Raw genomic sequence first — 72,089 nt, 5'->3', positions numbered from 1 at the left:
CACCTTCAGAAGAAACCATATGACCCAAATAACTTATTGTCTCCTTAGCAAATTCATAATTTTGTTGTTTCAGAAATATCTGGTGTGCACGCAAAGCTTCAAACACCAACTTCCCATGTTGAATATGTTCATATTCAGATTTGTTGTAAATAAGTATATCATCGAAAAATACCAATACGAACTTTCGAAGATAAGGGTGAAGAATTTCATTCATCAAACTTTGAAAAGTTGCAGGAGCATTGGATAATCCAAATGGCATTACTAGAAATTCGTAATGGCCATCATGTGTGCAAAATCTGTCTTATGTATATCATCTGGATGCACAAGAATCTGATGATAACCAGACCGCATATCAATTTTAGAAAATATTATCGCACCATGTAATTCATCAAGAAATTCATCCACAATTGGAATTGGAAATCTATCTTTGACAGTAGCCTTATTAAGTGCTCTATAATCCACACACATACGCCAAGAGCCATCCTTATTGCGAACTAAGAGTACAGGGGATGAGAAAGGACTAGAACTAGTTATAATTAGTCCTGCATCTTTGAGTTCCGAAACAATTTTTTCAATCTCCTCTTTTTGAAAGTAAGGATATCGATATGGTCGAACATTCACTGGTGCTGAGTTAGGCAGTAAAGGAATACGATGATCATGCTCTCTTTGAGGTGGTAATTCAGTTGGTGAAGCAAACAAATCAGAAAAACGTAAGAGTAAATCTGAAACTTCAGTGGGCACCTGAGAGTTATCCTCTGAAGTAGTTGAGTGCGTGATCAATTGAAGTAGAAATCCATGTTGAGTGTTTTGAAAGACCTTCTGCATTGGAATACTATCAAGTAGCAAAATTGAAGCTGACTTGTTACCCACTAAGGTATATTCTTTATCATTGGAAGTAAACTACATGCGTAATTTCTTAAAATCCCAAGAGATATCACCCAAAGTTCTTAACCATTCCACTCCAAGCATTGCCTCGCAACCACTTAGTTCTAACAAGAAAAACTCAGTAGTGAACTGAAAATCTTGTAACTTCAGAGAAATATCAGAACAAAGTCCTTGAGTTTTAAGAATTCCTCCATTACCAAACCAGAACATTCATATTATCATTAACTGACTTAGTTGTAATACCACATTTCTTAGCAATTGTAGGGTGTAAGAAATTATGAGTTGAACCAGAATCAAGTAAAATAGTAAGTAGCTGACCTGCAATGTAACTTGTGACACGCATAGTGTTAGGGAATGAAGAGCCAGTAAGAGCATGAAGCAAAATTGTGGGTTCATAATGAATCTGATTTGCAGCTGCAGGAGTAATCATCTCTTCTGTGTCAAATGTTGTTGTTTCTTCGTCACCTTCAGAGTTGTTTTCAGGAGCCATCTCTAGAATTAATAATCTAGAAATTAATGGTTTTGCACAAATATGACCAGCCTTATACTGTTCATCTCAATTGAAACAAAGACCTTGTTCACGTCTGTGTCGTTGTTCTTCTAAAGATAGACGCTTAACTCCAGAGGGAATTGTAGTATTCTTAAAAGGCGCATTAGATGTATTATCAGATGAAGTGCCAGATGAATGGGATGACTGTCTGTATGGATTTGATCTCGCAACAGATTTGTAAAAAGAAGAGTTTGAAAGTAACACATCTTCTTGTTTTATGGCTTTCATAAAAGCTGCAGCTAACGTTGGTGGTTCAAATACCTCAACAACAGATCGAATTTCCTTTTTAAGAGATCTGATAAAGAGATCAATGATATAATCGTCTGGCAAGTCAGTAACAAAATTAAGAAGTTGTTCAAATTCTCGAATATGATCGCGTACTGAACCTTGCTGAGAAATTGTTGACAGCGCCAAACGTGGATTAGAAAATTTCTTATCGGCAAAACGTTCACGAACAAGTGAACAAAAGTGTAACCATGTAGGATTAGTTAGCTTGTTCTGAACCCATCTATACCAAGCATTTGCGTCTCCCTTGAAATAAGAAGTAACAATATCAATCTTTAAGCCTTCAGCTGTATGGTGAAGACGAAAATATTGATCGGCTTGGAATATCCAACCAGCTGGGTCTGTCCCTTCAAAAGTAGGAAATTTCAAATTATTAGGTATAGGAGAACCTAATATACCATTGCTGCCACCAGAACCACTACTTCCAGGTATATCATTGGTGCCACCAGAACCACTACTTCCAGGCGTACCAATGTTACCATTGTTTCCATTCAAACCACCAAATCCAGGAGGTGTATTGAGAGGAAAACGGGCAAGGAGAAGTGATGCCATATTACGGGTAACGGTATCAACAATAGTGTTGATATTCTGTGTGTTCTGCTGCATTATAGTAGCCATCTCTTGTTTATGATTATCCAAGATAGTTTGCAAACTTGTATTATGTAGAGTTTGTGTTCTTTTCATCAGTGCATCTATAATAGCAGCTTTCGTTTGATCGTCATTGTCAGAAGTATCAATAACAGTTTGCATAAAGTCTGTAATTGTTGTGTTCAAGGTGTTAATCTTAGCTGTAAGCTGATTAACCTCGTCAGTAAGTGTCATGATCGCAAGCGGAAGATTGAAAAAAAAAATTAGGGTTTTTTTTTTGAGAAGGATCTAACCTGCTCTAATGACAGATGTTGTGGTTCAGTACCTTAACATATATCAAGAGAACTAAACTAACAGGTGGATGCAAAATTTTGAGTTGAGAACAGAGAGAATTAGGAGAGAATTGAGAAGAGTTTTGAGAGATAAGGAGTTGCAGAGAAGACTTGAAAGAATAATTATATTTTTTTAAGTTTCAAAACTAACTGACTCAAGTATTTATAGCTGACATTACTTGGCTTGAAAGCCTGCGCAGCAATCTAGTTGAACTTAATAACTACCTTAACAAAACAACCTAATTAAAGAAAGTCTAAATAAGAAAAACACCCTAAAAGTGGTGTTGGTATCACAACAATAAACAAATAGTGTAGAAAAGTTTTCTTTTACCAAACCTATGAGACTCTTTTCTTCCTTCCGAAATCTTCTTTTCTGTTTCACAGCTCAAACTCAAATCGGATTATTTTTAAAACTCTTCATGATTGATACTACATGTTTGTTTGATTTTTGAAGATCTGTTGTTGATTGGTTAATCGAGATGGATTTTATTATGTTTTGTTGAAATTTAAAAGAAGTGATAATGGATTACAAATCCTTGAATCTTTTTTTCCAATCTCTCACTCTAAACTAGAAATCCTCGGGAGTTTTCTTCTGATCCTCTTGTTTCTATTGGGGGGACGCATACCTGAAGCCGAGCCTTACTTTTTTTTTTTTTTGAAGCATAGCCGAGCCTTCCTGTAAGTATACTGTTTGTAATTTGTTTGAACTTTGATTTAAATCTAATATCGTAATTATGGCATCAATTCTCTCTTCAGTCTTCATAATATCTTTCACTGCCAATTCTCATATTTTCAACTAGGATTTTATTTCCTTCAATTTTATATTTTGATGTATATAAGGAATTACAATTACAAGCTGAATTGGAACTAAATTGGTGTCAGTTTTCTAGGGTTTTATAAATTTAGTAACAAAATGTCGATTATAATTTCTCAATTATGTACATAGAGTGAAAATGAACAGGTTGAATCATTTTGAAGAAGAAATCATTTCTTAGTTTCTTAAAAGGATTTTGATTGGCTCAGATTTGATAACAGGGGATAATTGAATTTTCTTAGACATTGGATGCGAATCTAATGGTTCTTTCTTCTTGTACTAGGGGTAGCAATGCCTCTCCTAGTGGTGAGCAGGTGGTGAAATTTGGAAAATAAAGTGGAGCAATGTGCAAGAATTCGTAAGTCTCTGTATTTATAATGGGACTATGAAGAGTTTTTGCCATTTTGGACGATTGACATCACTTTTATTTGTATAGCACCGTTGTTGGCATATCCGTATCATTACAACCTGTACATTTTTCATGAAGTCTTGTACCTATTTCAAAAACTCAATCAACTTACTGTTCAAAGCTGAAAGATATCTCAAGAAGACTGTTGGGGACGCCTGGTTTGAGTTAGGCATGCAGTAATGACTGCTTCCATTTTAAAATTTAGACCTTTGTAAAATTTGTTATGTACTGGTGGTCATTTTGATGTTTTGTTCGTTTGGAGTTTGTAATTCTCTTGCTGACAAGTGACAATACATTAAACAAAATTTTCTTATGTGAAGACTCGAGTATAATTGATGATCAAAATATATATTCCAAGCCTCTTTGATACAACTTGGCTTTTATCTGCAGAAAACACCATGATTTACATGGCTCTTGGCTTCTAGACAATTGTTTCTTGTTTTTCTTTTTATCAATATACCTGTTCAGGATTTGTTGCTATCGTCACTGCAACATTTGTAGATTCAAATGAGCATTTTGATTGCAGAGAAACTAGAGTGGCAATATTTACAAAAAACGTCCCAGACTTCCAGTATCATTTACAAAAAACTTCCAGTTACCAGTAGAGCTCTTCCCGCTATCTCAAAATATTTCTGAACCCAACCTTATAACAAAAAACTTAGAGCATCTCCAATGCAAAGGGTCAAGGTCATCCTAGATGGAGGTTTTGTTATCACTTTTTTTGGTGGGTCACTTGGTAAAAGACAAAAATAAATAAAGATAAAAATTTTGACCTAAAGTCCATCTCCAACCTTTTTATTTAAATTTAGAGACAAAGTGATGATGTGGACCTAAGACCCAAGAGTAATGAAGAAAGGAGTCCAAATTTGTTCACACTCCTCTAACGAGTGCATATTTCACATATTCTCTTGATTGGTTGATTATTTAACTGATGGCTCCATTACCCTTCATGTTTAGAATCACGACCCTCGTTACATAACTCCCTAAATTAAAATAATGGTACAAATTGAATTGTGAAATATACACTCGTTAAGGAGTGTGCACGAATTCGGACTCTGAAGAAAGTCTTATTTAGACTTTTTCTATTACCCCACTTAGCCATGCCATCCATCTCTATGACCTTGACCCTTGTGTTGGAGATGGAAATTTGGTACAAAAAGTCCTAAAATCCTAGATGTCATTCAACAAGGACTAAGCTTTTAGTGAATCAGGTAGTGGACAAATTGTGATCAATATAATTTTTTGAAGAAAAGACAAAAGTATATCAATGGAAAGTGATGAAAGATATTATGTAAACTACAAACAAACCCATGAACCCCTGATATGATCGATCATAAGAAGAAAAAAAAACTAATCCTGAAACGACATAATGATGTGAACTTAATCTAACGATGGAAGCTGATAAGAAAAGAAACAAAAGTCATCCAATCGAAAGATGACGTATTACAATATTTGTATGGATGAGTATGGTTGATATTTCGATAGCATGACTTAATCTCTCGAGGGGAAAAATAAAAAGGGAAAAAAATTGTTCGAACGAAGAACGGGCATAAAGAAAAAGAAACGAGGAAAATTTTTAGATTTTGATTTAATAAAATTCGTACATGATTTTCAATATATTAAATCTATTTTTAATTCAAAAAAGCTGATTAGGATGGTAACAAATCCTCTTGGTGAACTTCTGAAACAAGAGGTTCACCAAGAGGATATCTATCAAAATTTGTGTCATGTCACTTGCTTACTAGTTAAAGAGGTTAGGATTGGAGAAACAATTTAGGAAAAATGGACGTGAATCCTACGTGGCCGAAGACTTTTTTCTTCACACACGTTCCATTGGAGAAGTTCTAAGCGCGTTTTCTATCATTTCCCTTCAAATTTTTGGATAACAGTCAAACCCAGGGACGGTAGCAGGGGGTGGCTTACCCCGGCTACAGCCCCCCCTGAATCCTGTCAAAGCTTAGTTTTGTCGTTCCAATTGTTAAGAAAAAAAACAAATTGCCCAGGTGACAATTTTGGGTAGCCCATTAATTGCTAAAAGAAAAACCAATCTCTAGAAAATCTAACGACATAGTGATCTTTCCGTATAATAAACCGAGTATATTATAGTTTACGTTCATATGGACTTCAGATATTGTAGAAGACTCATGTGCTACACCTGCCAAGAATCTATTCAGATCATTCTCCCATCTTGGTAACTCTCAGTGCGGGTATTGATAATATCCAGAGACCCTTTCATTTCATGTCAAATTGGTCACAGAATAGTACCTGCAAAACAGTTATTGAGCAAGCTTGGTCAAGTCATGTAAGAGGTTCCAAATCTTACCAACTTAAGAAGAAATTGAATATAGCAAAAAAGAAACTAAAACTTTGGAATAAGATTTCTTTTGAAAATATTACTTATTCCATATGAGATACAAAGGTTGGCATTCTTCAGGCACAAGAAAGTGACCCTGGTAACATTATCCTCTTGGTTGAATTGAAAGATAAAATGACATATCTTTATTCTCTTGCGGAAATACTATGGAAAGACAAATCAAGAGAGTTATGGCTTAGTGAGGGAAACAATAATACACCTTATTTTCACAAATCTACCATGTTTCGTAGGAAAAGAAACAACATTTGCTGGATAAAAAACTCAAATAGAAACTGGCTAACTAAAAGAGAAGCTATTGGAACTGAATTCATAACATATTTCCAAGATCTCTATAAAACTTCTAATCCTGAAGGACAAGATGAGTTTATAGAGGTATGAAACCAAAGGTCACTGAAGAAGATAATGCTCTTCTGTCTACCCATATCTCAAATGAGGAGATCAAAATTGATGCTTTTCAAATGGGAGCAAAAAAAGCTCCAGGCCCAGATGGTTACAGGGGCATTTTTACCAAGTTTATTGGGATGTAGTAGGTGACTCTGTTTGTGAAATGGTTAACATTTTTTCAAAACAGGACACTTACTCACACAATTCAACCATACCAATATTTTTCTTATCCCTAAAACACCTATGGCTGACTCGGTTGATCAATTTCGGCCAATAGGTCTCTGTAACTTTGCTTACAAAGTGGTCTCAAAAACCATGGCTAATAGAATGAAGCCTCTGATGAACAAAATTATCTCTCCCCATCAGAGCGCCTTTGTCCCTAAGATACAAATTGCAGATAATGTTCTAATGGCACATGAGGTAATACACTGCATAAAGAAAAAGAACAAAGGAAAATTTGGACTAGCAGCTATAAAGCTGGACATGTCAAAGGCCTATGATAGACTTGAGTGGTCTTTTTTGTCTAAAGCAATGTGTAAACTTGGATTCCATCAAAAATGTGTAAGCTTAGTCGTGAATTGCCTGAATTCAGTATCCTACCCAATTCTATTGAATGGAAGTCCTATGGGTAATTTAAAGCCTGAAAGAGGGATGAGGCAAGGGGACCCAATATCCCCTTACCCATACATTATTTGCACTGAGGCACTGTCGGCATATATCTCTAAATTGGAGAAAACAAACCTGATTCATGGGATTAAGATTGTAAGAGTAGCTCCACCAATTAGCCACTTCTTGTTTGTTGATGACAGTTTTATCTTCACGAAGGCTACAATACCCGAATTCCTTGCTACAAAGGAGTGTCTCCATAAATACTGCAAAGCAAGTGGACAAGAGATTAATTTCCAAAAATCTGGGTTACTGCTAAGTAAAAATGTTCACCCAAGACACAAGAAATTATTGGCAAGAATCCTAGGAATATCTAATTTGCATCTTGGTGAAAAATATCTAGGAGTGCCAATCAACATTCTGAAATCAAAAACTCAAATACATATTTCACTCATGTTGGCTGTTGAGAAGAGAGTAAGCTGTTGGCTGACTCTTTTTCTCTCACAAGCAGGAAAGACAACTTTAGTTAAACATGTGGGGCAAGCTATGCTAATGTACCAAATGGCTAATTTCCTAATTCCTAAGAACCTCTGTCAGAAGATTGATTCTCACCTTATGAGATTTTTGTGGGGAGAGGACCCCAAAGTCAGAAAAAACAAAGATTCATCTTTTGGCTCGGGAAAATATCTGCAAAACAAAAAGGGAAGGGGGATTAGGTTTTAGAAACAGTGAAATAAACAATCTAGACATGATGGTAAGAAGTGTTTGGAGACTTGTGGAGAATCCAAACTCTCTACGGGCAAGAGCTCTCAAAGCAAAGTACTATGCTAATACAGATATTCCGCATGCTAAATGTCCAGATTCTGCTTCTTGGGCATGGAAATGTATTTACAAGACAATGGAAAAAAAAATTAAGCCATTTATTTCATGGGTGGTTGGAGAAGGAAATTTCATCGATCCTTGGCGTGACAATTGGATACCAACAAAAGGAGTTGCCACACCAAAGAATAATACTACCCCTGATCCTAATCTGAAAGTATGTGATCTCATCAATCAACAAACTAGGACATGGAATGCAGCTAAGCTGCGTGAAGTCTTTGATCAATCTTCTGTAGAGAAGATTGAAGATACTCCTATGACTATTATACCTACTAGAGATAGAAGGATATGGGTCATTGCAAAAGATGGTAGATTTTCTACTAAAGTTGCATATCATAGCCTCTCATTAAGAGGGGACATTCTAAACTCTGACCTATGGCTCGCTTCTTGGGCTGTTAAATTCCAGCAAGGGTCAAACTATTTATGTTGAAAACAATGAAAGGAGCTTTACCGGTGAATTTAATTTTGCATCAGAGGACCAATACATCATATTTTATCTGCCCTATATGCAGAATGAAAGAAGAAACAATCATGCACTCCCTAATCTTATGTTCAAAACTTAAGACAGTATGGTCACGATCAAATGTTATAAATCAACAATTTCAGAATTTTACCTGTATTGAATGGGTGAGATATTGGTTACAGTTGAATCCATATAGAGATGGTTCTTCAAGAGCTGAAGCTTTCCCAAAAATTGTTTGCATGATGTGGTCAGTATGGACCAGCAGAAATTCGATTAAACATGAGAACAAAATTGAAGAACCAACTTCAATCCTAGCAAGAGAAATGGCGATGTTACCGGTAAAGGAAAATCAATTGCAACTTAAAAAAACGAGGAGAGTGTATGTGCGATGCACGTCGTCAAATTTTAGGTGTTACGAAAAAAATTGCAGGGGATACCGACCTGAAAACTTCATAACTTTCGATCACAAATGTGTGAATCGTAAAGAAGATTTAAAAAAGCGAGAAGTAGTCCAGCATTTATTTTCAGGTCCTTATTCATTTTTATAATTTCAATACACCCCTAAAATAATTGTCATATTTAGTAGAAGCTCTTTTCGATCTAACGGATAACATATAAATGGAAATGATATCTGATGGTTGTCATAGATAGTTCACACGAGAATATTTTTCGGAAGTTAATCAGATCTGACTGGTCAATTTTAAATCAGGGAAATCTAATGGCTAGGAAGAGTGGAGCTTAGATTCTGTTACTCTCATTAAGGGGGGAGATTTCTACAATCACCCAAATATCTGAGATTTCATATTGGATATTTCCACCAACAGATTGGATCAAAATAAATTGCAATGAGGCTTGGAACATTGATTCAGTGAATGGAGGAGGGGGGTTTGTTATCAGAAATCATAGACACCAATTCATACTTGCAGAAGCGAGTTATTTTCCATGTGGTTCTGCATAAGAGGCAGAGATACGAACAATCAAAGAAGCCATGAAAAAAGCTTGGGAAAGGAGAGACAAACAAGTAATAATCGAAAGTGATACTGAAGGAATTATAGAGAAGATAAATCGAAGAGATTTTAACGGAGACCATAGAACCCAAGCACTGGTCTGTGACATTGAATACATAATTTCTAGATTCGGGAAAATTTGTTTTAATTTTGTCAACCGCACTAGTAACGGGGCGGGTGAAATTGCCCTTTGGATTTAGAATATGTTCTCCCCTCTCTCCATAATCGTTTTTTTCGAGAAAAAAAAAAACTCTCTGAAACAAATCTTCTTAAATCTTTGATTCTCTGATATTGTAATCCAAATCTGTTGGATATTATCTGAATTATTCAGATTTTCCAAATAGATTTGGATATCATACGTAAATATATTTTTAGTATTTTAATTAAATAAAAACATCGCAATTGTATGCGATTTATGGGTTTTCCCAGTTTCAATTTCATTATATCTCTAATGGTTCTCTTAAATCCATCAGAGGGTTTTCATAGCCTTATAGGTGTTTCTAGCGATTGTTACAACAATTGTTTCAAATGCATCAAGGACAATTTCTTTCAGCTTGACGTATATCTACAGTTTCATGAAGATCAATGGCTACCGGATTTGATTGTGATAATGATGTTTTGTGCTTATTACTCCATTTTGGGACAACATCTTAATGAAGAAGACAGTGAAGAAGAAGATAGATTCTTCAAATCAAAATGGCAGAATTCTAATTCAAAGGCCATCCCTCCAGTATCATCAATTTCCTTTTTGAAATTCATGTATTTAATACGTTTGTATTACAATTTGCTTATTATTAGGATGAAAATATCTGTATTTTATTATGTATTTCATTGATGTATCTGCACATGATGTATACAATCTTTCAATATTAACGAAATTGAGAGGATTACCTCTTTTCCCTTCAAAAAAAAAAAAACAGGGCAGCACACAATGTAGCCCAATGGGCAAAAACAAACCAGACATATATGGCTTGGTCCACACCTCCGGTTTGGATTATGTCATCATTGAGTGCTGACCATAGTGTCATTAGACATGAAATGTGATTGTAACTATATCGGTTTTGTCCGATTTTGCGTAAAATATATATATATATATATATATATAGTAGAAGACAAGCACCCACCAGTAGAGGTGTAAATTGGAATGTGCCAGCACGAGCACAGCCCAGCACAGCACGCTAAAATATGAGCCCAGCTCAGCCCATCACGTGATTTAGCCCAGCACGGCCCAGCACGTTAGTTTCGTGGGCTGTGCTGGGTTAGCCTAATCGGCTCAGTAGCACAGCACAGCACGCGTCACGGATAAGCACGTGGCCCAGCCCAGCACAGCACGTTAAGAAAGCACGTCATAGCATGCACAAATACACCATATAACAAAGCATAATACATCACATTTTTTGTATATTTTACAAAAGAGTCACTATTCTAGCTAGTTTTTGACGTTTTATGTTGGCTTATTTATAACAACACATATAATACCTTAATATTTGGAAAATATATTTCAATATCGTTGTTATAATGTCGTCAACTATATTTGACTAGAACATTATTTTACATGACAATAATTCAATTTTATATTTGATGGGGTATTTTTTTTTATTGAATAAACTTGTTAATTTTACTTGAAATAATTTCAAATGATATGTTGTCTGTTTAAATTCTCGTGATAATGTCCGACTTAATGTATAAATTAAGTGATTTCAAATTGTTTATAGTACGTGGGCCAGCACGGCACGACACAACACGTTTATTCGTGTACTGTCCCCGTGGGCTGTGTTGTGCCTAGCTTTTGACTAGTAAAGCACAGCATGGCACAACACGTTTAAATCGTTGGCACAGCACGCAACATGTCACGTGAAGCACGCGACTTCGTGTGTCGGGTTGTGCCAGGCCGGCACGTTTTACACCTCTACTCACCAGGATGAGGATCATTCACATGTTCATATCAGATTAAGTCTCTCACACCTAGGGCTGCACAAAACCGAACCATAACCGAAAACCGAAACCGAAGATTTTTAACCGAACCGAACCATAACCATATTCCTATGGTTCATTAATGGTTGTCAGTTTCAGATAACCGACAGTATCGGTTTCGGTTTAGGTTTTATCTCAAAACCGAACCAAAAACCAATTGGTTAACCGATTAATAGTGACCATATGATTAAATGATTTTAGGTCGTGAATGGGGATATTTAACCCTAATAAGTTACTTCACTCGACTGAGTCTTCCCAAAATCTTCTCTTCTTTCGTTCTTTTCTTCTTTCGTTCTTCCTCACGACTGAGTCTTCCCAAAAACGGAAAACCAAAGCCTAAAACCTATCGAAGTCCCACCATCACCTTCTAGTTTTACTTCTTCTTCTTCTAGTTTGATAAGTAACAAATCTATCGAAGTCCTAATCACTAATCAGTAGAAATGTAGAAGAGGCCGAAAATTGAAAAAGGTATTGTGTGTATCATTTGAACTGATTTTGATAAAGGTATTGCGATTGTGTATTTGTGTGTATCATTTGAAATGATTTTGATATTATGATTTTAATTATGATATTAGGGTTTGTAAAATCGAAAAAAATTGGGGATTTCAAATTAAGATCATTTAGGTTGATTTACACAGTGGGTTTTGCTTAATTTTTAATAAATTTTACAAGTTAATTCAGATTGAATTTGTTAGTGGTGGAATTGTAAGCTTAGGTTTAGATTTGAGCACAAGGACGGATTACGAAATGTACTTCTCGTTCCCGTCTGTTTTGATGCTTTGTTTGTGAATTGGATACTTGTTTTTGTTGTAGTTGATATTTGTATGCACTTGACCTCGATTGTTGCTATAGTTGATACTTGTTTTTGCTAGTATGTCGTTTAGAGTGGTTGTACATTGACATTGTTTAACTGAGTTGTTTTGTTTCCCTTTCTATTTATAAATTACGATTAAATAACTAGAACAAATGCTAAATGCAGACTTGCTTTTTGACATAAATTACGATTAACATAAATATATGGTTTATCACATTGCAGACTTTCCTTTTGACAATGCGAGGATCCATTTCAACACCTACTGCCTCTGTTTCTTCTAATAAGCGTCCACCTCGACCTCCACCTAATGCAAGTTCAGATGGAGGTGCAAATTCAGCTGGAGGTGCAAGTGCTGCTAAAGATGCTAGTGTTGTTGGAGATGCTAGTGCAGATGGAGATGCAAGTGAAGCTGGCATAAAATTGATAGAAACACATAGCAATAAGCGTAAAACCCCTGAAGATGCAACTGAAGATGACACAGAAGTGACAGAACCAAAGGGAAAGAAACGTTCTGATGTATGGAACCACTTTGATATGGACCCCAAGCCTTCGAAGTATGCAAAATGTCGCCACTGTAAGACAAAGATTGCAGCTCAGGGTACCAAGTATGGGATAGGTGGTGAAGAAGATTCTCTTGCAACTTCTAAGTTCATCCGCATTGACATAGATGATGAAGAAGAAGAATATTCAACTTTGTTATCGTGAAGTTGATTATAAATGATTTAATGGGTTAGCGGTAAGTTTTTCTAGTAGCGCTATGACACACAACAGTATGATCATCCAAAACACCACTTTATGTTGGGCTTGTGTACTGACTTGTTTTCCATATGCATATTCCTTTTAATGAACCTTAAACTTTATATCCTATGAACTTCGTAGTGCCCTACGATATTGTGAATAGATATGTCTTTGATTTTTTATATTAAGTTGAGAAATACTTGCCTATAAATGTTGGTTAGCATCAGGTTATAGTTGTTAGTTACCTCAGTTTGACTAATCAGTAGTTGTTAATTGCTTATTCATAGCTTTGACTAGGTAGTAGACTCTTGACATTGTTTTCCTGCGAAATCCCCATTATGCCAATGAGAATGATTTACACCTGGTAGTTCAACTAGGTTGGAAGTTTTGATTTTGGGTAGGCCGTATTATGTACTGTGAGTATGGTTTGGGTTTGGTAGATCAATTAAAAGAGTGCAGAGAAGTGATCAGTCCTTGCTGCGAAAGACTTAGCTTATCGACTGAAAAATGATTGGAAATATGTCGACCATGTGCTGCTGATCTTGTTTATTTTGCTTGGGAATGTTGTTATTTGTTATTGTTGTTATTGCTTGGGAATGTTGAAAATGATTTGTGAATCCACCATTTGTATGCTCATCTCTGTTTGTTTATCATTCTCAGGAGTTCCCGTGGAAGGAGGAGAGGTAGCTTGGGAGCCAGCAACTGCACTAGTTTTGTTTCAGTTAATATGTAATTAAAATATGTTTGGGGTTTTTCTTAGCTCGATACTGCGAACCTCTATTATTTTTCAATTTCTCATAGAAGAATGAATCTTTTCACACTGATGAATTGTAGTTAATGAATGGTTAGGACTCTTAGGAGGATTATTCGAGTTAAAGCATTGACACATTATTGTTTATAAATCATTCGGTTAACCAAAAACCGTCTGGTTTTTAACAAAATCGAGTAGAAACCGAAACCAAATAAATCGAATAGGCTATACGGTTTCATTGGTTTTAATTATTGGAAAACCGAGTACATTGGTTTCGGTTTAGGTTTTGCCAAAAACCGATAAAAACCGAACCATGTGCATCCCTACTCACACCTCCTCCATTGGCTTCGGATGATGTACTTCCATCCGGGGAAGGAATGTGTCCTTGAATACCCTCCTCTGAGATACGACCAAATCCCCCCAAGTACTCAAATCCATCTCGAGTCTCTAGATTCCGTTTAGGTGTTTTAGAAGCGCTAGAGTCCCCACCATTATTGGGAATATTACGTCCAGAAACGTTTGTTCTCGCCAATTGTTTTTGACGCATGCCTGATTTAATAATTCTCCAAGGAGCAGACTTCGGGGAGCTAGAAAACTCCATTGCCTTAAAAGAAATCTGGTCATTTTCAGTACTCTTGTCGCCGTTGTCAACAATTATAGGTGAACTTTCGTCCACCAAATCATATGATATATGGGTTTACATTTAATGCATTGGAGTAAAGTGACATGTTTCAACGAGACACATCTTTGGGTGAGCCTTGAACTTCAGATGCAACCATGTGTTTTGCCTTTTTTATTTTTTTTTGGTAGGTCGGTCAGATTACAACTTCTTTCCCATCGATCCTTATATAAAAGGGTGGTGTGTTGGAATGTTGTCAGTCTTGGACTCTCGGTGTCTAACCATATAAAGCTAGTATTTATATCAGCATCTAGAGAAAGGGTTAGCACTTGGAAATCTAGAAGCGTATTGTTTTAACCATTCCAGAAGAGTAATATATTGTAGGACTAATTCATATCGTCCTTGTTGTTTGAAATAGTTCACATTTGATTCAGTGCGTTGTGATTCAAGAAAAAAGCATCATGTTGTGCGCTTGCTCCCGTCATGTATTTATCTTTGATTTGCATGAAATTGATAGTTCGCGAAGAAAAAAAATTTAGCCCACCCAAGCTTTAATTCCTGGTTCCGTCGCTGGTCAAATTTTACACAATTGGGAAATCTGTGTTAATATGTAAGGTTGTCTTTGGGATGGGGTTAACGGCTGGATATTATCCAAATCCAGCAATTAGTTTGCTTAAAGCTGTTATGTTGTCGATGTTTTAGGAAGGTTTCAGAATTTTCTAGAATCGTCTAGGTGTTTCCTTATTTTGGTATAGCTAGAGGTTTCATGTTTTAGTTAAACTCAAGGTTTCCTTTCTTAGTTATGTTTAGGTTTCCTAGTATAACTCATATACTTGGAAGACAAGTTTGTAACCTATATAAATAGGTGTACAAGTCTTAAGGAAAAACACACAGCACAATTTAGAGAAGAGTTCTCATAATTAGAGAATTTTAGGGTTTAGAGCGTTTTGTTCTAGAGAATTATTTTGGTGTTTATGAACAACAATCTGCTGCCCATAGTTTGGGTTTAATTCTTTGTAATCCGTTCTAATAATAAGAGTTTATCGTAGCCGTTTGTGGACGTAGGCATATTGCTGAACCACGTTAAATCTTGTGTCTTTCTTGTTTCGTTTAGTGCATCTTATTTTGTTTTCTTTAGTTCTACGTGATCCAAAGAACTATTGTCTTGTGAAGAGGTTAATTCTAAGGTATTAGTCCTAACAAGTGGTGCGGTGAGTGTGGAGAGGATCATAGTTAGAAGTGAAGATGTCTAGTTCTACATCAAGTGGATTTTCGAAGGTGCATGGATTTGATATTATCAAGTTCAATAGGAAGAATAATTTCACATCATGGCAAACTGATGTAAAAGATATTCTTGTTAGTATGAAACAAATCAAAGCAATCAAGGCGAAGCCAGCAACGTTACCAAAGGATTGGACTGATGAGAAGTGGGATGAACTTGTTTTGGAGGCGTGTTCAACTATTCGTTTATGTTTGTCAAAGGATATTACTGAGTGAAACCTCTGCAAAAATGTTGTGGGAGAAGTTAGAGAAGTTTTACTTACAAAAGGATTTGACTTATGAACTTTACTTGAAGCGTAGACTCCATGCCTTTAGGATGTCTCCAGGTAAGTCTATGATGGATCATATTAATGAGTTTAAAAAGATATGTTCTGATTTGTCTAATATCAGTGTCACTATCTCTGATACGGATAAATCCATGATATTATTATGTTCTTTGCCTCCATCGTATGATGCTTTCGTTGACTATTTGTTGAGTGGGAAAACCGATGAAGACGACAAAGATGAAGATAAGTTGGTTTTCGATGATGTGGTCTCTGCTTTACAAGCTAAGGCGTTAAGGAAACAAGAGTTCAGCGATGAAGCACAAGCCGAGGGTTTCTTTGTTGATAGAGGAAATAATGGTAATAAGAAGTCGAAGTCAAAGAATCGTTCCAAAAAGAGAGATATTGAATGTTATTATTGTCGGAAAACTGGTCATATTAGGGATGATTGTCTCAAGCTTAAGGAAAGAGATGAGAAACGTGAGAAATCAGATTCGAAGAATATTGTTGCTTCGGTTGCTGAAGGCAATGAAGTTTTAGAAGACTCAATGTGCGATTTTGATGAGGAAGTGTTAACCGTTACATCAAAGAGTTATCTCAATGATGGTTGGATGCTTGATTCCGGTGCTTCGTATCATATGTGTCCTTCAAAGGATTGTTTCACTACTATTATGATGGGCAATTCTAATGCCTGCAAAAAAGTTGGAGTTGGTACGGTACAGGTTCGTTCGCACGGTGTTATCACAGCACTTTCAGAGGTTAGACATGTTCCGGATTTGAGGAAGAGTTTGATTTCGTTAGGAGTACTTGAATCACTTGGATACAAGTATGTTGCTGAATATGGATTCTTGAAGGTATTCTACAATGGTAGTTTGAAGATGACCGGTGAAAGACATGGTAATTTATATTTCTTACAAGGAGATATAGTTTGTGGTGGAGCTATGGTTTCTCAATCAATTGATGAGAAACAGGTGGAGTCAACACGTCTATGGCATATGCGTCTTGGGCATATGAGTGAGAAAGGTATGTCGGTGTTGAGTAGTAAAGGCTTGCTTGGTGGTGAGAAGACTTGCAAGCTTGATTTCTGTGAGCATAGCATCTTCGGGAAGCAATGTAGGAGCAGTTTTGGTACCGCTGTACATCACACGCAGGGTATGTTAGATTACATCCATTCGGATGTTTGAGGTCCCTCTCGTACAATTTCTAAGGGAGGTGCTAGGTGGTTTGTGACCTTTATCGATGACTTTTCGAGGAGATTTTGACTTTACACCATGAAGCATGAGAATGAAGTCACCGAGGTGTTTAAGAAGTGGAAGACCATGTTAGAGAAACAACTTGGTCGTGTGGTTAAGAAGATACGTTCCGATAATGGCGGTGAATACATCGAAGACCCATTGAAGGAGTTTTGTGAGGAACAAGGTATCGTTAGGCACTTCACAGTCAAGGGTACACCACAACAAAATGGAGTAGCAGAGAGAATGAATCGAACGTTACTTGAGAGAGCACGGTGCATGTTGTCAAACGCAAGTTTAGACAAGATTTGGTGGGCTGAAGCAGTGAATACGGCGTGCTATTTAGTGAATCGATCACCATCAATAGCTATTAAGTGTAAGTCACCTATGGAGGTATGGACCGGTGATTCCGTTAACTATTCAAATTTAAGGGTGTTTGGTTGTCCAACCTATTTTCATGTAAAAGAAGATAAGTTGGGTGTTAGGGATAAGAAAGCAATTTTCTTAGGTTATCCATTAGGTGTGAAAGGATATCGTCTATGGTGTCCAGAACTGAATAAGTTCATAATTAGTCGTGATGTGACCTTTAATGAGAAAGTGATGCTTGATTCAAAGAAGTTCACAGGTTTGGACTCTCACATTGAAAGTGAGAGTAATAGCGGTGTTGAAGATGATTCGATGTAGGTGGAGCAAAGAGTTTCTAGTTCATCTACTATAGAAGAAGAAAAAGAAACTCTTGTAGAAGATGAAGTTGAATTTGAGGTTCCTAGTGAGGAATCTACATAACAACAAGTTGAGAATATTCCGTCCTTGACGTCTCAACTTGAGAGACGTCCACCAACCTGATATGGTTTTGATGAGTATGCGTCTTACGCATTATCTGTTTTTGAGGATGAGTCGTTTACCTTGATAAGGCAATGAGCAATACTCATGCCATTGAATGGAAAACATCCATGGATGAGGATATGAAGTCTCTTCACAAGAATCACACTTGGGAACTTGTTAAGTTGCCTAAGGATCGAAAGAAGGTTGGGTGCAAGTGGGTCTATACGGTAAAAGATGGAATTCCAGATTCCAAGGGTATCGTTAGTGGTGTAAGATACAAAGCAAGGTTAGTGGCTAAGGGATATGCACAAAGGGAAGGTGTGGATTATGATGAAGTTTTCTCTCCGGTTGTTAAACACACTTGTATCCGAGTCCTTTTAGCATTTGTGGCGCAGTTTGACTTAGATCTCGAGCAATTGGATGTCAAAACAGCATTCTTGCATGGAAATTGGAGTAACACATTTATATATCATATCCCATTGGTTATGAAGTTGCTGGTAAGGAAGATTATGTGTGTCGACTTGAGAAATCATTGTATGGTTTGAAGCAATCGCCAAGACAATGGTACAAGAGGTTTGATACGTTTATGTTGCAGCAAAAGTATACTCGTAGTAAATACGATCAGTATGTGTACTTTAAGATTTCAGGATGGAAGTTTTGTTTATCTTTTACTCTACGTGGATGACATGCTCATAGATGCAAAAAGCAAGTCAGAAATTGATGTTTTAAAGAAACAATTGAGTTCAGAGTTTGAGATGGAGAATTTGGGTCCAGCTAAGAAGATTTTGGGTATGGAGATTACTCGAGATAGATCTAAGGGGAAGTTATGTCTTACTCAGAAATCCTATCCTGAGAAGGTTCTTCGTCGCTTTGGAATGCATAACTCCAAAGCTATTAGTGTTCCAATACCGCCTACAGTTAAGTTATTAAAACAGTTGTGTCATACTACAACTGAGGAGAAGGAGTTTATGTCAAGGGTTCCCTATGCTAATGTGGTAGGTTCTTTGATGTATTCTATGGTTTGTACTCGTACGGATATTGCACAAGATGTTGGTTTAGTTAGTCTTTATATGGCTAATCCTGGGAGATCACATTGGTATGCGGTGAAGGGAATTTTGAGATATCTTAATGGGACATTGGATATTGGTTTATTGTTTGAGAAGGAGCAGAATTTTAAGGTCTGTGGATTTGTTGATTCTGATTATGCGGGTGATAGAGATAAGTGTCGTTCTACTTCGGGGTATTTTTTTACATTGAGTGGAGGACCTATCAGTTGGAGGTCTATGTTACAATCAATCGTAGCTTTGTCTACTACGGAGACAGAGTATATTGTTGTGACAGAGGCTGTTAAGGAAGCATTATGGCTTCGTGGTTTAGTTAAATACTTTGGGATTATACAACGTAGTAATGTTGTGAACTGTGATAGTCAAAGTGCTATTCATTTAGCTAAGAACCAAGTTTATCATGCACGCACCAAGCATATTGATGTTCGTTATCATAAGGTTCGAGAAGTGGTTGATAACGGGTTAGTACAATTATTGAAGGTTGATACTGAAGATAATCCAACAAATATGTTGACGAAAGTCGTTCCGAAGGTCAAGTTTGAGAAGTGTCTCAGCTTGATCAATGTTGCTCATTGTTAAGGGCCTAGGGGAATTAGAGGCTACGGTTAACTTGTGAAGATCAAGCTCAGTTTGGTGGAAACATCGGCCAGGTGGAGAATTTTTATGTTGTCGATGTTTTAGGAAGGTTCTAGAATCGTCTAGGTGTTTCCTTATTTTGGTATAGCTAGAGGTTTCCTGTTTAAGTTAAACTCAAGGTTTCCTTTCTTAGTTATGTTTAGGTTTTCTAGTATAACTCATATACTTGGAAGACAAGTTTGTAACCTATATAAATAGGTGTACAAGTCTTAAGGAAAAACACACATCACAATTTAGAGAAGAGTTCTCATAACTAGAGAATTTTAGGGTTTAGAGCGTTTTGTTCTAGAGAATTATTTGATGTTTGTGAACAGCAATCTGCTGCTCATAGTTTGGGTTTAATTCTCTGTAATTCGTTCTAATAATAAGAGTTGATCGTAGCCGTTTGTGGACGTAGGCATATTGCTGAACCGCGTTAAATCTTGTGTCTTTCTTGTTTCGTTTAGTGCATCTTATTTTGGTTTCTTCAGTTCTACGTGATCCAAAGAACTAGTGTCTTGTGAAGAGGTTAATTCTAAGGTATTAATCCTAACAAAAGCCTGGGGTTGGGACGTGATTAATGGAAGAAATAGGGGGCTAGAAGATACTGGCTAACGCTTTATTGGGTTAAAGTTCTTTCACGGCAGTTTGTGATTGAGTATTGTTCCTTGCTTGTACCTACACCTAGCTTTGCTCTTTGTTCTTTTGGTTGTTCTTTTAGGATAGAAACTGGATTTCTTCCCATTCCTTGTAAGTCTGTAGTCTTGTATTACTGGCATCATATTTGATTCTTTTGTAATCCTGGCTTTGGCTAGGTTTTTATTTTTATTTTTAATACAACCTTTTTCATTCGGGAAAAAAAAAAGAAAAAAAAAAGACCGAATTCACTTAAACTGAAATTGAAACCGTAGTCGGGAAATTTAATACCTCGTTCTGAAGTTTTTCTTGATAATATCGTGCAGTCAAAGTTTGCTTCAGTAGCAAGACCTCCTGTAAATATGGTATAAATTAAGTAGACTAAAACCTTAAACACCAAAGAAGAAATAACTCTGATCCAGAAAGTAGTACAATACTAATTCTACACAGAAAAGGCATAATCTCTTCTTCTTAAGAGATGAGTATTTATAACATTCCTGAATCCCATTCAAATCTTCTGATCCCGTATACGTATACTTTCTTGACTTCTTTATCACTTATTTGTGTTGAAACCCTACACGTGTCTTGATAAAACTTTCCTCTTCTGGCACCCATCTACCAGATATTGGGCAACCTCGTCTGGGACCCACTACTGCTGATGTGTGCACTTCACCTTAGCTTCTTTGGACCGTTGATCATTTGTGATAAACCTCATTCTCTTGTTTCATGCCCAACTTTGTCACCAGATTACGCAAGATACTACTTTTATGCCTTGGATGATAACACGAAACCATTCTGTAGAACAGTGGTTCGATGGTATGCTGGGAAGTGGGTGGTCACTGCCTCGAATCTCACCTGCCACGTCTTCTTTTTGACTGTCATCACTTTGCTTGCCTTTATTTCATGTCACGTCCACGCCTGACCTTGGTCTCGTCTCTGCCTCACATTGTGTCTTTGCCTCATATCACGTCCGTGCCTCACATCTCGTCTTTCCCTCACCTCATGCAGGGATTGCCATAACTTTTCCTGTTTGATTATATGTCACTGCCTTACATCATGCATGGCTTGCTTTCGTTTCTTCTTGATTACTTACAAGGATGCCATTTTTTTGTGTAGGCGCAAAGGTACACATCTTCCGCGCCTGTCCCTTCTCCTTCGACTGCTCCCACACCCATGGTGAATTCTCTTCATTATAGCCTTGCATCATGACCCTTTCTCATTATTGTGCTCTCAACACTAGGGCTGCACAACGGGTAGGGTGGGTAGGATATGGCCTATACCTGCCACCCTACCCGTTTACTGGCGGTTAAGAAAATCTTTACCCGTCATCCTACCCGTCAAATAGTGGATAGGGTAGGATACGGTTAAAAAATTGGTGGGTAGGGTAGGATTGGCGGGTATGGGTAGGATATGTGCACTCCTAAGTAGGGTGGGTAGGATATGACCTATACCCGCCACCCTATCCATTTACTGGCGGTTAAGAAAATCTTTACCCGCCATCCTACCCGCCAAATAGTGGATAAGGTAGGATACGGTTAAAAAACTGGCGGATAGGGTAAGGTTGACGGGTATGGGTAGGGTACGTGCACCCCCACTCAACACCAGCATCACCTTCCTTAGTCATACATCTGAAATACCATCACCAACCCCTTTTGTTCATTCATTTCGTCAGTTTCTTATCGTCACGGGGGCATGACTTGCTACATCTTGTCACTTGGTTTTGGGGTATCTGTTGGGTGCAATAATCAAAATACTTACTCACATTATAGGCAATGTTTGGACACTTACAGTTCATTAAATTCATCAGACATCCTATAACTCTTGAGTATTCAAGTTAAGATACTCCACTATCCTTAATTTTCTTGAGTCTACAAGAATAATCGTACGGAGTACAAGCTGGCTTACAATCACACTGATTGTATCTCTTAAGCACAAAATTCAACATAATGAGAACGACTAAGACTATAAATGCTAGATTATCTTCTAATCCTCATCCATAAGATTACATCAACATGGCCTAAATCTTTCAAGTCAACGTTCTCATTCAGCGCATGTTTTTTTTTTAGTGGAATTAATCACATCTATGTTTGTATCAAGTATAAGCATATCATCAACATACAAACATACAATCACACAGACATCCTTAACAAGTTACTTGTAAATATACTTGTCAGATTCATTAACTTAAATCCACTACACATTATTACATGATCAAATTTTCCATGTCACTGTTTACGTGCTTATTTGGAACCATAAAAATATTTGTTCAACTTACAAACTTTGTCTTCATAATATTTCACTACAAAGTCCTCAGGTTGGTCTATGTAAATTTCTTTATCCAATTCACAGTTTTAGAAAAGTTGTCTTAACATCCATCTGATGTATCTCCAAGTTGTTAATGGCAGCAATATCAATTAGCATCTCAAGAGAAGTAATTCTCGTCACAAGTGAATAAGAATCAAGGAAATCTACACTTTCTTTTAGTTTATATCCTTTAGCTACCAACTTAGCCTAATAATTTTTCTACAGTTTCATCTACCTAACGTTTCCTCTTAAAGACTCATTTACATCTCATGGTCTTACTCCCTGGAGGTAAACTAGCAAGCTCCCAAGTCAGGTTCCGACGGACTGAGTCCATTTCACTAAATGAAGCTTCTTACCAGAATGGGGTTTCATTAGATATCAAGGATTCTTTACAAGTACGGGGCTTAGACTAAGCTAGGCATGTTATGAAGTCGGCTTCATAAGAAGTCTCAAGTCTAATTTTTTTACTTCTCTTAGGCTCAACCGTAACTTCATCTTCCTTTAAGATAAGTTCTGACTATTTGTAGGGGATCAACAACACATCTCTAATGAGGTACAGGTTTAAGAATAAACATCTTTAAAGAACTCAGCATCCCTAGATTATGTAATAGTATTCACACCAAAGTCAGAAAAAATCACACCAAAGTCTGAAAAAATCAGAACACACAACCAAAAATCTATATGTAGAAGTATACTCAGCATACCTTATATGAAGACACAATCAACATTTTTGGTTTCTATCTACTTATTTTAGGAAGACGAATGGCAAACTTAGTCAAACACCCCCACACTTCGACGCATTCATAAGAAGGTCATCTACCTATCCATAAATCATATGGAGTTTTATCTGATCCTTAAGGGTACTCTATTCAGGATATACTAGTTAACATGACTACTTCCTTCCCCCACCCCCCCCCCCCCCCCCACACACAAGGCCGCAGGTAATCCTGAACTAATCAACATGAAAATTATCATCTTCTTAAGGATACAGTTGTTATGTTCAAGGCTTCTAATTGGTTTTGAACTTCAAGTTTATACATCTTAAGGCTTCTAAGGCATCATCCTTATCCCTAAGAAAGTATACAAGACAGTACCTCGTACAATCATCTACGGAAGTTATAAACCATCTTTTACCACAGTGATTTTGGGTTGAAATCATGTCATCTAGGCCTAACTGAATTAATTCTAAAGGCTTAGAATTACTCTGAACATTTGTGCTAAAAGGTTTTATAGCATATTTGATTCTTCACAGATTTCACTTTTGTGTTCAAAATCCAAACTAAATTTGGGTACGCAGCCTATGCTATCCAGTTAAGCATTGACTTATAAGTTTACGGTTACAAGCCTACCACATAAAACAATCAATCACATAAAGAAAGCACAAGAATCAACTATGTTCACATCATCAGTTTTTCCCGTTAAGGTTATATAGACCCAAAGTCCTATAACTCTTGCTTAAAAAATAACTGCCTTGTTACAACAAGTTTTCCAGATTCAATTAAGATCTTAAATCTTTTTTCATCTACAATAGAACAAGATATAAGATTCTTGCATATGCTTGGAACATGAAAACTTCATTCAATGTGAGAGTATTACAGATATGAGCTTCTGCTCGACCTTTTCCTTTTATGCAACCTCTATTGCAGATGAGTTACTCAAAAAGAGTTTCTCGAGATCCCCTATCCTCTGATAGGAGGTGAACAGGTCTCTGTTTCAACAAACATTCTTGTTGGCTCCAGAGTCCACCTTCTGGTCTCTCACGTTGGTTGTTAAAATAACTTCCGACATCATGTCAATGAACTCGTTCTAATTTGTTTCAACTAAATTAGCATTAACTTTCTACTTATTAAGGTTTTATGTTGTCTACACTTTACTACCGTATGTCCCGGAATTTTACAAACATAACAATCACCCTTAATTAAAGTAATGTCGGATTCAGTTTTACGAAACATACCTTTCTTATGAAGACTACGGTTAGAGTTGTGTTTTATATTCCCGCCTTTGTCGGCTTTGGAAGACTTGTGTTCATCCACATGCGCCTGGTAGTCATGTTCCTTTTCAATTTCATGTCACAATCTTCATTTATACTCTGACCACGGACACAGTAATTTCTCAATCACCTAATACACCACATCTCACAAACCTTAGTTCCGAAACGGAAGATAAAATATGAGTTTTGAAGATAATATCTAGATTTATAAACTTCGTTTGAACCACCATATCAAAAAACTCATGATTACCCCATAAAAAATACTTTAGTTAACAACAAAAGTTTGCCCGTCAGAATTTTTCAGTAACATTTATCTGTTTTGTAAAATATCAAAAAAATACTTTTACAACTCCAAAAATTCTGAAATTTTACGTGGGTAACTATCAGGATGTCTCCTACGTTGTGTCAAAAGGGTTCATCGAAATGCCGTCTAGGTTAAGAGATAATCTCGAAACTCTACAGCTGACCAAAAAATTGTTTTTGTTTTTCACTCCACAATTAACATCCATGATTCACAAACCAACCAACCATTTTCGATTATTACAAATTCTAATGTCTTAAGATTGTTGGGTGCAATAATCAAAATAAAGAAAAAATCAAATAAGCAAAAGTTATTGATGCTTAGCTCCTTTATAATGGAATTGATCGATTGACGAAACGAACGAGCTTCTCATATCTCCACAACAGCAACAAGGCAAAACTTTGGAAAAACAGAGTGAGTCGCGTGTTCAACACGTTTCCCTTAAGACATTAGCGCCCGGCTACACTCAAGAGTGATACTATAGCCCTCACAGGACGGATATCTCCAGGACAAGACATCCTACTACTAGCATATGTAGTAGATGCTCAACTTGAGCTTGGCAACTCCGAAAAAACCGTTAAGGAATATCGCGAACTCTTAAGAAACGCTATAAAATATTTTCCCTTAGGGGTCCCTCTAAAATATAGAGCAACCTCTTTCCCATAGATTTTACAAAAGTAGTGAATTTCTTTATATAATGGAATAAAACAATTTAATAAGTGGAAACTCCACAATGTGGAACTAATAAGTTTTTCATTCACAAAAGAAAACAATAAATTATTATTTTTATTAAAACCATTAAAAATAAATTTTTATTAATTGTTTTGCAACAATCCCCCACATGAATGAAAACTCAATAAAACACAAAAACACAGATAGATCTTGGTAAATCAACAACCCAATCTCACGAACCAAACTGAGTGAACAGACAGACAGATCGTGCATGTTAAATTCCTACTAGTCATTCCAACGCCATCTCCCAAACACAATAGTGTGTTGACCCCAGGGTCATACTATGGATCGCAAAAATCATATAGTATAGAGAGCTTTCATCTTTAGCTCCTCACAAGTGAGACTAAAGGTTCCTTTCACCAAAGTGAAAAATCATGAACTAGTGAACCCTTAGTGACCCTTAGGTCCTAAGTTCCAGTAATACCAAAACCATCAAAACGAAAATCACATAAAAAGCGCAGGAAATACCATTTTAGGCAGAGGTGTCCATGAGGTCTTGAACCTTTGCTTAGTGAGATATTACCGGAATTACTTGCTAGAGACAGTGAACTATGTCCTGAACTGCTAGCATTTGATGTAAATCGCGATAAAAACCACGGATGATATCTCCAAGGGTGCTGCCAAGCTCGTGCCGTTTTGTCAAATTTGGCCCTGGACATATCCTGTTTCTCAGAATGATCTAGAGAATCAAAGCTCATATTCTCATAGGAAGCGTCCCACTTCCTCATTCAGATAGGTGAGTTTCCATAAAGAGTGTTACCGCTACACCCTACTTCAATCTTAAATTGAAACTATAGAACTCATTAAGACTTCTTAAAATTCATCCTTCACATGCAGTCACACTATCACCTCTACACCATAGGGAAGGGACAAAGAATGAAATTCTCTGATAGTGTTTACCTTTACCCACCACAAATTAGTTTTCTCATTTGAAACCTTGATCTTGGGATCTCCAGTCAGCAAGGTTGAGTATCCTTCATGGAAAGTTTAATTTATGAGCTTAAGCCCCATCCCCTTCGATGTGTTTCTAACAATCTCTTTGGATGAACCTTTCGTCAAAGGTTGCGCCATATTCTCCTTGGACTTTATCCAATCAATGAAAATAACGCCAATTGAGATTAGTTATTTTTAGCTTTATCTATTATAGCTTGGCTAACATAGTACATAGATATAGCTGGCACAGGCCTATGCCAGAGAGGAATGTCTTCTAAAAAGCATCTTAGGCACTCAGCCCCCTCTCGTGCTTTATCTATCGCAATACTCTCAGATTCCATACTGAATTGAGCAATATATGTATGTTTGGAAATCTTCCAAAAACAAACCTTCCTGCTAGAGTGAAAACATATCCATTCGTAGACTTAAGACTCCTCTGAGTCAACTATCCAGTTTGCATCACAAAGTCCCTCAAGGACAGCAAGATACCTTTCATAAACCAAACAAAAGGTAATAGAGTATTTTATGTACCGTAATACTCTACTAAGTGCATCCCAATGCTCTTGCTCTGGACAACAAGTATATCTACTTAACTTACTCACACTATAGGCAATGTATGGACACTTACAGTTCATTAAATTCATCAGACATCCTATAACTCTTGAGTATTCAAGTTAAGATACTCCACTATCCGTAATTTTCTCGAGTCTACAAGAATAATCGTACGGAGTACAAGCTGGCTTACAATCACACTGATTGTATCTCATAAGCACAAAATTCAACATAATGAGAACGACTAAGACTATAAATGCTAGATTATCTTCTAATCCTCATCCCTAAGATTACATCAACATGGCCTAAATCTTTCAAGTCAACGTTCTCATTCAGCGCATGTTTTTATTTTTAGTAGAATTAATCACATCTATGTTTGTATCAAGTATAAGCATATCATCAACATACAAGCGTACAATCACACAGACATCCTTAACAAGTTACTTGTAAATATACTTGTCAGATTCATTAACTTAAATCCACTACACATTATTACATGATCAAATTTTCCATGTCACTGTTTACGTGCTTATTTGGAACCATAAAAATATTTGTTCAACTTACAAACTTTGTCTTCATAATCTTTCACTACAAAGTCCTTAGGTTGGTCTATGTAAATTTCTTTATCCAATTCACAGTTTTAGAAAAGTTGTCTTAACATCCATCTGATGTATCTCCAAGTTGTTAATGGCAGCAATATCAATTAGCATCTCAAGAGAAGTAATTCTCGTCACAAGTGAATAAGAATCAAGGAAATCTACACTTTCTTTTAGTTTATATCCTTTAGCTACCAACTTAGCCTAATAATTTTTCTACAGTTTCATCTACCTAACGTTTCCTCTTAAAGACTCATTTACATCTCATGGTCTTATTCCCTGGAGGTAAACTAGCAAGCTCCCAAGTCAGGTTCCGACGGACTTAGTCCATTTCACTAAATGAAGCTTCTTACCAGAATGGGGTTTCAGTAGATATCAAGGATTCTTTACAAGTACGGGGCTTATACTAAGCTAGGCATGTTATGAAGTCGGCTTCATAAGAAGTCTCAAGTCTAATTTTTTTACTTCTCTTAGGCTCAACCGAAACTTCATCTTCCTTTAAGATAAGTTCTGACTATTTGAAAATAAATCTAGGGGATCAACAACACATCTCTAATGAGGTACAGGTTTAAGAATAAACATCTTCAAAGAACTCAGCATCCCTAGATTATGTAATAGTATTCACACCAAAGTCAGAAAAAATCACACCAAAGTCTGAAAAATCAGAACACACAACCAAAAATCTATATGTAGAAGTATACTCATCATACCTTATATGAAGACACAATCAACATTTTTGGTTTCTATCTACTTCTTTTAGGAAGACGAATGGCAAACTTAGTCAAACACCCCCACACTTCGACGCATTCATAAGAAGGTCATCTACCTATCCATACATCATATGGAGTTTTATTTGATCCTTAAGGGTACTCTATTCAAGATATACTAGTTAACATGACTACTTCCCCCCACAAGGCCGCAGGTAATCCTGAACTAATCAACAAGACAATTATCATCTTCTTAAGGATACAGTTGTTATGTTCAAGGATTCTAATTGGTTTTGAACTTCAAGTTTATACATATTAAGGCTTATAAAGCATCATCCTTATCCCTAAGCAAGTATACAAGACAGTACCTCGTACAATCATCTACGGAAGTTATAAACCACCTTTTACCACAGTGATTTTGGGTTGAACTCATGTCATCTAGGCCTAACTGAATTAATTCTAAAGGCTTAGAATTACTCTGAACAATTGTGCTAAAAGGTTTTATAGCATATTTGATTCTTCACAGATTTCACTTTTGTGTTCAAAATCCAAACCAAATTTGGGTACGTAGCCTATGCTATCCAGTTAAGCATTGACTTATAAGTTTACGGTTACAATCTTACCACATAAAACAATCAATCACATAAAGAAAGCACAAGAATCAACTATGTTCACATCATCAGTTTTTTCCGTTAAGGTTATATAGACCCAAAGTCCTATAACTCTTGCTTAAAAAATAACTGCCTTGTTACAACAAGTTTTCCAGATTCAATTAAGATCTTAAATCTTTTTCCATCTACAATAGAACAAGATACAAGATTCTTGCATATGCTTGGAACATGAAAACTTCATTCAATGTGAGAGTATTACAGATATGAGCTTCTGCTCGACCTTTTCCTTTTATGCAACCTCTATTGCAGATGAGTTACTCAAAAAGAGTTTCTCGACATCCCCTATCCTCTGATAGTAGGTGAACAGGTCTCTGTTTCAACAAACATTCTTGGTGGCTCCAGAGTCCACCTTCTGGTCTCTCACATTGGTTGTTAAAATAACTTCCGACATCATTGATAGACGCATTTATGTGTCTAATATATCTCAATTGTATACAGTGTTAGTGCTCGATTCTATACTTATTTGGTTATTTTATTTATTTGTAGGTGTTTTTAGAAGAATAAGGTTTTGCGGCGAAATTGGATGAAAATGTGGCGTTTGGACCTCCGTTGATAGAGTACCGGAAGCACCTCAGAAATACCCCGGAGGAACCCCGAAAAAGTGCGGAAAATGTCCCAGAAAACTCACTATACGGACCCTCGATTTTGGATAAGGGGTAATCTAATTACTAAGGGGTGACCCATTTCCAGGCATCTGCTAAAGGGAAACCGGAGCTGGATAGGTGCATCTCTTCTTCACATTTCAAATGAAGTTTTGGCGGGAAAGTGAGTTTGTTAACTGGCAGTTTTTGATCGGAATTTTTGAAGGAGCTATAGTGCGATTAAAGGGCTGGAAATGTTTGGGCTTACTCTATGGACTTATAGGAAGCTAACAGGGGTGATTTTAAGGGCCAGAAGTGGCTGGAATGACCGGGAGAAGCAATCAAAGTCCAAACAGGACACGTATGTTGTTGTTCACGTTCAAATATTTTGTGAGAAATTTTTAGGAGACTTTCACGCTGGATATACATGTATCTAGTTTTGTTCAAGTCAGGAGAGAGTTTTGTGGCAATGGGATAGCTAACAGACGCGTACAGAAGAGAGAAGAAGATAGAAACCCGTAACTGGCAGAGAAGAAAAAAAGAGATTCTATCGGGATTTCTTTGAGCTGTGAAGTATATAAGAGGTGGAGAGAAGTTAGAGAAGGTTTATCAAGAGTTTGGGGTCGAGCCAGAGCCAGGAGGAGCGAAGAAGAAGGAAAAACAGCAATGTTCACCTGCTGCTGCTGCTGCCATTAAAAAGCTTCAAGAACACGAAGAACAGACTCACCATAGCAGGCTTATTTTCAGCAGCGTCAACAGCATCAGCGAAGTGTCGCAGTTAGCTGCAGTTACCTTTTGTCGTTCTTCTCTGGACGCCTTCTGTGAGTCTTAGAAACAATGTTTTATAATTTTTAACTCTTTTAATCATACTTTGAGCATCAAATATATTTTGAGAATATGATTATTATGATTAGCTAAACCCCAACACTGGGATGATGGAGGAAGCCGTTCTTTACGCATATGATAATTATATTAATTCTTTTTTTGACTACTTGCACTTTTTATTAATCGATTTATGATTTTTCTTAATTGGTTCTGATATCGTATGATGATGTATGCTTGGTCGTAGTGCTTTTGATGCGTCATGCTAGTGATATACAATAAATATTCTAAAAATCTACCTTGGCAAGAATGAGAGTCCTTATGATTTGAGCTATAATTGTTTCGAATAAATATATGAATTGTGTGAATGATTAATGGTGGAATCCTGAGTCCTAGTGTCTCTTGATCCTGTGACAAACGTTTGTATATATTTTTATGTTTTTAAATCTTTACAAGTCCGAGCAATGAACCCTTATTTACCGCAATCGAAATACTACAACAAAATGGCGCCACCGACGCGGACTTGTATATAGATTTTTTTAGGTTTATTTTTTTTTAGCTTTATTTTTTTTTATTATTTGTTCCTTTTTACTTTGTTTTTTTTTTCTTTGATTTACAGGTTCGAAGTGGAGCACTAAGGACTTGGAGAGGAAAAAGCTTAAAGCGAAAAGCGAAAAGAGAAGAAAAAAGGACAATTTTAGGATTTAATTTTTAATTTTTAATTTTTTTTAGAGTGTGTGAGGAAAACTGTAATTTTTTTTATTTATTTTGGACTTTGGACTTTAAACAATTGGACTTTATTTTTTTTAACCCTACGGAAGGGTATTATTAAACAAAAAAAATTATATAAACTGTGTGTAGGGAAGGACGACGATTACTATAACGTCTCGGCCCCTCGGGTTCGTACATGACATAGGAGTCGTGGCCCGAGTCGACTTCAACGGTTCATCCCCCGTATGGTACGGGAGGTAAGTCCATCGAAACACTCGCGAATCTCCTGTCAGCGGGTTTACTGTATTCCTTAAGGTGATTCATTGATTGAGGACGAATTTGGACTGTTTTTAATTTCCTAGTAAAGGGCAAGGCCTGGCCAAATCAAGATAAGGACTCGGATTTCATCACCGTTTCCTTCTTGCCCGCCTTAGGAAAACGAAACCTAACGCGAACCCAAGCTTAAAATTTGGAATAGAACGAGACCGATAGGGTAACGAGCTTAATAGGAAACTCGTTCGAAAAATATTGGTTGCTCTTTAAGCACACTTCAAAGTTCATGATGGTTTCTGTGAGTTGAATGCGTGACTGCGCCGCCTTGTGATAGCGGTGAGGCCTTGGGTATCAAAGCTCCACTGAGCTTCCCTCGCCTCGATTCAACCTACATTAGCTCGGATTGATTCCAGAGGGGTGTGCTCAAATTGTAACGAATTCCTTTTCGAAGGAATAGAAGCTGGTCTAGAAAACAATCTAAGTGGAGCCATCATGCTTTTTGTTTGCTAGATTCTATAGGTTTGATTTGGTCGAGTCAGCCTTGTTTGTGATTGTGTAGATTTCCCTTGCAATTAAGAATGTCGAACTGGTATGATAGAAGCCAATACAATGAGTATCGACCTGAATTTGAATATGGACATCATCATTTTTATGACCATGGTGGGAATAGTAGTTGGGAACGCCAACCTTTTCAAGGTTATGGTTCATACCATGGTGAGCCCAATTACTATCCACACATGCATCCGTCTTACGAGCAAGAAGATTATAGTACTAGTTCTTCGTCTCTAGAGGATACAATCAAACTATTGAAAAGTAGTCTTTTTTATGATCCTTCTGATAATTCCTCTTTACTAGAGTCAACACGTAAGTTAGTTGAGTCGACGCGTATAATTATAGACGAAAGAACTACAATAATGAGTGAACCTTCTTTAGAAGACCACCTCAAGCGGATAGCTGAGAAGAACGAAAGAATTGCTCGAAATTACTTGAATTGCCATTATAGTGTATCCAATAATACCCTTGAGAATGAAGATAGTTATTTACATAATCAAGATAACAAGGTTAGAATTGGTAGCACTACTTGTTTTGATGAGGTTCGATCTTTTTCATGTTATAATGATGATTATGATGAGGATAGTATTGATGAAGATCATGAAATATGTAGGAATAGTGATCAGGAATCTAGTAATCCAATTGAGCCTTATAATGATTATATTATTTCTGGTTCAGATCCTAATAATTTTAACAATTATTCACCTATTCAAAAGGACAAGGATTTGACTAGAGATACCCCCTGTTTTAGACGATGTAGTATTTCCTTTTGATTACGAAGCCGATAATGGTTTAGAGGAACGAGTTTATTCTGAGAAAAATATTGTAAAGTCTAGCGATTTAGAAACAATAGTCTTAGACGAAGAAGATGAACTCGTAGAGCATTTAAACATGTGTGATGAGGCATCACCTGAGTATAACCTAGAAGAAGCAATTGACCATTTTCATGATTCTCATGATCTAGAAATTAGGGAAATTGTAGCTAGTCTATCTAGAGACACCCAAAACTCCAAGTTTGGGGGTGATTATCATTCTCCATGTGATTTAACTCTTAGAAAGGTCCCTCACTTGGGTCTTGACATATCTGCCTCAACCATTTTACAAGATTATCTTCATACACGTTTTCCTGAACCTAGTGATGTCCATAACGAAGTTCAGTTATTAGAAACCCATCCTCTGGTTGATGTGGTTTGCCCAGGATATGATACCCAGATTGACTTTTTTTTCCCACCAAATAGTTTTCTTCCAATTGTGGGAACGTATAGATTTCAAATGTGTCACTTATTAAGTTCTGAGACTAATCCTAAGTACTTTAGGAAATTAGAATCGACACATTTGATTCAGAATGACCACTACTCTGACTGTGGTCAACTATGTAAGTCATACCTAATTGACTTAGAGGATCTTAAATTATTTAGCTTATTTTGTGATTCCAGGTTCTTATCTGAGTTTTCCCAGACTCTAGGACCTAATAATTTGGATCCTACCTATGAGGAAATGCATCCGAGGAAAATAGTCTATTTAGACCCCTTCATAGAACCTGAACCTGAACCGCAATTAGCGATAGTTATCCAGAAACTAGGTAAGGGCATGCTAGTCTTGTACATTTTCTTGGTTCACTGCAGTTTCCTTTTGTCAACTCTTTTTGGTTTTAAAGACCCACAGTTATTCCGGCTACTGTTATACGGTTCGAGTTGACTAAACCTTTTCTTAGTCTGGTTGAAGACTTTAAACTTAGCACTTCTTGGGAGGTAACCCAATATTCATGCGACACGGTAATATCTTTCCTTATCTCTTTTGCTTCAAATGGTAACAGTTTCTCCTTGTTCATGCTTTTAATTTCATCTTTAGAACATTGAGGACAATGTTAGATTTAAGTTTGGGGGTATGGGAGAAACTTTTTAGTTGCAATAAATAAACTCCAGAGCTTAGAAATTTATGCCTATTTAGGATTGCGCTAACCAATCTAAGTGGATGGAAGCATTTTGGTTGTAGGAGTTGAGGAACCAATCTGATTAGATGGCAACATCTAGAAGAGTCTATTCATAAAAGCACAGAGCTCAGGTGTTAGAAATAACATGATAGTTTCACCATATCTCGTTGAGTCCTTTTCACTTCTATTTTTATTTTATTTTGTTTTTAAACTATGTTTCTCTAAGTGATAGGTGGGGCCCAGGATTCAAGTTGTTACCAATGCTAGGGTGAATTAGAGTGATTGAGATACCATGAAAAAAAAAGTTGAAAAAAGAAAAAGAGAAAAGAGATGAAAAAAAATATATGGTAGTTACCAAAAAGTTGAAAAAAAAAGGAGAGAAAATATTGAGACCAGACCATTTGACCAAAAGGAATAAATTCAATAAAGTCGACCACTGGTACCCTTGTATATGCCAGTTGTGTTGACCTAGAGTTAGGTTATCGACCACTGGTACCCTTGTATATGCCAGTGTGTTGATATTAGTCAGACTAGTATCTCAATCCATTAGGATAGGTTCATTTTGGCGGAGGCCTTCAGACAGATATGGGAAACGCCGTTCACTTAGTAAACATCAAAACCATATATGTTTTTCTATATCCATCTTCTTGATCTATCCATGTGATTAGTTTTGACTCCGAATATGATGTCCATAGTGCAACTATCTGAGTAGAGCTCTGTCACTTTATATGAATTTGAGTATGCTTGAGTGCAAACTCGTGTACAGTAATTGGAATTTCGCATCAGGGTACTTCTTCCTGTAGTCAATAAGTATGCCAACCAAGGAGATTCTTTAGTGCCTTCCAAGGTTCTGCGTAGATAGCTAAGGTCTGGAGTACAGGTTTTGTGGGTATATCTCTTGTAAGCCCTCTCGAGACTATAACTCGGCCACTAGGGCCACCTAGGGGTTTAAAGGCTTATTGCATACGCTAAATGCAATCGACGATGCCTGCGACAATGAGTTAGGATTTTATTTTGTAGTTTTGATTTGCTCGGGACTAGCAAATAATAAGTTTGGGGGTATTTGATAGACGCATTTATGTGTCTAATATATCTCAATTGTATACAGTGTTAGTGCTCGATTCTATACTTATTTGGTTATTTTATTTATTTGTAGGTGTTTTTAGAAGAATAAGGTTTTGCGGCGAAATTGGCTGAAAATGCGGCGTTTGGACCTCCGTTGATAGAGTACCGGAAGCACCTCAGAAATACCCCGGAGGAACCCCGAAAAAGTGCGGAAAATGTCCCAGAAAACTCACTATACGGACCCTCGATTTTGGATAAGGGGTAACCTAATTACTAAGGGGTGACCCATTTCCAGGCATCTGCTAAAGGGAAACCGGAGCTGGATAGGTGCATCTCTTCTTCACATTTCAAATGAAGTTTTGGCGGGAAAGTGAGTTTGTTAACTGGCAGTTTTTGATCGGAATTTTTGAAGGAGCTATAGTGCGATTAAAGGGCTGGAAATGTTTGGGCTTACTCTATGGACTTATAGGAAGCTAACAGGGGTGATTTTAAGGGCCAGAAGTGGCTGGAATGACCGGGAGAAGCAATCAAAGTCCAAACAGGACACGTATGTTGTTGTTCACGTTCAAATATTTTGTGAGAAATTTTTAGGAGACTTTCACGCTGGATATACATGTATCTAGTTTTGTTCAAGTCAGGAGAGAGTTTTGTGGCAATGGGATAGCTAACAGACGCGTACAGAAGAGAGAAGAAGATAGAAACCCGTAACTGGCAGAGAAGAAAAAAAGAGATTCTATCGGGATTTCTTTGAGCTGTGAAGTATATAAGAGGTGGAGAGAAGTTAGAGAAGGTTTATCAAGAGTTTGGGGTCGAGCCAGAGCCAGGAGGAGCGAAGAAGAAGGAAAAACAGCAATGTTCACCTGCTGCTGCTGCTGCCATTAAAAAGCTTCAAGAACACGAAGAACAGACTCACCATAGCAGGCTTATTTTCAGCAGCGTCAACAGCATCAGCGAAGTGTCGCAGTTAGCTGCAGTTACCTTTTGTCGTTCTTCTCTGGACGCCTTCTGTGAGTCTTAGAAACAATGTTTTATAATTTTTAACTCTTTTAATCATACTTTGAGCATCAAATATATTTTGAGAATATGATTATTATGATTAGCTAAACCCCAACACTGGGATGATGGAGGAAGCCGTTCTTTACGCATATGATAATTATATTAATTCTTTTTTTGACTACTTGCACTTTTTATTAATCGATTTATGATTTTTCTTAATTGGTTCTGATATCGTATGATGATGTATGCTTGGTCGTAGTGCTTTTGATGCGTCATGCTAGTGATATACAATAAATATTCTAAAAATCTACCTTGGCAAGAATGAGAGTCCTTATGATTTGAGCTATAATTGTTTCGAATAAATATATGAATTGTGTGAATGATTAATGGTGGAATCCTGAGTCCTAGTGTCTCTTGATCCTGTGACAAACGTTTGTATATATTTTTATGTTTTTAAATCTTTACAAGTCCGAGCAACGAACCCTTATTTACCGCAATCGAAATACTACAACAATCATGTCAATGAACTCGTTCTAATTTGTTTCAACTAAATTAGCATTAACTTTCTACTTATTAAGGTTTTATGTTATCTACACTTTACTACCGTATGGCCCGGAATTTTACAAACATAACAATCACCCTTAATTAAAGTAACGCTGGATTCAGTTTTACGAAACATACCTTTCTTATGAAGACTACAGTTAGAGTTGTGTTTGATATTCCCGCCTTTGTCAGCTTTGGAACACTTGTGTTCATCCACATGCGCCTGGTAACCATGTTCCTTTTCAATTTCATGTCACAATCTTCATTTATACTCTGACCACGGACACGGTAATTTCTCAATCACCTAATACACCACATCTCACAAACCTTAGTTCCGAAACGGAAGATAAAATATGAGTTTTGAAGATAATATCTAGATTTACAAACTTCGTTTGAACCACCATATCAAAAAACTCATGATTACCCCATAAAAAATACTTTAGTTAACAACAAAAGTTTGCCCGTCAGAATTTTTCAGTAACATTTGTCTGTTTTATAAAATATCAAAAAAATACTTTTACAACTCCAAAAATTCTGAAATTTTACGTGGGTAACTATCAGGATGTCTACTACGTTGTGTCAAAAGGGTTCATCTAAATTCCTTCTAGGTTAAGAGATAATCTCGAAACTCTACAGCTGACCAAAAAATTGTTTTTGTTTTTCACTCCACAATTAACATCCATGATTCACAAACCAACCAACCATTTTCGATTATTACAAATTCCTGTTGGGTGCAATAATCGAAATAAAGAAAAAATCAAATAAGCAAAAGTTATTGATGCTTAGCTCCTTCATAATGGAATTGATCGATTGACGAAACGAACGAGCTTCTCATATCTCCACAACATCAACAAGGCAAAACTTTGGAAAAACAAAGTGAGTCGCGTGTTCAACACGTTGCCCTTAAGACATTAGCGCCCGGCTACACTCAAGAGTGATACTATAGCCCTCACAGGACGGATATCTCCATGATAAAACACCCTACTACTAGCATATGTAATAGATGCTCAACTTGAGCTTGGCAACTCCGAAAAAACCGTTAAGGAAAATCGCGAACTCTTAAGAAACGCTATAAAATATTTTCTCTTAGGGGTCCCTTTAAAATATAAAGCAACCCATTTCCCATAGATTTTACAAAAATAGTGAATTTCTTTATCTAATGGAATAAAACAATTTAAGAAGTGGAAACTCCACAATGTGGGACTAATAAGTTTTTCATTCACAAAAAAAAACAATAAATTATTATTTTTATTAAAGCCATTAAAAATAAATTTTTATTAATCGTTTTCCAACAGGATCTACATTAAGTCCCCTAACTGACTGTTTGCACATCCAGGGTAAGCAGCAGTCATGTATTCAAAATCATAATATTCCCTTTGACTCGTCATCGCCTCATGCCTGTACGTGTTACCTCTCTCTTCTGTCTGTGGTAACCTGCCATGTACACTCCTGGCGTTCACTTGTGTGGATGTAAAACACATGAGCTACAGCTACATTTCATTATCTTCCCATCTTGCTCATACTAGTCACTCGAGCAGGTGCAGACTACTCGACTTCACTATGTGCCTGTCACCCTTCCTGTCTTCATACATTCCTACGTCTCTCCTTGCCGTCACTTGCTCTTGCCTTTACAAAGGAATAACCTACTTTTCTGACCCTTCTTCCTGCATAAGCCACACCTGACTTGTTCTAACTAGGGCTGTTCATGATCGGTTTTGGTTCGGTTTCTAGCCAAACCAAAACCGAAACTAATATTATCGGTTTCTAAAAATCTAAACCAAACCAATCCATTAACCATTGGTTCGGTTTTCAAATGGTTCCAGCCGGTTTTGGTTTGTCCCAGTGGTTTTTGGTTAACCAATAATTATGTCAAACCAAAAAAAAATTACACAAATTTACAGAAAAAAAAATCGTAGTTGTAGATAGTATTGGTTTACAAAAATTTACAGACAAAAAATAAATGAAAAGAATATCAAGAATAGTTAAAGCTTACTCTAAATCTAGAGATCAAAAGAAGATATATCATATATCTTAATTTAGTTAATGAAAAATAAAAATGAAGGAAAACGGAAAGAAGAAAGTCGAGTAGCAGCAGTGGCTGCTGTAGTTGGGGGTGGAGAAGGAGAAAGAGAAAGAGGGAGAGTATCATAATGAAAGATTAGATTTAGGGTTTCTATTTATCCTCTAAATCAATGGGTAGAATCTAATACTTTAAATCAACTATAGAAACTAAGTTTAAAAATTAATCGGTTTTCCAATGGTTTTTGGTTCGGTTTTAAAGGTCAAACCAAACCAAAACCAACACTATCAATTTTCCATTTTCTACACCATAACCAATCCATCAGTAAATGGTTCGGTTTGGTTTCTTCCTAATTGATCTGGTTCGATCTGGTTCCAGCGAAAAACCGAAACCATGTTCAGCTCTAGTTCTAACCCTGTTGAACCCATGTGGTCTATCTTCTCCTAATTTTGGGGTATCTACACCTCCCAACCTCAAATTACTCCCAGCTTCAAGTGGCTTTAAATTTGCTTCTTTGAGTTCTTTAGCAACGCAATCACCCATATGAACAGAAGGAACTGAACATATCTTAGAAATCTCACTATGCCATATATGCAAAGCATGACAAGGCATGATAATACAACTTGATCTTACTCTATTGTTATGCAAATTTTCACTCTCATTGGTTTCCGATTTCACTGAAGGGTTCTTGTTCCTATAAAATACCAATATGTTTTCGATTTCGCTGAAGGGTTCTTGATCCTATAATTCCAAAATTGTGATGGGTACCATAACAACTCAGAATAACATGACTCGGGATAATATAACTCAGAAAAACCTTGTAAATATCTAAAATGAATCCAAAGACTAGAAATCACAGAATATTTCAATCTTAGAATACAAGACCCTGCAAGAATTTTATCTCATAATGCTAAACTTAGAACCGATTCATAAGCAACGTCCATTGTATATATAATTTGAGTACAAATTGCTGGCCTCACATTGAAAGTTAGGGCAAAAGCTTGAATTTTAGAGTTCCTGGTCCCTGACCAATAGGAATCAAGAATTTTAAAATATTTTCGGTAAATTTTGACGAACTAATTGGGTAAGTGATCAATACCCAGGGTTTTAATATGCTTCAAAAAGAAAGAGAAGAAAAAAGAAAAGCTTCTCGCACAACCAGAACCCTAATTATAAATATCTTTCTCCTTTTTGTTCTCTTTTCATTGTCGTCTCAAGCGATTCTATTCTCTCCTTTTTCCCAATCTATTCTCTTCCCCTTTCTGTTGTCATACAATGGTGTCTAGCATTGGACCGGAGGAATGTAGGGTTTCTATTCCTGTTTTTGGAGATTTTGAATACCCTCCCACTAACATACACAGCCCTCAAACCCCTGTTCTCATTTGATCTCATTTTCTTCTCATCGGGTACGATTTTTACAGATTTCTTCTTTGAGTGTTCTTTTTTTTTCTTTTACTTTTTATAAGTGGGCGCTCTCAAACCAAACCCATCATAGATTAGGGTTTGGTCTATTAAATAACCTGATTCGACGTAACTCTCTCCTCAGTCCTCTCTCTTCTATCTATTTTCCGAAATTTGTCAATCGCTTTTGTGACAACTCCTGCTCAAAACCCTTACGTAATTTACTAACTCTTTTTTTTTATTTTTTGTTAGTTACAACGATTAATGTTGGTTCACAGTTGGGATTAATCTAGAAATGTAACGCTAAAGCAGAAATTGCTTAATTTGAACGAAAATGTAAAGTTTAAGGCTTAGAAGGAGCTAGGTCATGGACCGATTCAAAACCAAAGGTAAATTGAACTGTTTAACATCAGTGTTTATCCCTAATTATGATATTTAGTAGTTGGATTTTATTAATTGGAAACTACTGACACATAGGGGAGCCAAATTGAAAATCACGGTGTGCATACGCAGTCAGCAGCTGTAATTATGGCTTGCTCCACCTCTGTGAAGGAGTGCCAGGGTAATACTTGATGATTGTTAGTTGTCTTTCTGATTATTATTTGCTTCGGAGGTCCTTCTACTGACATAGATGAGAGACTTTAATAGAGGTCTCCATGTTGCTTCTCTTCTATGATTTTTTTCCCTCGTAGTTTAGTATTTTTCGTCTGATCTACTTGGTTGTTTGTTTTGCAGGTTCCCTCGACCATGCACATGTTGTTGTTGTAAGCAAGCATACGGAAAGCAATATATGAAGGTATCAAAATCACTCTTGCAAATATTGTTGTGATATCGAAGGCCTTTTTTTTGCAGGTCTTACTATGCATAAATCGAGTTTTGCAAATCTTAACATTGTTCTTTATTTAGGTTGTTGTTGCATCACCTCTTGCTGATCGTGTTTGTATAATCGTTGTTTCTTAATTTTTCTCATTTTATGTTTTCTGTTGGTTGTTTGTTTGACCAAACAAGGTAATAAAAGAGATCTTTGGCGTTATTTCTGTAAATTTTTATCTGATGAAATGGTGGCGTACTCTCTCTTAGATGGAGCTAGGTTGAACATGATCATGGATAATTAAATGTTTGTAAGGGTGAGCTAATTCTAGAGGTGCAGAGAGGTGGTGTACTCTCTTAGCTGTATTATCTCTACATTAATGTTAAAAGTTTTCAGGATTTTGTTATGGCTAATCTTGAATCGGTCTTTTTTTCTTCTAAAAAATTTAAATGGAAAATAAGGTTCACTTCAGATTTAGTGGACAAGGTGCAGACTTAGATGAGAGACTTTAATAGAGGTCTCCATGTTGCTTCTCTTCTATGATTTTTTTCCCTCGCAGCTTAGTATTTTTCATCTGATCTACTTGGTTGTTTGTTTTGCAGGTTCCCTCTACCATGCACATGTTGATGTTGTAAGCGAAGGCTTTTTTTTTGCAGACAAAATCGACCACTTTGTTCGGCCAACTGACACGTTTACAAGGCTTAAATAATGAGAAGAACGGCTGGAGAATGATTTTAGGCCTTGGATTTTGGGCTCTACAGGTTTTGAAACCAATTTTTCTCGCAGATATCAGAAGAAGTGAACATGATTGACACTGCATCTCCCCTGCCAGAAGAATCAGGTAATTCTTCATTCAATGGAAAAATTGCTATGCGTTTCCTTATGAATTCATTTTCTTCGTTGATCGTTAGTAACTTAGTATGATATCTAGACCAGAAATCATCAAACCATCAAGAACTAATGTCTAAGAAAATCATAATTTCCTTTGGTGTGTTTTCTCTTATTCTTTACATCAAATTTTTATTGTTTAATGTTGATTTTGTTACGCTCGCATCTCATTCTTTCTTTTTGTGTTCAAAGTTGGATACTTCAATGTTATGCTTAATCTACTTAAGTGTGTGTGCAAGGTATCCTTATAATACATTATGGAAAAGTAAACGAAAAAACCAAATAGTGGAACATGGATAAAGAAACTTTAATTTCATGCATCTGACTCACTTTGATATTTTTTTTTTTTTGTGGGTTTGAGTTGAGACAGGGTTCGACTAGGAGAAATAGTGGAACATGGATAACGAAACTATTGGCAGAAGACGAGAAAGGAAATCAATTTCCGGACGACGTTCCCCCAGTGTTATTGCATGTCTGATGGGTCTTGATATGCCTCCACCTGAGCAACAACCTCATAAAGTGGACAAGGTTTTCAGAGAGTTATCAAAGGAGAACTGCAACTATTGGTTTCGTGGAGAAAAACTACTCCTCGCAATATGCTAGGTCACCAAACATCACATGTTGTAAAACATGGTAACTCAGCAAATGCTACGAAAACAACAAGTTCGATGGTAAGTGAGGCTAAGATGGAAGACATAAGGCATAAGTCATGGATGTCAAACGTCTCTCTACTGACAGCCATGGAACACATGAGCATGGGTGGATGCTGCCAGTGTCGTTGGTCTCTTTATCGAATGAGAGAATATTACATCTTCTTTGAGCGGAAGGCGTAAAAAGTTGGAGTTGATTTTGATTTTCTTATTCTGACATGGAAGGAACAAAATGTGGGATTTTTTTGGTCGCATAAAATTTGAGTTCATGGGGTAGATGTAAAGGCAGTGATGAACTACTCCCTCCGGTTCAAAAAGATTCGAACAATTTCTTGCATCTGACTCACTTAGATATTTTTTTGTTTGTAGTTTGGGTTCTACTAAAGAAACTATTGGCAGAAGAAAAAAAAAGGAAATCAATTTCTATTCCTTACCAAATACTTGCTTCCTGTTATATTGCAACATGAGCAGGCACCGAAATGATGGTTTTGTATGTAAAAGCGAGGTCACGACGAAATGAGAGGAGTTGGATTACTATGACCACCAAAGACGTTACCAGTATTTGTAGTATGGTAATCTCTTCTATTACCCTATGGTACTGTCATGCACGTTCCAAACTGTTAGTGATATCACGGGTAGATATTCATTCCATCCAACAGTTGTTGCACAGTAATTACTGAGTTTATTTTTGTTCTAGGAGACCAGTTTGTATCCGATGAGCAGCTGATTTCATTTGAGCCATTTTTGTTAGTATACAGTTGAGAAAGGTTCTGTCCTTTTGTTTGGTCCTCATTTGACTGATAATTTAAAACTTAAAGCAGTTGTAAGTGTATCCCGTATTATTTCTGGTAAAGCTGTGATACATTTGTAAATACTGTGATCAGAATAATAACATGTTTCTTTTGAAATAAAATTCTACTTGACATTGTTTTGTACACTTTATTAGTGTCATGATGAATTGGTTTTGCAGGCCATATATTTCTTAGGACGAAGGAATAAGCATACTATTTTCCGATGGACAAAGAGACGTTGCCAATGTATACGAAAAGAGCATAGTATGAGTGTCATTGTATCAATGATCTATAATCCATAAGTTAGACAATGAGTGTTTTGTACAAATGTAAAACTTATCGTACACTACTAAGATCACTTGAGGCCGCACGTAGTAAATCATGTGTCAGTTGTCAACTTCAAAATGCTTGCTGAGGATTGACAAAAGATTGCTGAGGTCGACAATCTGCCGGTACAATTTCAGCTCAAGCAATAATCCAATTAAATGGAACTAAATTTTCACCTCAGTTGTTTCAGTTACGGCTACAACTGTCCCAGCTGCCAATACTCACATTTTGACGCAATACATGAAACCCGTCTCTACATTTTCAGCACAAAGAATAATTCAATTAACTTAATCCCGTGCAAACCACGGGACAGACACTAGTGAAAATTAATAACACCACTAGAACGATGAATTTTATATTCTGTTCCTCGTTTGAAAACAATAACAGTCATACAACCATGGAAACCTACAGAGTAGTATGATTGTCATTAACAGATTACAGGAGGATACTTGTCCAACATATATACAAGGAAATATGACTGCTAACAGATAGTAGACTTATATAAATTGCTTGTCTTCAGTCGGTGTTTTCTTCGTTCACCTGTCCACCAGACCATTTGAGTAAATGTTCACCCGTTCCTCGCAAGACACTCTTTAAAGCAGCATTCTCCTTCTCAGCGACGGCAAGTTTTTAAATCAGCAATCTCCTGCGAAAGGGAATGTAACAATCAGTGCTCGGGCAACATACATCTGGCATGTCAAAATAAAATAAAAAAGAAGAAAGGAAACCTAAGGGAATCTATCTGAAACCCTGGCATTCCATTTGCCAATCTAAAGCTAATGGAGGTCTAGGATTTATGAACCTGGAAAGATAGAACTCTTTCCATCATTTTCAAGATGTGTGAGGACTCCTAAAACAACCGGACTCCCTATGTGGACAAACCATGAAAGTAAAATACTATGAGGGGTCTGAGGTTAATGAACATTCAAAAAAGAACAATGTGTAAACAAGTATAAACATACCTCGTTATATATGAGGGTTGGCCAATACTTCTTGAACGCCAAACACACCTGAGAGGCGAAGATTTAAGGAAACTTAAGTTAGCAATTAAACATGACTGGGGCAATGCCTCTCCAAGGAACCTAAATTCTCATACCTTCTGAATAAGGTGCCATGTTGAAATTTTTATGGAGGAACCATCATTGGATGATAACTCCCCAATGTGCTTTCCCTGAAGCAAAGCTTCCACAGTGGCACAAACGCATTTGGGCAATGCGCTCAAGGAGTAGCCACCTTCAAGAGTTATAACAATTCTTCCATCTTGCTGTCCCATCAACTGTAAAAAAAAATTCTTATGGTTAATCTAGTGTAACAGAAAATTTTACATTACAATAAAAAAAAAATTAAAAACTACCTAACCTTTTTTACCATCAACGAAAACCCATTTGGCGTGACAGAGCAACCGCCTAAGGGATCTCCTTTGGCTGTTAGAATGAGTTCATCACAGTCACATAAGATATAAATGATAATCTGCACTAATAAGAAGGCCTCAGATATTATGTATAATCTTTGACACCTAACTCGTACCTGCATCAAATCCTCCAGATATGAGGATGAGATCGGGATTAAAGGATGTGGCAATTGGAACCAATACATGATCCCAAATTGCCATGTAGTCAGCGTCAGAATATCTGTCTTCTTCCAGAGGCACATTCACGTTGTACCCTTTGCCCTTACCAGTTCCATCACGGGAAAAGAAGCCAACTCTGTACCTGGATAAAAGCTCCCATCATTGTACCAGCCCAAACAAGAACTGATGAGACAAAACATAGACCAACTAAAACCTTTGCCTGATACACAGCCACATAACGGACTCGATGGCTCGAGGCATTTGAGATACCTAAATCCTTCTAACATATGATTTACCAACTATTTCCAGTTCCAGCAACAAAATACCTGTGTACGTTAAACACCAACACATTGGAGTTACCCAAGAACGTCTCCTGCGTTCCATTTCCATGATGTATGTCCCAATCTACAATCAAGATTCTTTTGACATTCAAGGGCTCCAGTCATCCAACATTAAAACCAAGTGACAATTAAAATCAAGTGACAATATAAGAGTAGAATCAAAACTAATGCTAAAACCATACATGGAGTCTACTCATACCAGTCTTCCCAAAACAACACTTGCTGCAACCGCTACATTGTTAAAAACACAGAATCCCATTCCTTTATTTGCCTCAGCATGATGCCCAGGAGGTCTTACAATGGCGAAAGCTGAGTCTAATTCTTTCTTAATCACTTTCTCAACCACCTGCACATGAACACATAAGGTTAGCGTTATAACTGACCTACTCGTTAGTCCGAATGAAATATGATCTTTTCGCAAGGCTATACTGAAAGTGACCCAGGGTTTGAATCGATATATTACCTCGATTGCCGCACCAGCTGCCAGAAGTGCAGTTTTGAAAGACTTTTTGCTGAGATAAAGGTCCCCAAACTTAGCTCCAGCCTCATCATTCCTCATCTCAGTATCAGTTATAGCACAAATGTCTTTTACTGAGTTAATGTACTCTGGTGTATGAACCAAAGCAACATCGTCAAGAGTTGCAGAATTGGTTGGCCTCATTGTTTTGCACCTACGGAAAAAGTCAGGTAAATATGAGTTAATGCCAAAGTACAGGTAAATACAAGTAACAAACTGGAAAAGGAAAAAGTAATCTAGTTGGGTAATACAAAAATTACTATAAAAAAGATAAGCAAACAAAAATACCTTGGCAACAGGCCCTGAACTCGGAGGCTTTCCATTATTTTATTTGTTCTGTCTGGGATCTCATTTTTGTTGTTGTAAGGTATATGACCAGATATAAAACGTTCATCCCATATGATACCTACTTTCTTGTCTATATCCTTTGTCGATTGAGCATTGGGAAACTTTAAATACCGTGGGGGTTTTAATAATGATGCCCCGATATCCTCCACACCGGTAATAGTAGCACCCACAGGCTTCCACTGGCCCGAGCTTTCTAACACAACCAAATCACCGGTACGGACATCCCTTTTCTTTCCATCACGGAATTGTACAATATCAGTATACACACATTCATTCTCACCCATAAAAAAATCTTGGTCCAAGACTCGGATTTTCCTTCCTGCTCGCATACTCCCTGATAATACACGAGCCAAAACTGTTTTATCCTTACTTGCATCTGTTCGTTTATCCTTCTCTTGAACTATTCTGGAAGTATAAACCATGAGTGGAGCATTCGGATCACACTTTGTGATACCTTGCCCATATGAGTCACTTATGTTACCTGCATAAAGAGCTTCAATTCGGTACCTTTGAGCCATAGGAGGCGAGGGCAGTTGACAGATTATCATGTCAGCTAACATTCTGTAACCCAATTCAGCATAATGCTATTTACCATGCTCGTCCCATCAGACTTCTCTAGGTCCCCGAAACCCAGTTCTACTGATCTACGGTACAAACTATCCATTTCGTCATCCGAAGCATAATCGAAGATCTGCTTGATTGGTTCATAGCAGAACTGGATAAATCCTCTTTTGCATGTCGCAGACTTGGTTTTTTTTCTATACCACCTAGACAATTTAGTGTCGTAATAACTTTCACCCCATAATTTTTCCACCCCCCACTTCTCTCCGGCAAACTTAGAAAGAGTGAAAAGCACAATCATGTTTTCCAAATGCAAATCCAACAGTTCCTCTAACCGGACAAACCTCAGCACCTCCATATTTCCTTATGATGTCGTTCACCTGGTTGATAATAGAAAAAAGATGTGTATAGACCTTTTCGCCATTTAATTCAAAACACCGATCAACGTTATTTATGAGAAGCGTAACTTGGGTCATATTTTTGATAGCTTTAGTAAGTCCATCTTCAATATTCGGACAGAGACCATTTTCATAGTTGATTATAACCAGTGCGCCATCAACCATATTGCAGGGAGATGCCATTATGTTGATCAGGTACTTAGACGAACGGAACATGTGTGTAACAGCAATACAGTTGGACTTGCATGCTTCTCCGATCTGTAACTGATCACCAGGCCTATCTTTTAAGATAGTGTCTGCTGCAACATCTCGAGCTTCATGACAAGTATCCAATAATAAATCCATGAACCTAGATTTTTCTGAAATCGAGCACAACTTTAATCCACGACTTACTAATCAAGATAAACGACGAAAAAATACATTAATGATGTTTGTACATACCTTCATGGTTTGCGATGATACATACATAACGTATACAAGACGTCTTCATAGCCACCACCCAAAACTAAAACAAAAACAACAAAGGACTAAGAATACACATAATCACCAAAATTAATCCATTAACAGATAAATCAGTTCAATTATGTAGATAATGTGAGTTTGTTCTTTGAAATAGTTGAATAATGCGTAACTACCCACTGGTAACTCTCTTTTGAATGAAAGAGAAGGTGTCAAATAGATGTTTGGTTGTGAATGTAGTCAACAATCCTGGCATCCTAAATCCTTTCTTGTTGCTGTTTTGTGTACGATGCATAATTCAAGCAATGTAGATTCAATATCTTTATAAAAATATAATACATATCTCACCAGAAAACCAAATAATCACTAACGAAATCAAAATCAAGCCAGCGAGATCATTATAATCAAATCACTTATACTACAATATCTTTATAAAAACAGAATACATATCTCACCAGAAAATCAATAATCACCAACGAAATAAAAATCAAGCCAATCACAGCAAATTCATTATAATCAAACCACTTATACGACAACATAAACACATAAACATGTTACATAACACTTCAAAACGCATAAATTTCATATGAAAAAGCTTGGAAAGAAAATTTTACCTCACATAAATTTTAGAGTTTTAATTGCACAGTCCAAACGCTATTATGAAATTCTTCCCCTCCAAGACTTACCACACACTCTCGCTCTCTTCTCTTTCTTTCTCGATCGCTGAGAATTCTGAAATTCTTTCCCTCCAAGACTTCTCACACACTCTCTTTCTCTTCTCTATTTTTCTCCATCGCTGAGAATAGTTGGGAAGAGAAACCTTCAAACAACAATTACACGCTAGATCCCGCTACACGGAAATTAAGTTGTGGGAATCCAAAAAACCGTTGGATTTGATTGCAGGATAAGCTATTTCATATTTAGCGTTCAAATTCTGATAAAAGACGACCTAGGAAAGCTAAACATGCAACCGTACGTATGCTGTCGTTCTCACTTGTTTTTTTTCTTTTTTTCTTTTTTGAAGCATGGTTTCTCACTTGGTATTCTTGCACCCAACTTTTCTTTTGGGCAGCCACGTCATTCTACTTTCTTTCTTTCGTTTTTTTTTCTTGAACTAGAAATACCCCGGGCCGTCATTTTATTTGTTGTTGGAAATAAAACTTTATGCTTTCTTTTCTTGTAAACAGAAGCACCCACATATTTTCTTCCAAAAAGTACGGTGTTTATTTTAGATAGATCATCGCGATTGGTTTTTTATACTGATTCAAATCATATTGCAAAAATATAACAATTCCCCAAATTATAAACAAATTTATTTGTTTTGATTATTCAAACATGATATTATTTAAACATTTGCAAATTTCAATATGAATATATGTTACGCCTGTTAGATTTAAATTGGCTATTTATCTCCATAAAATCATAAATTTCAACATGTAATTTACTCAATTCACTCATCATGGTAGTCAAAATCTAACACATCATGAATGCAGTGCTACAACTCTATGTTTATGCTCGATTGACTATTTATTCGTCTTAGGTTCCGCGGATCATTTTGAAAATAAATTTACAGCAGGGGTAGTCATGATGAGGAGAGGGTGCAACCAGGTTGTAAACCCCACTTGATTTTGGATTCTAGTTAAAATAGGTTTAACGTTTGAAATATATATGACCTGTGGGTGGATATAGGCATGGTAAAAACTAGGTGCAACAAACATGCACCTACCGTCTAGATTCCACAAGATTAGTGAGTTGTTGAGGGTTCTTATCTAAATTTCCGTCTAGCTTGCCTGGAGTGTGAGTATTTTTGCAACAAAATCTGGCATTAGAAGGAAATGTCATAAAAACGTAGACAATAAATACTATTACTACCTCCGTTGGAAACAGAGGTATTATCAGTTATATTTTTATATTTTTATTTTCGCCTAAAAATAGGCCATACTGAAAAAATAAGAGTAACTTTTTTCAGAGTAATTACACAATTGGATATTTATAAAGTCAATAAGCATAACAACTCGAGCTTAGGCTAAGATTATGTTCTGTACGCACAGTTGAAAGAGCACAAAGGATATCCAACCCATTAATATTTTTAGTTCTCAAATTCTAAAGGCCGGACCTCAATTTACTAATACCTTCCATATGTCTGCCTCCATCCAAAAGACTCCTAAATGGTTAACAAATGTCTCCTAAATGGTTAACAAATGCAGTCGGTCAGTCATTTTGAAACCCTAACTTGCACTTCTAAATCATCTAATGACTTAGTTCAACAAATAACACTTAGTTATACAACCAAAATACTAAAATGGCAAGCTGACTGCGGCAGTGAGCGCATATAAAAATAGTGTAAAATTATGGTGCCACCTAATGTTGGTGATCATTGTATTTGATTTCTAACCCACCATTTTTTAGCCAAAAAGGAATTTCTCTCACTATATGAGTCTGACAGAGCTCATATGAGGTTTAATATAATTATAAACCAAATTAAGTACCGAAATGTTTTAGAAGGTAGATCATAATAGAACAATCATCCTGCAGATCATAATACTGGTAGTCTTTCAACCAACCATGCTTTAACCAATCTATCCAGTAGCAGTACTCAGTTGTCTTCTCTTTTGGTATGCCTTCTACTGAAATGAATAAGCTTTTTTATCCAAATCTTGCATCTTCTCAAATGAGCTAAAAACTATTTGGTCAAAGCTCTCTTATTTACCTTGAAAAATATATACACATTGTTAACATCTTATATAGTTAATAGATAGTGCCGCTGTTTCAATGGTGACTGAAAGGGTCGGCTTAATTTTTTTGATGGATAACCTTTCACACTGCCAATAAGAATTTCAGAAAAAACAAAACATATGTCAATATGATAATCAGATCATATGAGAAATTAGAAACATCAAAGTTAACCTTGGAAGGAACTGCCTACTGTGCAACTGGATTTTTAACATCATCTGCATATAATTAAATCAACCAAGTGCTTCTGAAAATAAGCCTATTTGTATTTAAAGCAGGTAGCAAACTTTAGGAAATAATATTTTGATCGTGAATGTAAAAAGTTAAGTTTAAATGTCTATAGATCCTAAATATGTCTTCGAAGGTTTTGAGTAATAGGGCTCATCAACCCAAAATTCACTTGGAGGTTAGTAGGAGAGAAAATAAATCTCCTACAGAACCAACTACAGGACACTACTAAGATCTTAAAAGAGCAGCAAGCTTTTGCAGCAGTACCACTCATAATGTATAGTCAAAACTCCATTTTAAGCTTTACAAATGTCTGGTTATACTTTGCCCATGTTCATAAAATCATAAAAAGAGTCCAGTTGTGATAAATCACAAAAAGATAGAAAGATAGTTCAGGATTTACCATTGTGATATATTCTTGAAATTCAGGTTTACCATGTGTTTATCAAAGGTAATCAGATATAGTCAAATTCCCATTGAAGATTGATTAAACTGGCACATGAGTAGTCAGACGTAGTCCATACTGGATTCCCTGTTGGGATCCAATCAACCAGACCCCCTAACGAACCAAAGCAGATGATCAGATGAAAACTCCCTTAAAGTGAGGATAACAATTATAAACTGCGTCTCTTTAATAAAAATACAGAATAAATCCAATGATCAAGAATCGCATTGTCAACCAAGCCAGTGAATTCAATAAATCATCTTGAATTTTATTGGGTTATTACTGATAGACACATTTTTGTGTCTAATTTGTCCTCAATGTCTGTATTGTTGGAACTCTATTCTTGTACTAATATTGTGTTTTTATGTTTGTTTAGGTGTTTTTGGAGAAAATACCCTTGTCTGGAAAGAGTTGCTCAAAAAGTGATGATTTACACCCCGGAGAAAAGTACTAAAGGCACCCCAGAAATGTCCTGGAGGCGCCCCAGAAATGTACCGGAAACGTCCCAGAAATGTCCCGGAGGAAACCAGAAAAATTACTTTTTCAACCCAAGAATTACTATTTCAGCCCAAATTACTAAGGGGACACCAAGACAGGATAGGGGGACACCCCTTTTCTTATTCAAATTTCAAACTCTTTTTTTTTGGCGGGAAATGTTCTTCACATCTGCATGAATTTTTGATTTGAATTCTTGGGCTGTTTTGAAGAGATTCAACACCCGAAATCCATTGGGCTGGACTTGAGTACACTAAACAGAGTTAGTACAAGCATTTTGATCGAGCAAAATGGGCCAAGTAAGCCGTGGGAGGAAATCAAAGTTAAACAGGGGAAGATATTATCGGGTGCACTGTGAGCTAAATTTGGAAAGTTTGTGGACAAACAGGGGAAGATATCTTCTCTTATAAAGTTTGTATGTGGCTTATGGAAGTATTACAACTCATTTGCGCAGGCATAAGAGGTGGAAAAGATCGTATCTTGGCTGACAGTGAAGAAAATAAAAAAAATATATTCCCGAGTAAATGAGAATTATATGGAGTTATTGCGAGGGATTAAATGTTGATGTTGGATATAAATTAACTCCTTGGGTCGAGTAGAAGGTCTGTCGATAGTTGGGAGAAGAGAGGAGAGCCACAGACGCAGAAATCAAGAGTTGATCAAACTCTGCTGCTGCTGCTGATGATGATGATGATGAAGAACACCAAGAACACGAAGAACGGACTCGCAGCAGTCGTTTATCAACAGTGAAAGAGACTCACAGGCGTGGGTCGTAGGTGTGGGTCTTAGGGATTCAGTAACAATAGCACCTCTTCTCTGTCGTTTATATTGGACGCCTTCTGTGGGTCGCAGAATCCTGTTTTAGAACATTTACTTATCTTTCTCTTCATTGTAAAACACTTTTGAGCATCAATGAAATATTTTGAGAGGTTTTTCACCATGATGAGCTAAACCCAACACTGGGACGACGGAGGAGGCCGTGTTTCATCCATGTGGTAATTTAAATTAATTCTTTATTTACTTTTTGCAACAATTTTAATTGAAATAAGATTTTAAATTAATTACTTGTGATTTCATTTGATGGAGTATGCTTAGTCCTAGGGATTTTTGATATTCCATGCTTAAGAAATACAAGTAATATTTTATAAAATCTATCTTGGCAATAAACTAGAGTTAATATTTGTTTTGTTTTGAACTATAATAGCCTAGAATTAAATTCTGAACCACTTGAAAATGAAAAATGGCCGAATCTTTAGTCCCAGTAACTCTCTACCAATTTGTCTATATTTGTATATAATTTTTATAAATCTAAAAATCCTTCACCTTCACAAATCTTAGAGTTCGAACCTTTATTACTACAACCACACGAAAATTATTTAATCAATTACACGGTGAATTAAGAGATATAGTGAGCTAAAAATTTACGAATATGAAATTAGCATCTGTAATTTACAGTTTTGGGTATGTATGGAGAAATAAAAATATTTGGCAAAGGGTAAAACGCGACGGTGGTCATTTGTTATCACTATAACAACAGATATTTTCATCAAACATGATGCTGCATTGTGACAGGTGGAGTTAGCGCATTATTCAAACTACTGTTAGGTATTAGGCCATAAAAAGGGTAACAAAAATACAAATTTATTGCAATTAATCCAGATATAAATATAAAAAAAATAGAAATCTATTAACACCAACGATTCAACTTATAGGACAACCTATTTTCTACCGAGCATGATTTTCTTTAGATAGCATATATGTAAAGTAAAGGAGTTCTTACTTTGAATTGATAAAAGCATACAGAGTAGAAGCATACAGAGTAGAAGCAAAATTCAAAACCATATGAAAATCCCATAAACGAACTCATCATGCCTATTGAAATTGCATCACGACATATCTTCCATCTACACCATCTTACTAATCACCTTTACGGTGTTATTAAATAGAACTTGATTGTACTCGCAGTGCCTTAAAGGGCAGGGAAACCTCCTCAGTTAACTTAAGAGAACTCCCAGAAAATACATAATCCTTGGATACTTTAAATTAGTTGCAATATGTAATTCAACGGAATGGGATACTAAGACGCTGCTAAAACTTAGTTTTGAATTTCATTCAATCAAATACCAAATCTAGATATCAGATTTCGTATCACACATTTCTATGAACCGTAATTTCTAATTCTCTATTTTCATCGTCACTCCATCATCGCAATTTTGATTCTCCAGCACCATTCAAGGATTAAAAAAATAAAAAAATGACCTAAACTAAATTTATAACCTAAACTAAAAATCAATTAGATAACAACACCTTGACAACGGAAACCGACGGAAAAAATTAAACCATCACAAAATACCTTTGAATGCTAGTTGAGAGACGCTTGATTTCCCGTATATATTCCATCTTATCCTCCCTTAACTGCTGAGTTATTACGCTTCCCTGCTTGTGGGTTCAGAGACAATTTGGATTCTCATGTCTGGTCTTATGTGACGAAACATCCGGTGATGAGTTTTCTTTTTACCCTCTGTAATTCTTTATTCTTTCTCTTTTAATATATCTATTTATTTTTGTTGATTAAAAATAAAACATCCCGTGATGAGTTTTCTTCCACAAAACCAATGGAGATGATTCCACGAAACCGACTCATTTTGTGTAGTTCAAGGAATTATAAAGGAAATGAAATATTGAAGGAATTATGAAGGAAATGAAATATTCGACTATCGTAACACATAAATACCTATGAGATAGTAGAAATCACCTGAAGTCGAGGAAGCGAACTACAAACTTGGTGGAATAACATGAGATTGGATTACATAAGGAATTATAAAGATATGTAACATCTTCAGGAAATAAAAAATACGAATCAAAAATCTAGGCTTACCTTCTCATAGCGAAAAATAAAAACCCAATTATATGAATTTAGGAGAGAGAAATAAGAACCCTAAAATTTCCCGAATGCGTCATGGTTGTTCTTCTTCGATTCATAGGAAAGATTTCTAGATGTGTGTCAGATTATGAGAAGAAACGTCTGTGGGTGAATTTATGAGGTTCAAAGAAGATTCCATTCCACTCCATTGAATATCCCACATAAATTCTATTGATTTCTAAGAAGGAGAAACGGCCGAGACTTTGGTTCTTCTGTGCGTTTTATTCCTCAAGGGATTAATTAGACACATTTAACGTAATGGAAGAAGAGGATAATAATGAAGGAACCAATCTGAGCGGTTGGATCCGGGAGTAAAATATGAATTGAATTTCAGCCACGATTTATCTTTCAAATTTGAGAGATTTGAGAGAAAATGATGGTCGTCGATCATAATAAAAGTCCCAGTTATAACCATTGGGTCAGACAAAAACCATTTGTTCTTGGAAGATAAATTTTGTTAAAGGGGAGAAAAAATGGATCCGAGGAGTGCGAAAATCATTGTCAACTCACTAACTCAGACCTAGTCGACATATTAGACCAAACTACCCATATTAACCACAAAAAATTCACTCTATTTTTAAAAGCAACTCGACTACCAGAGGCAAAAAAAAAAACTTGCATACTTTTTCGTGTTTTTAAAGCATAATAACTTGAATGATGAAACTAATTTAAAAAAAAATCGTCATATACAAAGGCACGGACAAAGACATGCTTCATCATCGTAGAACAAATAACGAAAACAAAGAACAAAAAATAATTGTTTAGTTTTATTAGCAAACAGGTCTAAGATCTTAAAATCAAATAAATAGAAAACAAAAAAAAAACTAAATTTGTACCTAAACCTAATTAATATCAACAAACGAGAAGAAGAAAAACATTCAGGGGATTAGTCCACGAGTGATTTGGGGGAGAGTATAACGTATTTTGAATCTTGGGGATTTTGAGAGAGTGTACGAGAATATAGGGAGTTTGAGAGAGCTTGGTGTTTTGAGTGTAGGGAGTTTGAGAGACTCTCCCAAAATCTCTACTCTTTTGAGAGACTGTAAACTCCCCAAAACAAACCAACTCCCTAACATTCTAGTTTTTACCAATAACAGGGAGTCTAAAAGTTTCTTTCAAACTCCCCCACGACTAACGAGGTTTTCTAGGGAGTTTGGGAGACTCTTCTGAACTCTCCCACAACTAACGGGGATTTTGAGCGACTCATTCCAACTCCCCCACTACTAACGGGGAAAACCCAACTACACCCAACTCCCTTGAGGACTAACATCCTGATCAACTGGAAAAAGCAACCTATATTGTAGCCAATCATGAAAATCGTAATGGCAAATAGATTTTTCGATGAAGCAAATTGTAGAGATCCAAGGTATGGTAAACGTGGCCATAAAGTTCTTCGCATCATCGAACAACCCTCTTGGTGATGCTTAATTTTCTATAACTAAAATTGATTTCTTTGATATTTACTGATGTAGATTTTGTTGATTTTGATTGAATTCTCTTAATATTGACAAAGAAACAAAGTATTCAATGACCGAAAGACTTATAAGAGGAGAAAAATCTTAAAACAGGGCATTCTATGTCGCATATGTTCATAAAGATGTTCATGGTGGTGGACACTGTGGCAATAATTCGTATTGTCGCCGGTGGAGAAGATGATGGTGGACTGGTAGTGAATTGAGTTCTGGGTGTTGGGTGCATTTAGTATGGCTGCGTTGGTATAACTAAATAAAATATGTCGACTAGGTCAGTGTTAGTGAGTCGACTAAGATTTCCCTTCTCATCGGATACATTTATGCTCTCCCTTTAACAATTTTTTTTTTCTTTTGGAACAAGAAAATTTTATTGACTCAACTAAACAGAAAGTCAGAAAGGATATCAACTACTTTATTATTTCTCTCTTTAAGCATATAGCAACATCGCAACCAATCTAATATTTTCAATAAAATTAGAAAGTCTATCTATATAACCACTCTCATCATTAACCGTATCCGCTACCACATTTGCATCAAGTTCAAAATACGCATTTTCAAGATATGGATTTCTCGTCCATGTGATAGTTTCCCACAAACTCATGCACTCTGCTTGCTTTGCACTTCTGGTATCCCTCAAGTGGATGCACTTTGCTGTTTTTACATAGTATTAGATCAATCCCTCCTGTTTTATTAGTATCTTGATAAGAGACATCACAATTAATAGTTAAAACATCTAAATGAGGAGGAATCTGGTGAATATTATTACCATGCACTTTAGTAACCTTGTTTAGGATGGGAGTAGCCCTGTTTAGGATGGGAGATTTGTTAACTGCATATTCTTCAAACAACATTATGTATCTTCTAACAACCTTAACTGGTGTTGAATTATTGTTCTGGAAGATTTTATCACATCTTTTAGACCCGATACACCATGCAATAATACTTAATTCTCTTAACTACCTCAATTTTTTTATCTTTTTGTTATGAAGACTATCATACCAACTGCATACCATTCTTCCAGATTGTTTGAGTTATTTTAAGACCAGTCAATAGTGGGGAACCAGACAAATCGAGATATATTATGGTTCATAATGGCATGGGATGGAGTCTTTGTATGTTGATTACATAAAGGACAAGTTGTTAGAGCATTGCTCAGTTGAACCCACCAAGCGTTGGTATGTCAAGGTTGGTTGTCATATTTTAGTATCAAAATTTATAGGTCACTTGATTAGATTACTAGACTCAAATTTGTTAGGTTAGACTAGGAAGTATAAACATGTTGAGACATACAATCATTACTCTGAAGACGATCAAAAGGGTTGAGTGCTTAAAGTCTTCAGAGAGATTGAAGAAACTTAAGATAGTGGACTCTATCTTAGGATTCACGTGTGTTGGCCATATTGGTTGTAGGAGCAGGGATACTGAGGAAACTAGGTAACTAGGGGTAGTTTACTTGGTCTCAACTAAACGAAGTTGGTAATGTCATTGTGTAGCGGCTTAAATCTGAGAGTATTCAAAACTGTACTAGGTCCCGGAATTTTTCTGCATTTGTGATTTCCTCGTTAACAAAGTTTTGTTATGTCATTTACTCCGCATTATAATTATTGTTTAATTAGTTATAATAAAGTAAATTACACTTATACGTTAATCCCAAACACTTGGGTTGATCCCTATAGTTGTGTTCCTTTTCGAACTAGAACTATATATGACCGGTTGTCAGCCGACAAATATAATTTCACTTCCTTACTCAACTACAATAATGTAGAAAGTGGTAGGAAAGAGTTCGTATCCACGGAGAGGCTTTTGTTTTTATATAAATTTAAGTTTCTAAGATAACCAAGGGTGATTTTTGTTGTTTTCGTAAAGCAAAATAATAAATCAAAGCAAATTAAATAGTTGGAATAATCAATAAGGAGAGGATATTGGTTATGGGATAGTATCATTCACAAGCATGTATTTTTCATCATTGAATAGAATTGATAATTTAATCTCTTGTTTATTAAAAGTCCTAGAATACCTTGATCGTTAGAATATCCCGCTAATTCCCTAATTTCAGCACAACCACATTAAAAGATGCATATGTGAATTCTTCCTAAAAAGCAACCCAAAGTGTAAAAGCAAAATTAAGTTTAACTCCCTAAAAGCTTTAAGATTTATGGAATAAGACTAATGAAAGCAAACAAACGTGTAAAAGCACTAATTTGTTTTAACCAAGGTTATGATTCATATGTAGCTTGTAGGATATATCACTACAAGCACTAACCACAATTATGCTACTTGAAATCAGGGACAAACAACTTTTACGTATTAAAAACCCTAATATAGCTCTAGAGATGAAAGCAAATCGGATTGATTCTGGACTCAACCAATCAAACAATCAAATCATAAAATATTATTAACCATGAATCATAAACAATAAAGTTGATACAAAACTAATCCATAGAATCAAATAACATACATTGAGAAATTAAATTTTATCCCATAACCAATAAGTGTATTTAGTTACTCATAATAATGGAGTTCATCATCAATAAAATAATAAAGAAGATGAAAGCAAATCAAACCCTAGAAGTAGTTTTCTCCAAAGCTCCAAGAATAATAATAAAACGTGATTCCGAAGTTGTAGAAAACTTTCTCTTTTTTGTAGCTTTTCTCCCTTTCAAAACTAGGTCAAATCTCAAAATCCCATCACCAAGAAGTCCACCAAGCCCATGTGTGAAAATACCCATGTAGAAAATATGTCCAAAAATTATCGCCGGAAATCGGCCGAAAGTTGGCCGGGAAACATCTCAGGTGACCGGAAAAGTCCACCCGGTCACCGGTCAACTGGGTCAAAGTCAGACCGAGTCAGAGGCTGAGTCAGGTGAGTCAGTTCTAGTCAGCATCTGACTAGACTTGGCCAAAGCCTGAGCTGTTGCACAGGCCATAACTTGTGTTGCACAATGATTGTGCATCACAGCTCCTTGGCCAGCCATCTTGTGGTTTACCTCTCTCAGACAACAGCTGCTGGTTTTGCTTCTCAATTTCAGGGGACTGAGTAAAATGAATGATCAAGAGACAGATTCTCTCGAGTTTAGGGTTGTAATGATTTGGGTGGGATTTAGACACCCAACTATAGAACCACCCAGCTGGCATCCCCTTAGCCTCAGCGGGTCTGAGTTTAATACACCTCCAAGACTTGCCCCTTATCCTTAACTGAGCTCCAGATAGTATTTGCATGACCATTCTGTCCTTTTTGCTTAAATTGGGTGATTTCTTCTCCTTTTCTTTCGTACGACTCCAGAGTAGCTACAAAACTCAAAACAAGCGTAAAATACATAATTTACAAGAAAAATAGCAAAGAAAGCATAACCAATAGATAATAAATAGGATGTATTCTACACCCTATCAAATTCCCCCACACTTAGACTTTGCTAGTCCTCGAGCAACTCAAACAAAACAATTCTAAAATATACATACAACTCTTGTGAGTGTTTACTAGAGATATACCCACAAAACCTACTTTTCCAACTTACTAGTTCTCCGTAAAGATAGCATCTAACGCGCTAAGAAGACATAGAGATTCTGCACACTAGTCATAAGAAGTTAGACACATAAATGAACACAATCTCATCCTTAAAAGTTGAGAGAGAAATAACCATCCCTTCTCGAAAGAAATTCGGGTTCGGAGTGATCGAAAGTCTCGACTCTGCCTCACAAGAAAGGGTTTTATGAAGTTGCTCTCAATAATAAATATCTCTTTATGGGTCACACATGTGTCGAGGTAGGAGTGAAGAGAGAATCCTGCGACACGTTGAATGGTAGGAAGGCAAAAATCCTCCGAATTGTTTTGAAAACCCACATCTTTTATTGTTTTGAAAACCCATTTTTCTGACGATCTCTAAGAAAGGAAATCAACCACTTAACGAAGGTGGGAATATGCTTACTTACCTCGTTATCCGTTCGACGTGCAGTTAGCACCACTCTCACAGCATCCATAGAAACGTCTTCGGTCTTCAATCGGTGTCTTCATCTTCGTCTTCGGTCTTTAACTCTTGATGATGAAATCTTGAACTTCGTAGAATCTTGACAATGTGATTCTTTCCTCTAATTCCTTGTTGCTTGAAACTTCATTACGAATATTTCTTCTTCCATTGGCTTTATTGAATAAATACAAAACCAAAAACAAACTAAACAAACCAAAATATGATGCAATGAATTTTTTTTTTCTTTTTTTTTTTTTTCTTTTTTTTTCTTCTTTTTTTGACTTCTTTTTTTGATAATAATAAAATAAATACAAAATAAAAATAAACAAAATATGAAAACTAATGATGAACCTAATAAAAAAAATTCTTGTCTTTTTTTTTTTTTTTCCAAGGGACCTAGCATAATAATGACCATGTCCCAAGTTTTTTTTTTTTTAACAAGAGAAAATGATACAAATACAAAATAAAAATAAAAATAAAAATGCAAGTACAAAGGCCATGGTGTAAGTACTTTATCGCTCGATTCTCCACAACTCGTATGTCTCGATATCATAAACTTCTTGAACTCCCATCTTGATAATATTTGCTCTTGTACAATAGTCTTCAACTTGTAAAAATTCTGCTCCTTGTCTTGTTGTTGTACTTAAATATGAAATCTGCTCATTTCTGTATTGTTGCTTGTAAACCTTAAACGTCTTCAACTTTCCTTCGAATTTGTGATGCTCCTCTTGTTGATGATGATGGTGTTTATATGGACCTGTTGGTGTAGAGAGAGATAAAGTGGATGGTGCTAACTGCGAACAAGATTACAAGTGGTATGTAAGTTGGCAATTCGATGTCACCATTCATGATTGATAAAACAACACTCAAGAGATCAAAATAGTGATTATATTGGTGGGAGGTTGGGTAGCTCACCATTCTACCCGGAGTTTACGTACGGTGACACACACTCTAAAAGCACATATTTAGACAGGTACAAAGAATTGAAGGTCGGTGCCTCACATAATGTAACATGGGTAGTCTCCATTATAGGGGATCAGAAATCTAATACCGAATTCAATATGCACCTCATTTTCTACTGGGATGTTTAAATCCAACTTTAACTCTCATACAAGTAAGAAACACGATCATGTTCTCTGTCATCTCTAAGTTCAGTCACTATTGTGAGATTCTCGATGTAATCTTAGCGACATGTATACTATGTGACTCTAAACTAACTACAAGTTGGAGTTTCTTATTCACTAAATTACAAAAAAGTTGAAAAAAATGCATGAAAAAGGTACAAAGCAAAAGCTAAGACAAGAAAAAGCTAAAAACAAGACAAAAGTACTTAAGAACAAAAAGATAAAGGTAAAGATACAAAACCGGTGGGTTGCCTCCCACTTAGCGCTTAGTTTAAAGTCGTCAGCCCGACTTTCTCCTTGATTTGTTCGCCTTATCCGGCTTTCAACACATTATGGAAATCTGTTTGAATGGTATTTGGGTGCTTTCTCTCCTCAAAGATGTTGAAGTGTATGACTTCGTCATCAAACTCCATAGTCAAGGTGCCATCGTGGACATCAATCTTCGTTCTAGCGGTACTCAAAAATGGTCTACCCAACAGCAAAGGTTGAGACGAGGATGAATTCACATCACTCATGTCTAAAACGTAGAAATCCACTGGAAATATTAGTCCTTTTACCTGCACAAAAACATCCTCAACAATCCCTTTCGGGTAAATATTAGACCTATCGGCAAGTTGAATAATTATGCCGGTTTTCTTAAGGGGACCAAGATTTAAAGCATCATAAATAGAAGTAGGCATAACATTAATGGAAGCTCCTAAATCTAGCATAGCTTTTGTAAATATTGTTTTACCAATTGTGCATGGAATAGTGAAACTACCGGGATCTTTCAATTTAGGTGGGAGTTTCTTTTTAAGATACGCCGAAGCGTTTTCCCCTACACTCATTACCTGATTACCGGTTAGCTTATGCTTGTTAGTGCACAACTCCGTTACACACTTTGCATAGGGATGAGATTTCCTAATCTCTTCAATGAGTGGAATATTCACTTGGACCTTCTTAAAAACATCCCAAATATCTCTTTCTTGTTCCGCCTTATTAGCTTCGGCAAACCTGCCAGGAAAAGGTAGAGGAGGAACATAAGTAGAAACAAGAGGTTTAGAGTTGGGCTTAGTTACCTCAGGAGTTTGGGGGAAATCTGCGTTCTTTTCCTCCAAAGTTGGTTCCTTTGGGGCTTCTTCTTTACCCAAATCAGTAATTTCGGGTTGCACAAATTGTGTACCACTTCCCAACGTAATCGCATCGCACCCTCACTTGGGTTAAGAGGTTGGGAAGGGAGTTTCTCACCATTTTGTGTATGCAGCTTATTAATCTCCTCGGCCATTGAACCAACTTGTGTTTGCAAGTCCTGGACCGCACTCTCCGTTCTTTGCACAAAAGATGTCAGTAACTCTTCCATATTAGACCCTTGATTTTGAGGTTGTTGTTGTGGCTGGAATTGTTGATGTGATGGTAAACCAACTTGTGCTTGCAACTCTCTAATTGTATTATCCGTTTTCTTCTAGTTGTTGATTTTGTTGTACCACGGAAATTAGAGTCTCCATCAAAGTAGCCATCTTTGCCAATTCTGAATTTTGGGCTTGTTGCGGTTGTTGCACTTGTTGTTGGAACTCACTCGGACGGTTGTAAAAAGAACTTGCACTTGCAACTTGCTCGTAAGTGTTGGAGTAAGTACCATATGGTTGAGTTGAGAAAATAGCATCGACTTACTCCACATTCTCATAAGCTTGGCGTGACGGTTTTACAACCACGGCTGCAACTTGTTGCATCATTGCCATCATATTGCTCATTTGTTGACGTAACTCAATAATCTCATCAACTTGATTAACTCCCTTGGTAGGTAGCTCTCATCCACGAATTTAAAATTGTTGAGAATTTGTTGTCATACTCTCAATCAACTCTCTAGCTTGTGCCACCGTCTTGTTCATAAGTGCACCACCACTAGCAGCGTCAAGAAGATTCCTATCACTTGATTGGGGTCCTTCATAGAAGTATTGGATAATCAAAGCGTCGCTGAATTGGTGGTGAGGACAGCTTGCCACCAATCTGTTGTATCGTTCCCAACATTCATATAAAGATTCCCCCACACTTTGTTTCATCCCACAAATCTCCTTGCGAATTTGAGTAGCCTTTGCTGCAGGAAAATATCTCTCCAAAAAGAGTTTCTTCATCCCATTCCATGTTGTGATACTTCCGGGAGGTAAATAACACAACCAATCCTTAGCGCTATCCATCAACGAGAATCGAAAAACTTTCAACATTGCACCATCCGCATCCATATTTGCTGGAAGAATAGCCGTGACAATGGTGTGGAAGTCCATAAGATGCTTGTTTGGATCTTCATTCACCATGCCATGGAACTTTGGTAATTCTCTAAGCAACCCCGGCTTAATCTCAAAAGTAGAATTTGATTGAATATACCCTTGTTGTGTATCCAATTTGTGAGAAGCTAGCTCCTTGAGTGTGCGATTAGCATCACCCATTGCTCCCCTCGGTTTGTATTTCAGCAAGGTACCTGAAACACAATTCTCAAAACAAAGTTAAAACCCACGTAAAAAAAATAAGAAACCAAAACTATATAACAAAACGATGCCTCCCCGGCAACGACGCCAAAATTTGACCGATTGTCAGCCAACAAATATAATTTCACTTCCTTACTCAACTACAATAATGTAGAAAGTGGTAGTAAAGAGTTCGTATCCACAGAGAGGCTTTTGTTTTTATATAAATTTAAGTTTCTAAGATAACCAAGGGTGATTTTTGTTGTTTTCGTAAAGAAAAATAATAAATCAAAGCAAATTAAATAGTTGGAATAATCAATAAGGAGAGGATATTGGTCATGGGATAGTATCATTCACAAGCATGTATTTTTCATCATTGAATAGAATTGATAATTTAATCTCTTATTTATTAAAAATCCTAGAATACCTTGATCGCTAGAATATCCCGCTAATTCCCTAATTTCAGCACAACCACATTAAAAGATGCATATGTGAATTCTTCCTAGAAAGCAACCCAAAGTGTAAAAGCACAATTAAGTTTAACTCCCTAAAAGTTTTAAGATTTATGGAATAAGACTAATGAAAGCAAACAAACGTGTAAAAGCACTAATTTGTTTTAACCAAGGTTATGATTCATATGTAGCTAGTAGGATATTTCACTACAAGCACTAACCACAATTATGCTACTTGAAATCAGGGACAAACAACTTTTACGTATTGAAAACCCTAATATAGCTCTAGAGATGAAAGCAAATCGGATTGATTCCGGACTCAACCAATCAAACAATCAAATCATAAAACACTATTAACCATGAATCATAAACAATAAAGTTGAGATAAAACTAATCCATAGAATCAAATAACATACATTGAGAAATTAACTTTTATCCCATAACCAATAAGTGTATTTAGTTACTCATAATAATGGAGTTCATCATCAATAAAATAATAAAGAAGATGAAAGCAAATCAAACCCTAGAAGTAGTTTTCTCCAAATCTCCAATAATAATAATAAAACGTGATTCCAAAGTTGTAGAAAACTTTCTCTTTTTGTAGCTTTTCTCCCTTTCAAAACTAGGTCAAATCTCAAAAGCCCATCACCAAGAAGTCCACCAAGCCCATGTGTGAAAATACCCATGTATAAAATATGTCCAAAAATTATCGTCGGAAATCGGCCGGAAGTTGGCCGGAAAACATCTCAGGTGACCGACAAAGTCCACCCGGTCACCGGTCAACTGGGTCAAAGTCAGACCGAGTCAGATGAGTCAGTTCTAGTCAGCATCTGACTAGCCTTGGCTAAAGCCTGAGCTGTTGCACAATGATTGTGCATCACAGCTCCTTGGCCAGCCATCTTGTGGTGCACCATCATTGTGCTTCACTGCTTCTCTGCCACACTGCCAGCCAATCATTTCCATCCAATGGCTGTAACTCCAATTCTGTAGCTCACCATAAACTGCACCTGTGATGCCATTTCTTCTCTTATTCTCAGCTCAAGGCCACCACCAACAAACTCAGTTCAAATCCCATCTGAACCTCAATACCACCAGTAGCATATAGCCATGACAAGCATCACCTGCAATTCATATTCTTACAGCTCCAGTTAACTCCATGCATTACTAGCACCTGCAATCATCAAGTATTGACCTGAAATGCTGCACTGCACAGACTCAATCCATACACTAGCATCATTTGCAGTTCATTTCACTTCCTATCTCATATCAGGCAACAAACCACCAGCAATTCAGCTACACTCCCATGACTCTCACTGCATCTGCAACTTGATACATTCTCAGCTCTGCACTGACTCTAATCACCATAACAGCCAAGACCGTAACTTCTGCAGCAGCACTTCATTTCCTCCACCTGACTGCAACTTCATATACATTATAGCACCAACAGTCTGCAATTTCATCGAACCCAAACTATCTGAACTCTACCAGCTCAACTGCAACTCAGTTTTATTAACTTCAGCTCAAAATCCTAAGCATACATCTATATCAGTCCATTCACCAGGATAAACTGCACTCCATTCTGCTCATTCAAGTACCACACAGATCTAGACTGCAACCTCCTGCACATACCATGTATTCCAAGCCTAGCATAGCTAACACTTAAGTCCATTTCCACCTCATTGTAGCATCACCAATACTTCTCTGCACTTCAACACATACAACCAGTCCATTGCAACCAAAATTTTTCCATTTCAAGTACAATCCAATTCCCTGCATATCTGTAGCTGCAACTTTACCAACTGCAGCTCTCTCCTGCAGTTCCTCCATCCCTGCAACATCACCATCTTGAGCCATTCTCCAATCTACAATTTTATTACAACAGTCAGCACCAACACTTAACTGCAGTTCTTCTTTGCATTTTCCTGCTCCTGAAATTTCAGTTCAAGTCCTAGACATTCATCTAAGTCACCAAATACCCATGGAACCATTAGTCACAACTCCCTCTGTAATACCCATCTCAGCTTAGCATTCAATGTCACCATTCCAGCATAACCAAGTCAGCACAATCACTGCAAAGAGTTACATCCACATTTAAGCTTCAACTGCTTCTTCTCTCTGCTGAACTAAAACCATCAAGCCCACTAGAACAGCACCACTACCAACTTCAGTATCACCATCTCTTTACTCCCCAGCAACATATGAAACCCTAACCGTAACCACCATTTCCTTCTCCATCTCTCAATTCTCAATCAGAACTGCAGGTAGCCCTCAATCCATCATAATCTTCAAATTCAATAACCACAAACCCTTGGATACATTACCCATCTTCTAATTCCTTCATTTCAGGCACCCACTGCATCATCACCACGAATCCATCTTCTCAATCTCAGATTCACACATTGAGAAACCTTGATTTCACTTTCACATCATCGCTTGAACAACAACAACAATTTTTATCGATTCAACTTCATGGCAACAGTATCAGACATTGAAACTCCACAAAAAAAAATCATCTTCTCAATGGAATCGCTCGACTTTACCTCTCTCAGACAACAGCTGCTGGTTTTGCTTCTCAATTTCAGGGGACTGAGTAAAATGAATGATCAAGAGACAGATTCTCTCGAGTTTAGGGTTGTAATGATTTGGGTGGGATTTAGACACCCAACTATAGAACCACCCAGCTAGCATCCCCTTAGCCTCAGCGGGTCTGAGTTTAATACACCTCCAAGAGTTGCCCATTATCCTTAACTGAGCTCCAGATAGTATTTGCATGACCATTCTGTCCTTTTTGCTTAAATTGGGTGACTTCTTCTCCTTTTCTTCCTACGACTCCAGAGTAGCTACAAAACTCAAAACAAGCGTAAAATACATAATTTACAAGAAAAATAGCAAAGAAAGCATAACCAATAGATAATCAATGAGATGTATTCTACACCCTATCAATATACCAAGTGTATACCTTGTGGATTGACATCTTCTTGAAAGTATTTGTCTATACTATATCATGTAATATACCGGATTTATTTGTTGATATCGAAAAGATTGTGGTGTACTTGGTACCCTCGTCATTTAAATTGGTATCAGAGCAGGCAAACACGGATAAATCTAAAAATTTGTGTTTGGCGCAATCCAATCTATAAGAACATGACTTCGAATGATCCGATTTCAGTTAACATACCGCCAAGATTTGATGGTTCCAACTATGTCTGGTGGAAACCTTCTATGAGACATTTACTTCAGTCACGCGATTTCAACACTTGGTCATTAGTCGTTAATGGGTATTTTGTCCAAAAGTGGAAAATATGGAAACTGAGTTTCAACGCTTAGATAACTACTCATGTGAATAAAAGACTCTGGAAAAGCATAATTCAGATTGTTTGAATGTTATAATCCATGTTTTAAGTCGAGAGCTTCAACATCGTGTCTCTACGAGCCAAACTTCCCATGAAGCTTGGAATAATCTTCAGACCGTATTAAAAGGTAATAAATCAGAAAACAAAGTTATACTTAAAACCCTCACTTCTGATTGCGAAACCCTTCATATGGATGATAACGATACTTTTGTGGAGTTTCATGTTAAGCTCTCTAAGATTGTCAATGCTTCTTTATCTCTTGGAAAAACTATTTCTGAAAAGGATATAGTATACAAGATTCTCCGATCGCTACCATCTAGATACGAGTCTAAGAAAATTGCAATCATGGAATAAAATGATCTTTCGACTCTTTCTCGCAGCACACTTGTTGTAAAGATAAAGATATTTAATCATGAGTACCAATTTAGTCTGCCCAAGGTACTGCCTTTAAATTTGAAAGAAATCCCAAGGATTCAGAAGAAAAGATTTGATTGGCAGACAATTCAAATGAATTGATTACAGGAAACTCATATAATGATATTGATTCAACAGTATCATCGATTACTATAAAGTTTTGTGATCTCTTGAGAATAAGAAATAAGAGATTTGCAAAAGATAATCATCACCCTACCCGACCTCATGATTGAGTTCCAGCCAAAAACAGAAAATATCAAGAAGAAGATGATGATTATCATCCCCAGTGCTTCAAGTGTAAAGGGTTCGGTCATTTGGCAAAAGACATTCATAATCTGGAAAAAAATACACTGTAAGTAAGGCTCTTGATGAGACCTCAGACTCATATAACTATGAAAAAATAATACAACAAATATTGCACTAGTTGTTGAGTTGTTTCATTCACGTTCCATTGATAATCCAACCATTTTAAAAATGTACACATCCTCCAATGTTGGGAATTCTACCACTGCAATAAGAAGGAAAATGACTAAGTGCTTAACTATCAAAAATCCAAGAATTACTGAAAGTTTTTCATGTAATTTAGGTAATAATGATGATCACTGGGTCATGTTCAAAAGGGAAGTATGTTTTTTAAAACATAAAGTTGATCAAGTCATGAACATGATGAAGAAATACGATTCTGATCAACATCATCTGAAAAAACGATCTTTAAGATCTTCTGTGTATCGAGAAAATAAGAGAATTCCTAAGAGACATACTTCACTAGATCCATAATATCATGCGTGTTTCGGAACCCATACTAGTACCACTTAACTGGTATTAGAAGTGTATCCTCATAAAGTGTGTTGTTTATGTGCGAAGAAGAAAGATAAGGCACTTATTGTGTAGAGTATGGAAATAAATCTAGTCAATGGAAATATATCTTGAAAATACTCTTATTTATGGAAAGTGTTATATTTTCGGAAGTATTATACGAAATATCATTTGAATATTTATGAATGTTCCAATTCACAATGGATACACCAAAACTATGAATCAAGATTTTTTTTGTCTTCTCTTTCAAAGGTGCTCATATGAAGGAGTTATTTTTGAATATATCTACATCATCTCTCGATGCCAAGAAACCAAAAAAGAAGATTAATAAGAGAGATTATATCAAGAAAAAGGAAAGGCATAGATTGCTAAAGAAAGAATAATGTGTTGAGATAATGACTCAATTATGTGTTCAAGCTAAAACAGAGTTGCATGCACTTGCAAGGAGATTTACCAAAACATCTCAACTGCAAGAGATTTTGGTTAAGAAACAAGGTTGCCTACTTGAGTAAATCCAAAAACTTAATATTGGGAATGTTAACCTACCTTCATCAAGTGTTGAGAATATGAAGGAATAAGATTCATCGGAAATACTTGTAAGATTCCGTTTGTATTTTGTATCTTTTGTTTGAATGAACTAATCAATTGTTGATTTATTTCAATATTTATGTAAAGTTTATTCAAATTATCAATAATATGAATGATTAAGTTTTTATTTTAAATTATTTGTGTCATTATTCTGATAGTTACGATTACATTGCTTGATTTGAATGATTATTTCTTTTGCTTTGGTTTCGGTTTATGAGATACTGTTTCGGCTTTGATCAAACCCTAATATTTTCGATCTCATATTATGTATATCTGTTATGATTTTGTGACTTGTTGATATGAGCAGGTTTCATATCCAACCATGTGGGATGCTTTTATCAAATGATCATAAGAAGATACATTTAAACTCATGTGTGAAGTCATGATTATAATATGATTTATGTTTCATAAATTATGTATGTACTATACATATGAGTTTCGGTTTTAGCTTGTTACATTGGGAACGTAAAATCTAAGACTTTGTCGACCTTTTTTTGGTAAAGGTTGTCATGTTTGTTATTTTTTTGTCTTGATGGGAATAACAACTCATGGGGGGAGATTTCCACATTGAAATTATGCTTAAACGTTATATGTTTGTGGGGAGAGTGGTTGTGGAAACCAGAAGAATTATTTGAATAATCTTTCCTGATATGAAAACTTGATTGATTCAAATCTTAGTATGTCATATCGGAGAGTAAGGTAACGATTTATTTATGTTTGTTAATCGTTTTCATGTTAAGAAAAATTGATTTGAATTGCATATTCTTGCTTTTGCTTAACGAAATAGGAGGTACCATTGTTTTAGTCTATTTGATTCATGATAAAAAAAATTAATTATGATCTTAGGCTTATCGATATGAGGTTCGATTGTTCAAGTCCAATCGGATCCTTGGTAAGAAAATTAGTTAACTTAGTTTTATCTTGTCTAGATGAGATATAATTATTTATGAATAATTGCATCCTGATAAGCAGCAAAGTCAATTCTTATTATTTTCTAACTTATCAAATCAAAGGGAAAATTGCTTCGGGCAATTGTTTCCTTGATAATATGCTAAAAAAAGTTAGTTAGGTAGTTACGGTTTTAGTATTGCTTATCTAAAATGGTATGTTAGAGTCTTAGACCTTCATTCTTAACTCTTATAGGTGTATAAGTTCTCATGAACTTGCAAGATCTTTTTAGTTTGCTCTTGTACTTTTTCATGTCTTTGTCATTTTTCGACCAAAAGGGGGAGAAATATGTGGAGTATACGGATCATTTGCAATCAATGAGAAAGGATATATGTGTTGAAATGTATATATCTAATCTAACGAAAGAGTAAAGCATAGACTAAGGGGGAGAAAATATCATTTTGTTGTGTAGTATTTCATGAATAACAAATAAGATTGGGTTCCATATCTACCTAGATCTCCTTTTGGGGGTAGTAAAGCTTTTGTTATTCAAATGCATCAAAAACAACATTTATTTTCGAATATGTGCAGGTTATGAGTTGTTGAAACTTGGAATCAAGCGTATGAAGAATGAGTTAAGAGAATGTTATGCAATGTAATATTTGTATCCTTTAACTCGTGTAATCTCCGTATGTAATATAATTTTTCACTAAAATTTACAAAGAGAGATATTGTCAGAGCATTGCTTGGTTGAACCCACCAAGCGTTGGTATGTCAAGGTTGGTTGTCATAATTTAGTATAAAAACTCATAAGCCGCTTGATTAGATTACTAGAGCCAATTTTGTTTGGTTAGACTAGGAATTCTAGAAATGTTGAGAATACATGTATCAGTCTAAAGACCCGAAGATTCCAAAGACGAATGAAAGGGTTGAGTGCATAAAGTCTTCAGAGAGACTGAAGCAACTTAAGATAGTGGACTCTATCTTGTGATTCACGTGTTCAAAATACGAGGGTACCCAAATACGCCACAATCTTTTTGTTTCAACCTATAAGTCCTCTACCGAAAGTGATTGTCTATGGGTGGAATATTTGTATGGTCAACCTGCAAGACTGTATGTGGGAGAATCTTATATCTTTGCTTCTACGGGGGTGAAACAAGGTGACCCTCTGGGACCATTGCTATTTTTTTTAGTGCTTCATCAGCTTGTAGCAAAAACAAATGAGCAGTGCATTTTATCTCTACAGGCTTGGTATATTGATGATGGTACTATTATTGGTGACACTGCAGAAGTGGCAAAGGAACTTAACATTGTCCAGGCAGAAGGGCCTGCACTAGGGCTTATATTGAATATTAGGAAAACAGAAATTTTTTGGCCCTCTTGTGATGGACGGAGGTTAATTGATGGGATGTTTCCTGCTGGAAACTCAAGACCAGATAATGGGGTTAAACTATTAGGAGGTGCGGTTATTCTTGATGATGGGTTTGTGAAGGGACTTGCCATCAAGAGAGCAGAAAATGCGGTGGATTTGATGCAGGTTTTATCTAAGCTCCGCGACCCTCAGAGTGAATTGTTGCTTCTACGTGCATGCATGGGCATCTCCAAGCTACTATTTGGGATTCGTATTTGCTACTCGGAATACATTGTGGAAGATATAAATATTTTTGATAGAAGTTTGAGGGAGGTGATAGAGGGAATTGTGGTTTTTTGGAGGTCCGTTCTTTGGGGAACTACGTACACTGGCGGCTATCCACCTTACCTATTAGATATGGAGGTCTTGACTTGTACACTGCTAAGGAAGCATCACAATATGCTTTCCTAGCTTGGTGTGTGCAATCTTGGGGGTTACAAGATCACATACTGAGGCGTAGTGGGGTAGAAGGCATGGATGACAACTTTAATAAGGCTTTGAAGACACTACAAGTAACTCTTCCTGATTTTGACTTTAGCAGTTTTACCAATAAAGATATCGTCCCCCCTAAAGCACAAAATACTTTTCCGAGTGCTCTTTTTGGTAAAG

General features: G+C 36.5%; 1 protein-coding gene and 2 long non-coding RNA genes across 7 annotated transcripts; 2 read left to right on the top strand and 1 right to left on the bottom strand.

Annotated features, from left to right (window-relative positions):
* The first annotated feature begins 2,942 nt into the window (after positions 1-2,942).
* LOC113277612 lies at positions 2,943-4,176 on the top strand. Its single transcript, XR_003325019.1, has 2 exons — positions 2,943-3,318; positions 3,738-4,176. It is a non-coding gene; the product is annotated as an uncharacterized LOC113277612 (long non-coding RNA).
* Positions 4,177-39,833: 35,657 nt separating this feature from the next.
* On the top strand, positions 39,834-43,343 carry LOC113282121. Of its 4 annotated transcripts, none has more exons than XR_003326584.1 (6): positions 39,834-40,076; positions 40,324-40,460; positions 40,549-40,633; positions 40,807-41,399; positions 41,485-41,723; positions 42,141-43,343. It is a non-coding gene; the product is annotated as an uncharacterized LOC113282121 (long non-coding RNA). The 4 variants fall into 4 exon arrangements; XR_003326583.1 differs by having other exon boundaries at positions 40,807-40,867; positions 42,141-43,341; XR_003326582.1 differs by having other exon boundaries at positions 40,807-41,723.
* Positions 43,344-43,802: 459 nt separating this feature from the next.
* On the bottom strand, positions 43,803-48,504 carry LOC113282120 (histone deacetylase 5-like). Of its 2 annotated transcripts, none has more exons than XM_026531060.1 (11): positions 48,347-48,504; positions 47,715-47,778; positions 46,255-47,632; positions 45,913-46,120; positions 45,649-45,795; positions 45,435-45,544; positions 45,066-45,250; positions 44,898-44,962; positions 44,635-44,814; positions 44,501-44,548; positions 43,803-44,184 (listed from the first exon to the last, which is right to left on the bottom strand). In XM_026531060.1, exons 3-11 carry the CDS (start codon positions 46,872-46,874, stop codon positions 44,152-44,154), a joined length of 1,596 nt encoding a protein of 531 aa, XP_026386845.1. In that variant the 5' UTR covers positions 46,875-47,632; positions 47,715-47,778; positions 48,347-48,504; the 3' UTR covers positions 43,803-44,151. The 2 variants fall into 2 exon arrangements, with proteins under 2 accessions (XP_026386845.1, XP_026386846.1); XM_026531061.1 differs by having other exon boundaries at positions 45,066-45,244.
* Between the last annotated feature and the right edge of the window lie 23,585 nt (positions 48,505-72,089).

The sequence above is a fragment of the Papaver somniferum genome, chromosome 5, assembly GCF_003573695.1.
Source record: "Papaver somniferum cultivar HN1 chromosome 5, ASM357369v1, whole genome shotgun sequence".
Lineage (NCBI taxonomy): Eukaryota > Viridiplantae > Streptophyta > Magnoliopsida > Ranunculales > Papaveraceae > Papaver > Papaver somniferum.
This window is presented reverse-complemented; position numbering and strand designations above follow the sequence as displayed.

Coding starts and splice junctions, on each gene's coding strand:
- LOC113282120 (XM_026531060.1), bottom strand. CDS start 46,874: ATGTTAGCTGACATGATAATCTGTCAACTGCCCTCGCCTCCTATGGCT. Junction 44,963..45,065: donor ATCTGGAGGATTTGATGCAG/GTACGAGTTAGG, acceptor TCATTCTAACAG/CCAAAGGAGATCCCTTAGGC. Junction 44,549..44,634: donor CATGGCACCTTATTCAGAAG/GTATGAGAATTT, acceptor TTCGCCTCTCAG/GTGTGTTTGGCGTTCAAGAA.